Source organism: Garra rufa, unplaced genomic scaffold, assembly GCF_049309525.1.
Source record: "Garra rufa unplaced genomic scaffold, GarRuf1.0 hap1_unplaced_002, whole genome shotgun sequence".
In the NCBI taxonomy this organism is placed as follows: domain Eukaryota; kingdom Metazoa; phylum Chordata; class Actinopteri; order Cypriniformes; family Cyprinidae; genus Garra; species Garra rufa.
This window is the reverse complement of record NW_027394277.1, coordinates 8465607-8526571: the sequence shown is the minus strand read 5'-3', so window position 1 is coordinate 8526571 and position 60965 is coordinate 8465607. Positions and strand designations below refer to the sequence as shown.

Here is a 60965-nt window from a genome sequence, read left to right as displayed (position 1 = left end):
ATCTTACTGAACTGGTGCATTTTGATATAAAGTTTAATAACCTCTTTGAGAGACTCAATACGAGGGTTAATTAAGTGATTGATGGTTGTTCAGGTCTAAGCAATTGCACATATTGCTAACTTGGGACTTCATATTTTCATTCCTTTAAACTCATTCTTTCCTCACTTTCTCTTTCTGCAACCTGTGTGAATGCATGTGTTTATGTTAGTTTAGTTTGTTTGTGTTAGGTTTATCCATTAAAATCATATTTTTATTAGAAAAGATAAGTATCTTGTGTTTTGTGCTTACAAGTTAATGTCTTAAACTGCTGATTTTGCTACTGTGCTAATATATAGTGTTTTCACTATATTCTGGATAGTAATGTCCATCACAGAGTTTCTGTTACGGCTTGTGAATGAATCGCAGGTCGACTCTTGAACAGCCGTAAAAAAGCGATTCTGTTCAAATTCCCTATTGAATCATATTCGATTTCCCTTTGAGCTAAATTATAAATTATATGTGTAATTAATCCCTTTTACAATCTTACAACATGGATTCGCCGTTGCAAGGTGAAACTTAATTTTTGCTCATAAAGGCAAGAGTAATATATCATCTAGAATTGTAAAGGGTCTACCTTAGTTTGTTTGTGCACAGCATTAACAAAACGTGCTTTTGAAGAAAACAAACAGGATACGCTTTCTGATGTCTTGGTGTTAAACAGGAGCACTTCACAATAATTAACCGAAACCTAGGTAATTGCCTCACAGACACGATTAATTTATCTATAGAAAGCTTTAAATTATTACTTCACTACTATAAAACGAAATAATTAAAATCGAAAACAAAACTATATCATTATAGGCCTAATCCATAAAGATGCATTTAGGATGGCGAGTCAGAATCTCAACTTCATCTTTGCGACTATTAATTGCTTGAAACAATTGCTTAATGTTTGAGCTTCATTTATTTTGTGTTTCAAAATTATATACATATGCCTATTTATATAAAGCCCTATATACACAAACATGTAATAAATAAATAAATTATTATTATTAATTCGAATATCTCCTTAATTTTTGCCCCGACAATTACTTTTTCTGGGGCCATTGAGACCATCACAACCCTAGTTTTGAACATACCAGGTGAGTGCAGAAAGCTGCTTGCACAAGCTATAACCTATGTAAACATTAGTTGCTGAAATGACGATTGGCTGTGTGAGATCAGGAGAGGCGCTTTCTCCGGCATGATAATCCTAATAATATCTTGTAGTGTGTGATGCGCCACGATTTTCAAATCTTGTAGTGTGTGCGTGTTTAAGAATTCTGGTAAGATAATCTGTGAAGATTCTCCTTATGTGTGCGCTGCAACCAGATTTCATAATCGGTTAGGATTTTAAAACTCCTGTAGTGTGAGCGGGGCTTTAGGGTAGTTCTCACAATGCGATTTCTGGATTTCGCTCAGTGCAATGGCGCCTCACTGCTGTGTTCCCCAATGCACTTCATCACACCGGAAAAAATCTAACCGAGGAAAACATTTCACTGTTTCCCCAAAGAGAAGGGACTACGATGGCAATGGATAATAAACATCAGAAGGGATCCTGGTCGTAATTTTAAGTTAAGTTAGTGCTGTGTTTTTTTGTTGACTGTGGAACTGGTGGTGGGACAACAGTGGCGTTTGAAACTTCATCAAGTTGTTTTAGTGTTGGATAGTCTGGTATCGTTTCTTGTTTTTGTGGTCTTTGTGGAGTCTGGTCACTGGCTATAGCACAAAGTTCTTCATCGCTGTAATGGTCTTCGTCTGTTTTTTGTTGCTCGTCTGTTTTGTTTAGTTTTGAAAGTGAGGTGATTTGGTTCTCAGAAGTGTACTGAATTGGTAACGGTCCTGAGGTGAGAAAGGAATTCTTCGATTTCTTGAGGTTAAGGTTGCATTAACTTTTGATGAATGTAGTGAGGAGTGAGTTGGAGATTGAAAATGCCAGTTCTTCTTTCCCTAATGTAAATGTAAGAGCGCCGTTGCATTTTGTTAGGTAATTTTGTCCTTTCCTCAGGATTTTACAACTTTGGATATAAGTTTTGTTGAGGTGTGTGGAGTTTCATGATGTGTACTGCAGCAACTTCCACTGATGCAGTCAGGTGGTTGAGTGAGATTGTTTAGGGAATGATATTAGTTGGTGTTGAAGACAAAAGAGGTGTCTTCAGAAGTTCTATGGTGGTTTGTCGTGTTGTAGTTAAAGGTGCCATAGAATGCATTGAGAGAATATTTTAAATTGTTCTCTGATATCTACCTAGAAGGTATATGGCATAGGAAAGGGCAAAAACTCTCCAGAAATGGTTTTACAGGTCCATTTACAACCCTAGGATTTGTCCCTTTAATGAAATGATCTGTTATTGCCTTATTTGGAAACTTCATGAATATTAATGAGCTCTGCTCCGATTGGCTGTTTCACAGAGCTGCTTATCTATAGCTCGCACATGGATAAAAATATATATTTAATTAGGAGCTCCAGCCGCTTTTAATATGGGGTTTGTTGAATCTGCCGTTTTGAATCGCCGACATTTTAGTCTCATTACTGTGATGCATGTGCTCTGTGTAAAGTTACAATGCAGAGACACAAGTACTTACCACACAAGTTGAGCAGCTCGTCAGTGATTCTCAAGATCTATAAATCATTCGCCATCATCAGCGCAGTTATTTCTCCATCATTCACCATCATCAGCGCAGTCATCTCTCTGTTTATGTGGTAAGTGAAATCCTATGTATTGCAATGTCCCTTCAGTGGCTTGCCTTGTTTTACTGATGTGCTGACGTTACCGATGATTGGGCGATTCAAATGTTGGAGGTGTAACTATTAACGATCCAGGGAAAGTTTCGTAACAAAGTCCCAAGTCAAGACAGACAAGTACCAAGTCGTCTCAAGTCAAGAAAAAGTCCCAAGTCAAGACGAGCAATTCCAAATCGAGTTGCAAGTCGTCAACTTTAAGCTTCAAGTCCTAAACAAGTTACTGCTTTTTGCCCAAACTAGTGTCTCTGTTTTAATTTCTACAGTACATTTAAAGTCAATAATAGTCCATAGGTAAAAGATAGGCTATAATAATTATTGGTGTTTCATTGAGGAATTAATAGTTTGTGATGAAATTTTGGCTTAATTGAATTAATCATTTATTTTAAGTCCACTGTTTAATTTGTTAAAGGGGCTATATACAACTTTTCCCCCAAAATAAACGTAACAATAGACTTTTTATTTGACCATTTATGACTCAAACATCTCCTGATGAGCATACTGACACCTTGTCAGCTCACAGTGGGTGCACCTATAAGCCTGTATCCTATTTTTCCTATTTTTTTGTCGGGTCGGATTTTTCGCAAGCTGTCTGCGGATGTGACATCAAGCGCGTTCATGTTAAACGTTTCAGATCACTTTTCCACCACCGCTAGTCAGCAATTAGACTTAGTTTCTCAAACAATATATGTATCTGACTGTTCTTACCTCTGTAAACATAATGTTGACTTCTTTGCAGCGGATGACTTGTGCTGCGAGAGCGAGCAGAAAGGAAGAGCAGTTCCGAGTTGCGAGTTTAATTTTTTTTTAAATTTGTCGATTTAAAGATTCAGTGATTTTAATATCAGTTAAGTCAAATATTTATTAATACATAATACAGACATTCATTTATTGTGAATTCATTTCTTTAAAGACATGAAAGTGAGTGGCTGGAGAACAGGAAGAATAGAGTGAACTTTATGTAGGTCTTACACATATTTCGCATGAAAAAATATATAATTTTTTTTAAAGGTTTAGCCAATTATTAGGCTACTGCTGTTTCACTGTACATCGTGTTTCTTCTTCTTATTATTATAAGTGGTTTATAGTGATTGTGTAATTTAAATGTAAAAGGAGCCGTTCACATACTTGCACGCTCAAATTAATTATTTCAAATGTAGACGCGTGGCATGCGCGCTCATAATGGAAGCGACGCGTTGTTTTTTTTCAGGCACGTCCACGCTGCATAGACAAACATCTCACCGCAGGTCTTGTGACAAAAACCAACTAAACAGCTTCATCTTTTTCCTTAATAACATTGAAAGTACTGCCAAGTTGGAGAAACAGCTTATTATAGCTGTACAGGAATAACCATTTTTAAATAAATTTAATAGCAGAGCCAGTAGCGTAGCCAGAAACATATTTTTGGGTGTGCATCAGAAAAACTGGGTGTGTCACATTTATTGTCAAATGAATGTGCAAAAAAATCTGACTTGTATTACTAACATTACAAAAATAAAAATGCCAAAAAATGCATTGTGGTGGGCCGAAATCGCTAGCCCGATGTTCCGGGGCTATTGTGTTTTCCAGTCAGGCTACCAAAATGTTACAAAGGCCTGCCCGACACGTTATTGTAAAGGAGAGGGCTCCGGCAGGTACTTAAAAACTCCTCAATTTAGTTGTATCAAATTTAAGGCCATAAAAAGTTGTAAATATGTTAAAAAGTAAAAGAGGAGGCTTAATTATAATTTTAAGAGGTCTTACAGTTGGGGACGGAAAGACGAGAATCACAATAGGGCTGGATTGAACTTCAAAAGGCAATGATGTCATTGAATAAATATGCACGTTGCATGTTTCAAAGTCAAAACGCGGCACTGATGTCTTTATATGAATGTATATGAAGGGGACCGATCGTCCTCAGAAACGTGTCATTGGCATTTTCATTTAATGCCTGATAAAATAGCATTAATTCTGCTTTGTGTACAGCCGTTATTGGGGAAATCTAATTTTTAAATGCTCGTAAGGCGCTACCTCCTGAGAGAGAATTCATTTGCACGTCCAAATTTTCTGCTGTTTTTAGTCATATTATTGCAAATATCGACCCATGTTTTATGCAGCAAACACATAGAGTTATGAGTATAAATTAATATATTATATACTTGATTTATCCCTTTTAATGGTAGAAAGGCTGAAATGCCATTGTATAAGATATTTTATATTTTTTATTTTTATATTTGAACCGTACATCATGTCATTTTATGGCTTAATATGTTACTGTACATTGTCCAACCACACTCATACTGTTCATTTGACTTGTGCAGCTCTTAAAAAGGGTCATAAATTGCCTTAAATTGATAATTTAAAAACTCTGCAGATATAAGTGAAATAAAATGTTTTCCTTGATATTTGTTTTAAAAATAGTTTTAATTGAAATTTAGACTCTAATTTTCTATCTAAAAAAAAAACAACATATTTGCAGGGTTCCCGCGGCGTGTTAAAAAGTCTAAAAAAGACTTAAACTCAAAAAGCCTAAAAAACACAAGTTAAGGTCTAAAAATTAAACCACCCAAGTCTTAAAATTCTTACCTTCGTTAATTGTGTTCAAGCGTTGTCTGCCGGAAAAAAAATATTAAAAGTCAGAACTAATAATAAGTTGGTTGTTTTGTTTTCTAGTAGGCTACGTGATGATGATAATCCCATTGCGTGATCACTGCAGGTATAACTCCTGTAAAGTAGGTGGCGGTATGTAACCCACCAATAAAATGAAAGAAGTTGGTTCACTTGGCTACCTGACCACCGAATTCGTGCAACGTTAAGTCAGGGCTGTCGTGGAGCGCGTCGTTTTCAAAGATCATGGGGAAGTGTGTGTTTAACGTGACTTGGCTCGATAAGGGCGAGTTTTGCAGCTGGTTACAGCTCGCTGCAAAATATGCAAGAAGATATTACAGCTAGGGACATTGAGTGTGTGAGTCTCATGCCAAAGCGGACAAACACCAGCTTGCCATGAAAAACCTTCAGCAGAGTCAAACCATCTCACAGTTCTGTTCGGCATCCCAGCTGCCTAGGCCTACATCATTGTCGATGCCTGGTCCCTCCGGACTCCAATGCAATAACACTACAGCTTCGTCGAGTCGGTCTGATCTTGGGGCTACTTTTGGATCCACTGAGACTTCAAAATCTAAGGTACTTTGGATTCTCCACACCGTGACAAAACATATGTCATATACCAGTAACGATAATATTAGTGACGTTTTCCAGGCAATGTTCCCTGACTCAAACACTCAAAACTTTTATGTGCAGACCAAACAAGATCGCTTATATAGCAAGATTTGGTATAGCGGACTTCATCAAGAGAGATCTAATTAACACCATTAGCGGACCGTATGTCTTGATGTTCGACGAAAGCTTCAACTCATCCACCGAATCCAAGCAGCTGGACCTCCATGTTCGTTTCTGTGGCAATGGAGAGGTGCGGTCGAGATACATGGGATCTCAGTTCATGGGACAGCACAGGACCTCCTGAAGCATATCGAAGTAAGTGATGGCCTACTTTACTGATTGGCCTCGGACGTATACTTATCAATTTATAAGTCTGCATTTGAACATCATGTGCTATATTGTGTAAAATGTGCATATTGTCGTATGGTCTATATGATTTATAACACCTATGCAGCATTGTAGCCTATGGAAATAGGCTTAATTATTTTTTCAGTCGGCATAGTTTGCACATGGGGTGAAAAAGAGTAGTGCATTCCAGATTCACATTCATATTCAGCCTGCCAGTTTTATATTCATATTCAACATTCAGCTTTCAATATGTTGGTTCCATCTACAGTCACTGGTTCCATTGAGATAACTGATAGGCTAGATAATGTAGAGGGAGGTTCAAATATTAGCCAACTTAAATTTCTTTTAGATGCTTTGTTAAGGACTGTGGAGTAGAGGCTGACATTTTTTCGGGAATCCCACAGGTCACGGGATTCCCATGGGATTCCTGCAGGATGGGAGTCATCTTTGCTATTAATCACGGGATTGGGGACGGTACAGGATAAAATAGTTAACGGGAGCAGACGGGAGCGGGAATCAACCAATAGGAAAGACGAAAAAAAAAAAAAAAAGGAAATGCACCGCCATTTTGTAGTTTCCTTTTAATATGCCTACAATGTAACGCAATTAAAAAATAACTACACGACCCAGAAGCCATCAGTGCTTTTTGTCACAGCTTCCCCGCCAGAATTCAAAGAGCATGGAGGGAGTAAACTGCCCCGGAGAAGTCGATGTGGCAAAAAAATTATTTACAGTGCAAAGTCAGAAGTAATGACATGTCTATTAAGTTCACAGAACTGGTTGGAAAGTCTGAAATATTAAGTAAGTTAATGAGAGTAGAATGTGACGGTGATAGCACGACGTATGCTGCTTGTAAGATATGCTTAGTCTTAGTCAAGTACACAAGTGATTCAGTGACGAGCGGTCTGAAGAAACACACTTGCAAGGCAAAGAGCATAATGGATGAAAATGGTTATTAATGTAATAAAAAAAAAACTATAAATGTTTATAAATGTAAACTATAAATGTATTTGTTTACTCAACAGTAAATGAGTAAAATGTAGCTTTGTGTGCTGTTTGGGTTTATTAAACTATTGTAGACATGGTGTGAACTATGTACTGTTTTTCTTTTATTTGCTGTCTCCTGTTTCTAGATTTTCTCCAAAAAAGGGACTCAGCAGCTGGTCTAAAACAGGATCGGGAGCAGATAAAATCTAATTCTATGTAGTACCTAAACACTAAATGAAGAAATAAGTATATGGGAGCGGAACAGGAGTGGGATAGGACGGGACAAGATTTATTTCTATGGGAGTGGGACGGGACAGGAGTGAAAATCCACTCCCGTGTCATTCTCTAGCCCCAAGCAGCTGAAAATACTGCAAGATTTAAGCTTTTTTTTTCTTTTGAGGCGCGGTCAATCAGAGTAATGATGGCGAACTTAACGAGCGAAGAGCAGTTTCCACCAAATTCGGTGAGATCCTTATTTATATACCCATTTACAAGAAGGCCGATGGAGGAGAAAATCTGGGTTAAGGAGTTGGGACCCGACAAGCCTTACCTTATCATTAACCAGCAGACCAAGGAGAAAAATAAGGTCTACAACCGGAGTTCTTGCAGGAGTTGGTTCGAGCGAAAGTCGTGGCTGACAGGCTGTGGAAATTGGAATAGCCAATGCACTTTTCTGTTTCCCCTGCATTATTTTTAACAGCGAAAAATGTGATTCAACCTGGACACAGTTCTAGTTTTAATTTATATTTTGTAAATGTAATTTTGACTAATCATAATGTTTTACTCAATTTATTAGTGCCTTTTTATAGTAATTATTACTTATAGCTGTTGTTAATTGTTATAGACTGTTGCGTTAAATTGCGTAGTTTTTCTTTCTTTCTTTTCTTTCTTTGTTCTCTTTTCTTTCATCTCCAATGCTAGGTGAGCTTCCTTCTAAGAGGAAGAAGACGAAGATGCGAACATTATCGCTTGTTGCTCATAACAGTTGCATAGAAGCAATAGATTTTGCTGTAATAAAGCTAGTAGGCTTAGTAGCAACACAAACGCAATCATGTAGTCCGCCATTATTGTTGTTGCTGTTACGTGTGACGCAGCCGACACGTGATGTGATGACATCATCGTTTCACAAAATATACGTATTGTTTGTACACACGAAACCGCGAGGGTGTCGTTTTCAGATTTATCCACTTTGGGACCCGGTTTCAAAAGATAGCGGATTCAGTCTCCTAAAACGCCGGATCCGTGTGGATGAAACGCCAATACGATAAAAAATTTATACGTATACAGCGAAATGCTTCTCCGTGTGGACAGGCCCTCACAGTAGTTGTCTTTACGATTCATTTCTCATCTATTAACCAATGTCTTATGGGTTTGGAAAGAAATGAGGGAAAGTAAATGGTGACAATTTTCATTTTTGAGTTGAGTATCCCTATAAGCAACAGAGAATTTACTTTCCTACAGAATTTAAAACTATTTTTCCTACCACTAGAAATTACAATGCAATATTTGGATAATCTGAAGAGAATAAGCCACTGTGTCATTATTCACACTCATATTATAAGTAACAAATAAAATACAAAGAAAAAAAACCTATATACAACCCTCAGCATTTGCCCTAGAGTCCCCTAAACTGTGCATTTAGTTTCTTTTGTTATATTGCTAACTCTTTTTACAAAGAAGCATACAAATACACATAATATACAAATAAAACAAATAGTGCTTTATTTTTCAGGTACAGTAGGTGTGTTTAGCAGTAACATTGAAGGAAGTGAATGAGTATATAAACATAACTATAAATTATAAACTGGTTCTTAATAAAGCATGTATTAACATTCTTCAGTCAAGAGCAGTGAGTGATTTTTCTTTGTGTTTTGTTGTTTAATTAACATTAAAGTTAGTTCTGTCAGGACCACTATCGTCAAAATGATAGACATTAGCATACAATTTTGATTTGGCGGGGTAGTTCTGTTCTGGCACAACTCCCTGCCCATTCATGCAGCATGTCATGAATGAGCAGGGAGAGCAGCAATTATAACCCCCCAAACCAAACGATAGGCCAGAACCTCCCCCAACCGCAACTGATGGCATATCTGAAAGAACATGTCCTTCTGGATAACAGAGACTGAGACAGTGGCCCCTTACAAGAGGGTAGCAGCATTCGGGTGCTCTTCAAGCAGCTACGAAGAGCATCCGAAGGAGTGTAACAATGAAGAAGAGCTATTATTTTAAACAGCTAAGTACAGTACCTGAAAAATACTGAAAATACCACTATCGTCAAAACTTACAATTAGCGTACATTTTTTAGGTTGGGGGTATGGTTCTGTTCTGATTACTCCCTGCCCCATCCATGCAGCTTAACATGGATAGGAGCTGGGAGTGCATAATAACCCCCCCAAAACAACCATAGGCTGAACGCCCCCAACCACATGCTGACAGCAATCTAACTGAAACACCTTATGGAAGGAGAGTGCAGCGAAGTGATTTATTCTGCTATGAGCAGGTAAGCAGAGAAGCTTGCCCCTTCAGGAGGATTATAGCAGTGAACATGGATATATATACCTAGATGCCCAATAGCGACTGTTTCTATGGGCCTTTATATGTAAGCCGTCCGCCACTTGCCGCGGTCCACCTAACGTAACTCACCCGTAGATCTATGTAAATCACCATTGTAATCACTGAATATTCGAAATATCACAGTCCTGCACAGCCGTTGGTCTGCGAACCTACAGTATGGTGAATGACGTCAAGTGGACCGCTGCGATGCGGCGGACGCATCCACGTGCTTGGATGGTTCCAATGGGGCATCCACGCATACATATCCATGGCAGTGAAGGGGTGCTCTTCTTAATGAGCAGGTAAGCAGAGCAGCTTGCCCCTTCAGGAGGAGTGTAGCAGACAATAATGAAGCATATAGTAACTAAAATGACATAAGGAACTTATTAATAAGTGCCCTCAGCGATGGCGTGAGGGCATTTATTGCTCCTGTGGATGGGGAAATCACACTGTTTGAGACCGGGAGGGTGTACATCATAAAAAATTACACCCTGTCCCACAAATATGGACGGGAGTGTATATTTCTCAACCCTAACTCGAAGAAATTCCAAACTGCTTCCTTCGAGATGCCAGAGGAGGCAGAAAGGTCAGCGAAATACCTCCTGAATCCACCAACTGCCCTGCTGTCTCTCATCTCTCTGAAGGGAGAAATTGAAAAAGTGAGCAAATTTACTAACATTATTCAATAAATTCAACTTTTTTTTTAAAAAAAAGAGTCCCTCTCCCAAACTGTTTTTCTATAGCCACAAATGTTATGGTAATTTTTATTAATATTAAGATATTCTCTGCAATCATTTTATTGCATTTTGTGTGATTAAGTGATTAAGGTTTTAATACAGGTTGAATTAAGGTAATATTTTGTTTAAAGACGCATTTTAATCAGATTCACAGCCAATGTTATTTTGATTGTCTAAGCACTAGTAACTGTATTCACTTGCATTGCATTAACAATTCTACACTTGTGATTATGCAGTTGCAGGTCCCCAGGATGACCCGAGTGGCTGATGGAGAGGTCCCCATCAGAGACCTGTCTCTCCGTTGTGGCCAGGTGGTGGTGTAGATGTCCCTGTGGCGTGACGAGGCCCTGGTGGAGCTCAGCCTGGGAGATCACATTGAGATTTCGTGCCTCAGGGCGAGTCTCAAACCTTCTCCCAAGCTGAACTCATCCAGCTATTCAGCTGTGGAGGTACACAACATTATGCATCATGTAACCTAATTATTCTCTAATTGATCTTTCTGCATCTTCCTACAGTCCTGAGTGTGTACCAAGTGTATATTCATTGGTAATAATTTATATCGGTAACACTTTAGAAAAAGCCACTATTAGTTAATATTAATGCATTGACCAAGTACAGTACTTGTCAATCTGTGTTACACATAATGTTAGTTAATAAAATACAACAGTTCCAAAACTTTCCCTTTCATAACGTTTTAGTAAATGTTGAAATTAACAAAGATAAATAATATATGCTTCAGAATTATTTTTCTTTCTAGATCATGTGGTCAACTCACATTAATAGTGTTCATGTAATGACATTCCTTTGCTGAGACTTCCGTTCATGTTATTATATTTCAGAAGACTGTAGCTGAGCCAGTAGAGGTGGAGCTCACCTTCATCGGGGTGTTGGAGGGAGACGGAGGTGCCACAGTTCTGCTGTCTGACGCATATGAGGAGTACACAGTCGTCCCGGCAGCACTGGCCCTCGACATCGCTGCTGATGACCTGCCAATAAAACTAACAATAACTCACCGAAATAAAACTGTTCAGAGTATTGAACCACTGGGGGAGATGTTTGAGGGAATGTTTGAATAAGTTTGACTTTTTTTTGTTTTTAATTGTTCAATTTTTTTATTAATTGTTTTATCACTTATTAATTGTTACATTTTTTATTATTTTTTTCGTTCAGGAATCGTTCCTTTTAATTAATAATAAAACGTGTTTAATACATTTTGCTTTAAGTGTTTTTTGATGAGAGAATTGTTAGTATTACTCACAGGGTGTTGCCCGATTGTAAAGGTGTGGCCGCTGCACTAACTTGAACACATGGTGTGAACTTGGTAAAAACTCACGCAAATCCGCAGGTTTTTTTTTTTACTCAGCAGCTTATCTGATTGGGATTAGAGCTCAATACACAATCATGAGCTCAAAAGAAACGTGTGTAATTGGTTGTAAATCTCAACACTGGGGAAAAGGGTAATGGAGATCCTGGGTTCGAATCCCAGCGGTGCCTTGCAAATGTCAGCTTGGATCTTTTTGCCCTCCCTTGGACCTGAGGCCCTTACAGTGCCTCTGCCTTTCAAACGACACTGGACACTGCAATTGTGCAGAGACCCGAGGGCCTGTCCTCGCTCTCTTACCGTTGGACGGCCACAGACCCTGAAGGTCAGCCTGGGTTCGAATCCCAGCAATGCCTCTGGTTGTGCGCCACAATACAGCCAACGTCGTGCTTTACCAAAAAATGGACGGCGAATGGAGACACATGGAAGCTCGAGGACAGCGGGCGGTTTCCTTTGCAACACTACCCTCTCACCTGCTTTTGAAGGATAGCATCCTAGGCTAACGGGTCCCACGAAGGAGGCGCCGTGGCTTAGCTGGTCAAAGCGCCTGTCTTGTAAACAGGCGATCCTAAGATCGCATCCCAGCGGTGCCTTTCCATCAGTGGCTGTCACTGGCCTCGCTGTTGGATGGGAGATCCCGACAACGCTCTATGTTTTTAAACCGTGCCTCAATTGTGCAAAGACCTGAGGACCTGTCTTTCTGCCCACACAGCGTGCCACTCAGCCTAGCTGGACGGGCACAAATCTGTAAGAAAGGCCTCAGTGGCCCAGCCTGGCACGCCTACGGGCTCTGTGGTGCAATGGATAGCGCATTGGACTTCTAGATTGCCAGATGAGGTTTTGACCCTTGGAGTCACCCTCCAGACCGCCTTGAATGGTGTTTGGCGCCGTGGCTTAGTTGGTTAAAGTGCCTGTCTCGTAAACAGGAGATCCTGGGTTCAAATCACAGCGGTGCCTTGGGCGACGTTTCAGTCCAGCAAGCGAAAGCGACCTGCAAACAGGGATAGCAAGTGCCTTATTTTGCAAACAGCCCCGACTCAGCTTTTTTTCTGCCATTTTGTTAATCCCATCATGCGCAGTGTTGCAATCGGACAGCAGAAACCATTTGGAGGCCTCCTGTTCTCAGCGTACATTGATTTAAAAAAAATGTCAATCATATTTAAAAGGTAGCAAAATGTGCCCATGAACCAATTCAGTGAGGTATGGCAATCACTGTCTTGCATCAAGTGGAGGCAGCAGGACGTTCGAAGTGTTGATTCATGCATCGTCTAAGCCGCCGTTCATGCATCGTCTAAGCCGCCATCCCCACGATTAACATGCGAGTTGGCGCATGTTGGCGCACTCTATGTTTTTGAACCATGCCTCAATTGTGCAAAGACCTGAGGACCTGTCTTTCTGCCCACACAGCGTGCCACTCAGCCTAGCTGGACGGGCACAAATCTGTAAGAATGGCCTCAGTGGCCCAGCCTGGCACGTCTACGGGCTCTGTGGCGCAATGGATAGCGCATTGGACTTCTAGACTGCCAGATGAGGCCATTCAAAGGTTGTGGGTTTCTAGTCCCACCAGAGTCGTGGGTTTTTGCTTTCTGGTAACTCTCATACTGTGCAGAGTTGCCCTCAGGCAGTAGAAATTTGTAGACGTTGTCTTTTACAGTTTTTTCTGAATGCTTAAGCGCTAATTGTGATTCTTGTAGCACAATTTCTAAAACTATTAATACATATAGCAAAACCACTCACTGAGTTTGCAAAACTAAAAGCACAAACACTGCACTCAGTTTGCAATTTTGTAACACACACTTTGCAGAACTTTAAACACAACTCACTGCTTACACTCAATTACCAAATTTCCAACACACTCCTAGCAAAATTATACACATGTATGGCTATCATTAACACTATTTTGTGTTCTGACTTTGTCTTGGTTTTGATGAGTGTGAATAAACACCAATACTTGAAGTTTGGATCCTTGTATGTTTACATGACACTATATGACAAAAGTATAACCTCAAATTGACATCTGTACACAGAGAAAGCAAAAGCCAGATGTGTTTTGTATTCATACCATCAGTGTGCAGTTGGCACATTGTGTGCTTAGTAGATGATGGCTTGTGTTTACTGTTTGATACGAAAACACCATTTTTACGAAGGTGTGAAGAGTTAATCTAGCTGTGTTCGCTTTTGCAAGAGAACTACAATGTTTTGATAATTGGGTGAAAGGTTTTCTTATTTGTGTGAGGAGTTTTGCAAAAATAGCCAATAGTTACAAAAAATGTGCTTAAGCAATCAGAAAAAACTGTAAGCATACCAGCACCTGGCCCGCTTCTGGATGTTTTGAACCTTGGAGTCACCCTCCAGACAGCCTTGAATGCCCATGAACCAAGTGGAGGAAGCAGGACGTTCGAAGTGTTGATTCATGCATCGTCTAAGCCGCCATTCCCACGATTAGCATGCGAGTTGGCGCCGTGGCTTAGTTGGTAAAACGCCTGTCTAGTAAACAGGAGATCCTGGGTTCGAATCCCAGCGGTGCCTTGGAAATGGCAGCTTGGATCTTTTTGCCCTCCCTTGGACCTGAGGCCCTTACAGTGCCTCTGCCTTTCAAACGACACTGCAATTGTTCAGAGACCCGAGGAAGAGGGAACATTATTCTTAAACCCAATGGAATGTCAGCAGAAACCACGTCAACTAGATGAGCCCCAGAGACAGATCATCATTGAAGACCTCATCACCTAGACGGCCATCGACGCAAGACCACGAGAACCAGATGAGTCCTCTCCAATCTGACTTTGTGGCAACATGGAACTTTTGCATCTATGTTAATATTAGTCTGTTTCTTTCTTATTCTGAGGTTGCTGTAGCCACCAGATTTAGTCTGTATCCAGATCGAATGGTCACTGGATTAATGTAAAGTTGCTTTGACACAACAAAAAAAGCATTGTATAAATAATTTTGACTTGGATGTTTTGATTGTATCTAAAGATGATGTCTGCCAAGTCTTGGCTTAGTGTACAGTTTTTTTTTTTTATTGCACTGATGTATTCCCTTATAGTATACATACTTAAATTTTGTATAGAAAGTACTGTTAATCTTAAGGAAAACCTTTTTTTTTTTTTTTTATTGATCCACTGTGTTTCATATAATTTATTGTTATTATTTTTAATATTATCAATTATAATTAGAATTTTTAAAAGGGATTTTGTTAAACATTTCCTTGTTTTTGCTGTCTTTGCTTATTTAATGAAAAGTCTGATAAGATAGCGTAAATGTTATATTTTTAACTAAACAGACCACTTATTTTTATTTATGCTTTAAAATATTTTTTGTATTTCAATAAATACTTAAGAAAACCCCTCGTTTTCTGTCATTATTACCAGTGTTTTTGGTACGTCTTATGTAACTTTATTGCTTTGAGTTTGATGAACTTAAACCATTTAAGGCAATCGGTTTCCTCAAACCATTTAAGTAGCAAAAAGTTGATAAGACTTAGTTGGATTTGTTACCTGAATTCAAACTGACTGAGTGGAATAAACTTACATTTTTAAAGTTGAGTTAACTCAAATAATTGCCTAAGCTAATGTTAAAAAGAATAAGTTAATTAAACTCAATGTATATGAGTTTATAGTACTCATATTTTTGGGTTTTACCAAACTTAAATGGTTTAAGTGCAATCAGTTTCCTTAAACGGTTTGAGTTACCGTAACTTGTCGGGTTTTACAGTGGAGATCCTGGTTTCGAATCCCAGCGGTGCCTTGCAAATGTCAGCTTGGATCTTTTTGCCCTCCCTTGGACCTGAGGCCCTTACAGTGCCTCTGCCTTTCAAACGACACTGGACACTGCAATTGTGCAGAGACCCGAGGGCCTGTCCTCGCTCTCTTACCGTTGGACGGCCACAGACCCTGAAGGTCAGCCTGGGTTCGAATCCCAGCAATGCCTCTGGTTGTGCGCCACAATACAGCCAACGTCGTGCTTTACCAAAAAATGGACGGCGAATGGAGACACATGGAAGCTCGAGGACAGCGGGCGGTTTCCTTTGCAACACTACCCTCTCACCTGCTTTTGAAGGATAGCATCCTAGGCTAACGGGTCCCACGAAGGAGGCGCCGTGGCTTAGCTGGTCAAAGCGCCTGTCTTGTAAACAGGCGATCCTAAGATCGCATCCCAGCGGTGCCTTTCCATCAGTGGCTGTCACTGGCCTCGCTGTTGGATGGGAGATCCCGACAAAGCTCTATGTTTTTGAACCGTGCCTCAATTGTGCAAAGACCTGAGGACCTGTCTTTCTGCCCACACAGCGTGCCACTCAGCCTAGCTGGACGGGCACAAATCTGTAAGAAAGGCCTCAGTGGCCCAGCCTGGCACGCCTACGGGCTCTGTGGTGCAATGGATAGCGCATTGGACTTCTAGATTGCCAGATGAGGTTTTGACCCTTGGAGTCACCCTCCAGACCGCCTTGAATGCGGTTTGGCGCCGTGGCTTAGTTGGTTAAAGTGCCTGTCTCGTAAACAGGAGATCCTGGGTTCAAATCACAGCGGTGCCTTGGGCGACGTTTCAGTCCAGCAAGCGAAAGCGACCTGCAAACAGGGATAGCAAGTGCCTTATTTTGCAAACAGCCCCGACTCAGCTTTTTTTCTGCCATTTTGTTAATCCCATCATGCGCAGTGTTGCAATCGGACAGCAGAAACCATTTGGAGGCCTCCTGTTCTCAGCGTACATTGATTTAAAAAAAAAATGTCAATCATATTTAAAAGGTAGCAAAACATGCCCATGAACCAAGTGGAGGCAGCAGGACGTTCGAAGTGTTGATTCATGCATCGTCTAAGGCGCCATCCCCACGATTAACATGCGAGTTGGCGCCGTGGCTTAGTTGGTAAAGCGCCTGTCTAGTAAACAGGAGGTCCTGGGTTTGAATCCCAGCGGTGCCTTGCAAATGGCTGCTTGGTTCTTTTTGCCCTCCCTTGGACCTGAGGCCCTTACAGTGCCTGTGACTTTCAAACGACACTGGACACTGCAATTGTGCAGAGACCCGAGGGCCTGTCCTTCCTGCAGAGAGAGCACGCGCTCTCTTACCGTTGTACGGCCACAGACCCGGAAGGTCAGCCTGGGTTCGAATCCCAGCAATGCCTCTGGTTGCGCGCCACAATACAGCCAACGTCGTGCTTTACCAAAATAAGGACGGCGAATGGAGACACATAGAAGCTCGAGGACAGCGGGCGGTTTCCCTTGCAACACTACCCTCTCACCTGCTTTTGAAGGATAGCATCCTAGGCTAACGGGTCCAACGAAGGAGGCGCCGTGGCTTAGCTGGTTAAAGCGCCTGTCTTGTAAACAGGGGATCCTAAGATCGCATCCCAGCGGTGCCTTTCCATCAGTGGCTGTCACTGGCCTCGCTGTTGGATGGGAGATCCCGACGACACTCTATGTTTTTGAACCATGCATCAATTGTGCAAAGACCTGAGGATCTGTCTTTCTGCCCACACAGCGTGCCACTCAGCCTAGCTGGACGGGCACAAATCTGTAAGAAAGGCCTCAGTGGCCCAACCTGGCACGCCTACGGGCTTTGTGGCGCAATGGATAGCTCATTGGACTTCTAGACTGCCAGCTGAGGCCATTCAAAGGTTGTGGGTTCGAGTCCCACCAGAGTCGTGGCTTTTGGCTTTCTGGTAACTCTCATAATGTGCAGAGTTGCCCTCAGGCAGTAGAAATTTGTAGACGTTGTCTTTTAAGCATACCAGCACCTGGCCCGCTTCTGGATGTTTTGAACCTTGGAGTCACCCTCCAGACAACCTTGAATGCGGTTTGGCGCCGTGGCTTAGTTGGTTAAAGTACCTGTCTCGTAAACAGGAGATCCTGGGTTCGAATCCCAGCGGTGCCTTGGGCGACGTTTCAGTCCAGCAAGCGAAAGCGACCTGCAAACAGGGATAGCAAGTGCCTAATTTTGCAAACAGCCCCGACTCAGCTTTTTTTCTGCCATTTTGTTAATCCCATCATGCGCAGTGTTGCAATCGGACAGCAGAAACCATTTGGAGGCCTCCTGTTCTCAGCGTACATTGATTTTAAAAAAAATGTCAATCATATTTAAAAGGTAGCAAAACGTGCCCATGAACCAATTCAGTGAGGTATGGCAATCACTGTCTTGCATCAAGTGGAGGCAGCAGGACGTTCGAAGTGTTGATTCATGCATCGTCTAAGCCGCCGTTCATGCATCGTCTAAGCCGCCATCCCCACGATTAACATGCGAGTTGGCGCATGTTGGCGCACTCTATGTTTTTGAACCATGCCTCAATTGTGCAAAGACCTGAGGACCTGTCTTTCTCCCCACACAGCGTGCCACTCAGCCTAGCTGGACGGGCACAAATCTGTAAGAATGGCCTCAGTGGCCCAGCCTGGCACGCCTACGGGCTCTGTGGCGCAATGGATAGCGCATTGGACTTCTAGACTGCCAGATGAGGCCATTCAAAGGTTGTGGGTTCGAGTCCCACCAGAGTCGTGGGTTTTTGCTTTCTGGTAACTCTCATACTGTGCAGAGTTGCCCTCAGGCAGTAGAAATTTGTAGACGTTGTCTTTTACAGTTTTTTCTGAATGCTTAAGCGCTAATTGTGATTCTTGTAGCACAATTTCTAAAACTATTAATACATATAGCAAAACCACTCACTGAGTTTGCAAAACTAAAAGCACAAACACTGCACTCAGTTTGCAATTTTGTAACACACACTTTGCAGAACTTTAAACACAACTCACTGCTTACACTCAATTACCAAATTTCCAACACACTCCTAGCAAAATTATACACATGTATGGCTATCATTAACACTATTTTGTGTTCTGACTTTGTCTTGGTTTTGATGAGTGTGAATAAACACCAATACTTGAAGTTTGGATCCTTGTATGTTTACATGACACTATATGACAAAAGTATAACCTCAAATTGACATCTGTACACAGAGAAAGCAAAAGCCAGATGTGTTTTGTATTCATACCATCAGTGTGCAGTTGGCACATTGTGTGCTTAGTAGATGATGGCTTGTGTTTACTGTTTGATACGAAAACACCATTTTTACGAAGGTGTGAAGAGTTAATCTAGCTGTGTTCGCTTTTGCAAGAGAACTACAATGTTTTGATAATTGGGTGAAAGGTTTTCTTATTTGTGTGAGGAGTTTTGCAAAAATAGCCAATAGTTACAAAAAATGTGCTTAAGCAATCAGAAAAAACTGTAAGCATACCAGCACCTGGCCCGCTTCTGGATGTTTTGAACCTTGGAGTCACCCTCCAGACAGCCTTGAATGCCCATGAACCAAGTGGAGGAAGCAGGACGTTCGAAGTGTTGATTCATGCATCGTCTAAGCCGCCATTCCCACGATTAGCATGCGAGTTGGCGCCGTGGCTTAGTTGGTAAAGCGCCTGTCTAGTAAACAGGAGATCCTGGGTTCGAATCCCAGCGGTGCCTTGCAAATGGCAGCTTGGATCTTTTTGCCCTCCCTTGGACCTGAGGCCCTTACAGTGCCTCTGCCTTTCAAACGACACTGCAATTGTTCAGAGACCCGAGGAAGAGGGAACATTATTCTTAAACCCAATGGAATGTCAGCAGAAACCACGTCAACTAGATGAGCCCCAGAGACAGATCATCATTGAAGACCTCATCACCTAGACGGCCATCGACGCAAGACCACGAGAACCAGATGAGTCCTCTCCAATCTGACTTTGTGGCAACATGGAACTTTTGCATCTATGTTAATATTAGTCTGTTTCTTTCTTATTCTGAGGTTGCTGTAGCCACCAGATTTAGTCTGTATCCAGATCGAATGGTCACTGGATTAATGTAAAGTTGCTTTGACACAACAAAAAAAGCATTGTATAAATAATTTTGACTTGGATGTTTTGATTGTATCTAAAGATGATGTCTGCCAAGTCTTGGCTTAGTGTACAGTTTTTTTTTTTTATTGCACTGATGTATTCCCTTATAGTATACATACTTAAATTTTGTATAGAAAGTACTGTTAATCTTAAGGAAAACCTTTTTTTTTTTTTTTATTGATCCACTGTGTTTCATATAATTTATTGTTATTATTTTTAATATTATCAATTATAATTAGAATTTTTAAAAGGGATTTTGTTAAACATTTCCTTGTTTTTGCTGTCTTTGCTTATTTAATGAAAAGTCTGATAAGATAGCGTAAATGTTATATTTTTAACTAAACAGACCACTTATTTTTATTTATGCTTTAAAATATTTTTTGTATTTCAATAAATACTTAAGAAAACCCCTCGTTTTCTGTCATTATTACCAGTGTTTTTGGTACGTCTTATGTAACTTTATTGCTTTGAGTTTGATGAACTTAAACCATTTAAGGCAATCGGTTTCCTCAAACCATTTAAGTAGCAAAAAGTTGATAAGACTTAGTTGGATTTGTTACCTGAATTCAAACTGACTGAGTGGAATAAACTTACATTTTTAAAGTTGAGTTAACTCAAATAATTGCCTAAGCTAATGTTAAAAAGAATAAGTTAATTAAACTCAATGTATATGAGTTTATAGTACTCATATTTTTGGGTTTTACCAAACTTAAATGGTTTAAGTGCAATCAGTTTCCTTAAACGGTTTGAGTTACCGTAACTTGTCGGGTTTTACAGTGTGTGCATAAACCTACTATTCGGCCACTCCTAACTAATGCTCACAAGCAGAAACGGTTGCAGTGGGCCCAGACATACATGAAGACTAATTTTCAAACAGTCTTGTTTACTGATGAGTGTTGTGCATCTTTGGATGGTCCAGATAGATGGAGTAGTGGATGGAACATGTCCCAACAATGCTGCGACCACAACAAGGAGGTGGCGTTTTTGGCTGGAATCATAGGGAGAGAGCTGGTTGGCCCCTTTAGGATCCCTAAAGGTATTAAAATGACCTCGGCAAAGTATGTCGAGTTTTTGACTTACCACTTTCTTTCATGGTACAAAAAGAAGAACTGTGCCTTCCATAGCAAAATCATCTTCATGCATGACAATGCACCATCTCATGCTGCAAATAATACCTCTGTGTCATTGGCTGCTATCTGCATAAAAGATGAGAAACTCATGGTGTGGCCACCATCCTCCCCTGACCTCAACCAGAATGAGAACCTTTGGAGCATCCTCAAGCAAAAGATCTATGAGGGTGGGAGGCAGTTCACATCAAAACAGCAGCTCTGGGAGGCTATTCTGGCATCCTGCAAACAAACTCAATCAGAAACTCTCCAAAAACTCACAAATTCAATGGATGCAAGACTTGTGATAGCGATATCAAAGAAGGGGTCCTATGGTAAGATGTAACTTGCCCAGTTAGGATGTTTTTGATTGAAATAGATTTAGATTTCAGTAAATATGACCACCTAATGCTGCAAATTCAGCAAATGCCCATTGACATGTTCTTTACAACCTATACAATGTTTTAACTCTGTTGTGCATAATAATGTGGAACAGTGCATTTTCAGTTTTTTTTATTTTTGAAATAAATACTGTTATCATTAGGAGGTTTGTTCAATAAAATTCAAATTATACCCTAATGGTTGATGACTTAAAAATTATACTGACTGTCATTTGCATTGACTAATTATGAAAACCAGAGAAAGATATCATTTGCATAATAATTTGGAACACGGTGTATTGAATTTGACTTTGTATTATTGTTTTAGTGGACTCGATTAAAATAAGTTCAGAGTACTCATAACTATTGTTTTTTATAAACTTAATTGAATTAAGGCAATCGGTTTCCTCAAATGAAATTAGTTAGCTTAACTTGTTGGGTTTTACAGTGTAGACACTAGGGGTGTGCCGGTTTCAGAATTGGTGATGATGGTTATGATGTGAGTCAAATGTGACGGTTCATAACATAACCGTCGTCGGGGGTGGGGGGGGTTGCGACGTTCCTGTGTTATAGGACAACTTAGTTTGAATAAAATTAATATTTGTGTAGTGTTCAATGTTGTTATCAATAGAGATACGCGGATGGGGTATTAGTTCATCCGCAACCGCATCACAAAACTCATCATCCGCGCCAACGTTTTTTGACCAGATTTCAAAGCCGCACCCGCCCGCCATCCGCTGATTTTTTTGTGGTCTATGGACGATGCAATGCTCTGCTGATGCGAGCCGCAAGAAAGCCCTTGTCTGTTCTAGAAAGGATGCAGCAGCAAAGATATTTAATGCTAATGTATGAGGCATAGGCCTACGCTGAGTTTCATTCATTTACGATGAGATGCGCTCTAGTTCAACTTCACAATGCACTGCAAGTGAACGCGGCGCATCGGAGCCTCGATGTCACGGTTATTATATTGTCTCCTATATTTGCTTTTTTATTTATTAAATACATGCAATTGGTTGATGAAACATTAAAATTAAGATACAATTTGTACAAAACAAAATTCGCTTTAAAGAAAGGCTTTCTACAAAGCAAAACTTAATGAAGTGGTAAAAATCTGACGATTTACAAAACAGAACTTTAGTGGTAAAAACCATGTCTCCTGATTGCAAATGTTCATTGCTAATGTTTATTATTGCAAATGTTTTTCATTTGCTTAATAAATCTCATAATGATGGCACATCACTATATCATAGCTTTTATATATTTCAAATGATTGGTGGTCGGTCAAGGGGTACTTGGCAAAGAATCAAATACAGTTGGAAACGACGTAGACCATTAATAACACAGACTGTTAACAATTGTTTTTAATTAGTATTTAAACATTCTCTATGATAAAAAATGTTTGTAAAAAATATTTTAATAACACGGTTTTGGCAGTTATAGAGTTCTAATGACGGTGTTCAACTATAACCGTCGGTCTCACGGTTATATACTATCCGTCACACCCCTAGTAGACACCATTACAGCTCAATGAAATCCCAGTTGAAACGCTTACCTGGTCATCTCCTTCTCCTCTCACTGTTCGGCCTGTACTATGTTGCTCTCTCTTTCTCGGTTTAACTGGATCGCTCTCTGATGCCTGTAAGTACAACCACTATGTAATAAACTGTCACTGACATCCATATTTTTCTATTTTTTCTTGCACATGGGATACAGTTGGTGTTACGACCCTGTGTTTTACTTGCTCGCCTGCTGGTGGCATTGTTCTTCTATGAGAGCGCAGGAGATTGCGTACACCTGTTCACCACTTAAGGAGAGGATAAAACACTGGCCTCGACCACTCTTCTTGACTTCGTCCAGGGGACTGACAGCCTCTGGAGGAGTCACTTGTTGCTAACCTTTATCTTGTCTGCAGCCCATACCAACCTTTTCTCCTCCCCATCTGGATTATGATTTTTCCCCTTTGATTTTGAACCCTAGACTTCGTTATATTAATTTATCTGTATTTTGAAGACTAATAAAATCTTGCAAGTCATTATTTTAGTGTACTTGTATCATTTATGTACGGTCGAAACGAGCTGGCCGTAACATAAATTGGGTGTCTCGTCCGCGATCCTATGGGGGTAGGAAACGTTGGTAAGTATGGTTGTATGTGTATATGTTTTTTTGAATGATTGCCTTTTATAAATGAGAACTCTGGTTAGTTAGAGTGTTTCCAGCTGGATTGTGAATGCAATCTTTCCGACGGAGCACTGTTTGTTGTTTTGTTTTGTTATTTTGCCTTTCTTGTTTTTGGAGGTTATCCTGGGTGGAGATTAATTCTCTGTAGGGGGTACGCTTCCGGACCTTCAGTTTGACTGATTGTCGCGGAGCTCAGCGTTTAATGCCGCCCTGAGCCCGGTACATCTCTGAAGACCGGGTAGGATTTAGTTAGTGTTTTCTGAGTTAGGAGCTGGAGTTTTCTCATATTGTAAACGGTAAATCTATTCAACAAATAAGTAAAGGTAAATCATTGTGTTAGTGTGTATAGTGCGGTTTATTCTCGCGCTTACACTGTGTTTTGACTTGTGGGAAGTCTTCGGAAGTTTTTGTGAATGAGTTAGGTTGCGTAATACAGTGACGTAGTTCCTTTTTGAAGCAGTGGCTTATGGGAGTTGTATTTCGTGTAAACAGCGTCTCACGTGTGTTAGCTAAATTAGTAGTTTCGTTTGTGTTATTGTGCGTATATATATACGAACAAAATGTCTTCGGTGCTCGAAGATTTCTTTGCGTGTCCATCAGAAGCTTTGCTTGAGAGTTGTACAAAAGAGCAGTTGGTGCAAATTGCCGAACGCTTTAGTGTCGATCTTACTTCTCAGGAAAAGAGGCTGAAGGAAACTATCGTGACTACTTTGAAGCGATCACTTGTTGATAGAGGAGTTATAGAGGTAAGCGCTGAGTTAATTACTCCTAGTGAATCGTTTGTGTCTACTCCTGCTGAGGTTTATAGTGGAAGTGAGACAAAATTTCCAGAGTTGTCTTTGCAAGAGAAGCAATTGTGTTTAGATGCCGCAAAATTCGTGCTGAAGGTGACGATCGCGCTATGAAAGAGCGAGCAGTAGAAAGAGAATTTGAAGGGAGAAAATTAGATCATCAGTTAGCTATGAGAAAACTGGAGCTTGAGTTAGAGCGGGAACGTGATGAGAGAGCGTTTCAGATAAAGAGGTTGGAGTTAGAATTAGCAGCAAAGACAGCTGAGGTTTCACAAGCGAATGTGCCTCCGGTTTCACAACAGCATGCGAATGCAGGTGAACCGGTGTTTGACGTTTACAGAAATATGAGATTAGTGCCGCCATTTTCTGAAAAAGAAGTGGATAAATATTTTTATCACTTTGAACGTGTTGCTTTATCCATGAAATGGCCGAAAAGCTTTTGGACTTTGTTGTTACAGTGTGTGTTCACAGGTAAAGCTCAGGAAGTTTATTCTGCACTCTCACTGGAACAGAGTGGTGAGTATGATGTTGTGAAATCTGCTGTGTTACATGCATATGAACTCGTGCCCGAGGCATATCGTCAAAAATTTAGGAGTTTGAGTAAAGCTGATGAGTGTACTCATGTTGAATTTGCAAGAGAAAAAGAGAACTTATTTGATCGTTGGTGTACTTCAATGAAAGTTACAACTAAAGAGCAGTTAAGAGAATTAGTGCTCTTAGAGGAGTTTAAACATTGTGTTCCTCGTGCTGTAGCTACGCATCTCGCTTATACCGATATAAAGTTGGTTCGACGTTTGATGTTGGATGTTTGACAGATATTCAGCCGCGAAAAACGTCAATAGATCCTAAGTGGATGAGTTTAACTGTATACAAGTTAGCTTATTTGTAAAATATTAAAACTTAGACCTTGACACAGCTGACAGTTTAATTGTTTTAATCTGTGTCAATGCCTTGCAACGCGTATAAGCTCTAGCAGTGACGCGCTGGCCATTGGGCCGAGGAGGGACCGTCTGCAAAGTATGTGCTGCTGGAGTATAAGTTGGAAAACGGCAAACGTTTGCGTACCGGATTCGTTCAGTTTTTTTTAACGAGAAGTTTGGTATCAAGATCTTTTAATACGTACAAACACATAAAGTTAATTCGCAAAGTAAATAAAATATTTTTAAAAAGTACTAGTACTAGTTCAAATCGAGACGTTGAACTCCGTGGACTTCCGTAGACTCCTTGATAGAGTTCTTGTCTCCCATGCTGCACAGATCGCCTGTTCGAGTCCCGCTTACAGCAGGTTCGGAAAGTATCTTACCATTTAAAAAAGCAATGCTAAATATTCTGAATGCATAACATGTATTAATTTAAGATTGAAAAAAATAATTTGCTAGATCTTATCATTATATCAATTTACTAACGGCATACAATTGAAATAACGTGCTTTTGAAATGTACAGCAATGGATAAAAGATAGTGTTCTCAGGTTTTAAAAATTATGCTTGTTTATTGTTCAAAGTCAGAAAAGAGATCTGTCTATTAATAGCATTAGAGCATTCCATATCTGCAGCTTCTAAAGAATGTATACATAGAGTATAAACTTATGTACAGTTCACACTTTACATACAATCACAATGGACCTTAATAATAAATGTTATTGTTGTATTCAATAAAGAGAACGTCAGTTTGTCTGAAGAGAGCCACACTGTTACAACATTGTATCCAACACTACAAACAGTAATACCTGTTGTGTTTACTTAAGTGAAAATGGGTGACGTTGTAATTAAATGCTAATCACAGCGTTTCATCTTTTCACACACTGTAAAGGCAGTGTGCCAGGCCTTTTCAAAAGATAGACAGCGGGACTTTGTATTGTTATACATTGAAGATAAGAAAACTTTGGCAAACTTTGTTAATGTGTAATTTCCCTTTTGTTTACATAACATTTTAGGTGGACTTCAGAAACTACTATCAGATTCCTGAATGTGAAGGGGAGCCCATGGATGTTTTATAAATGCATGGATTTGTCTTGGCTGAACTGTGATATAAAATGTCTTTTTTAACAATGTGTGCATACATGGGCATTTCCACACTCTGTAGTTGAGAGCTAGTTTGCCAGTGGTGCCACAATTTAAAGGAAGATTCCAGCCATACAAAACTACGAAAACCAGCTGTAATGTGGAATAGTACTGAATGATGAACTGTGAAATGAAGCTTCCTCCAAAAAAAGTGGCATCCTGCTGACTTCATATACAAAATGTATGCATGTTAAACAACACAAAACAGCCAAAAGATGTGCTGAACATGATTGTCGTTCACATTAGGCAGGAAGCAGATGTGGGTGATTGCTGCTAAAGCTATCTGAAAATCAAGACAAAAATACACAAATAAACAATGTAATTAGAAATGTGATAGATCACCATTAAATCACATTGAAGACACGTGTAAAGAGACTACATACAATTAAGTAAGGCTCAGTGATAAGAAATGTAAACATGGGAATTGAACAATTAGGGCAATACATTTTATTCGGTCTTGTTGTGTAAAATGAAAGATTGTTATGAAGTTTGTGGATCATACTGTTTTTAATACAAAAAAAAATACCTTAATTAGGGCTGTCGCGGTTAAGGAATTTCCCTTGCGGTAATTTTGAGTGGCTCAGTAGCGCGGTATGCGGTATTACCGCTATATAATTGTGTGTATGCTGTTACAATGTAAGGTCATATTCAGAAATCAATAAACCGAAACCAAATCGCGTTGATATATGAAGTGAAGTAAACAGTACTTACATAGAAACCTAGCCAGTAAGAAATGCAAATTTTGAAGAAAAATGTCAGAAATACTTATATAGAGGCTTTGCATCTGAAATCTTCGTGTATATAACAGTTAGCGCGCACCCTCGAGTCTGACTGGACGAGAGACTTTCTGTCAGTATGTCACCTGCGTGTTTTAGGCGAGCTGTCAGTCAGTGCAGTTTCATTTTTACGCCACAAGATGGAGGCAAGAGACTATCTTTGAGTAAGTCTTTAATCCGTTCATTCAACTATATGTTCAAAAACGCTTATTTATTCAAAGAGAGACGTAATGAAACACGATGTTAAAATCATTTTAACTTTAATCGCCACTTTTAAAGGCTCAGCTGACCAGCAGAGCACCGATGTTAAGACAGAGATTTCACTTTCCTTGGACATGACAAGCTAGTTTCACATACATGCATGACTCGATCTGAAAGACAGACGCAGGTAATCGCACATGCTCAGTCGATCTCTCTCTCATTCGCTGTCTGTTTAGGCTTGTTAAGTGCATATCTACTGAGCCTCATAATAAACACATTATGTTATCATTACTAACTTATTACTAATTTAATATTCAGTGCACAGGCATTAAGTGAGAAGGGCAAATCCTTAGGAAAAAAGAAAACAGGCAAATATCGCGGTTGCTGCGGTTGTTGCATTCCTCTGCGGTTATGCACGTCAATAGCGCGGTATTGCGATATTGCGGTTATCGCGACAGCCCTAACCTTAATAATTACAGTAACAATGGCAAGTAGCAAGCAAAGCAATAATATTAAAGTTATTGTCATTTGCCTGAATACTCAAATCTGCTTGGCTCAAAGGTGTGCATTAAAACCATTTAATGCTATACACTAGGCTGTTTATGTCCATTTTCGCAAGCCAAATTCATAAAGATGGCATTGTATTCATTTAAAAATAACAGAAAAAAGTAGAATGTTGTTCTGCAAAGTGTTTTTGCCTTATCTTTTTTTTTTCTTTTTAATAATGATGCATGGTGAATCACCTAATCCAGGTAAGCACACAGCAACTGATAGTTGATAGTTTAGCAAAGCGTGTTTAAGGTGCTAAGAACAGCGCTCTTCTGAAATCATTAGCTGTGGGCACTTGATATATAATAATAAGATTTATCAGATAGTTAGTTGAATCAAAAAATAATAATATCCTGGGCCCATGCCTAGACAGCATATCAAATAATACAACAGGCAGGGCAAAAGGTACATCTTGTATATACGCAGTATATATATATATATATATATATATATATATATATATATATATATATATATATATTCAATGTTTTTGTTTTCAAAAAAATGTATGAACAGTATAGTGTGCCTCCCATTCAGTAAATTGCAATAGGCTAAGCTTGTGCTTTGCTACTTTTGATATGAATCAATTAATTTTTTACAGCACTGTATATCAGCCACATGAACGTTTCATTTCGCCAGGATTTAAGTTACTGTAAGTGTGCGCAGCCTTGATGGTTAAGTTAAATGTTGATATCAGCTAGATAAAAAAAAAAAAAAAAACGGTTTAAAAAGACGCTTTACACGGTGTTCGGACATTTAACGATTAAATTACTGCCCCCTTTTTTATTAAAATATTATATAGAAATAATTTTTATAGCAATAATATCAAGGTAGTTCAGCGGGACAACAGACAATCGTCTGCTTCAAATGCATCAGGAGCAACAGCGAGATGATTGACAGGACCATTGCGGAGGCAGGAGCACAAGAGCGCAAATTGAACTTTTGTTAAATAAGAAAAAATATATAGGTGCATGTAGGTAAATAGCTACAGGAGCTTTTTATTTATCCCAGGGAAATAAAATATTAGAGTTTAAAAAATGTAAAAACAAAAAAAAAACTCATTTTATACTGTATTATATTTACACCAAATTAGTACATTTTTTAATCTACAATAAAAAAAAAATCTTACTTGACAACCAAATTTCTAACACTCTATCTATCTATCTATCTATCTATCTATCTATCTATCTATCTATCTATCTATCTATCTATCTATCTATCTATCTATCTATCTATCTATCTATCTGTCTATCTATCTGTCTGTCTATCGATCGATTGCGATCTATCTATCTGTCTATCTATCTATCTATCTGTCTATCTATCTATCTGTCTGTCTATCTATCTATCTATCTATCTATCTGTCTGTCTGTCTGTCTGTCTGTCTGTCTATCTATCTATCTATCTATCTATCTATCTATCGATCTATCTATCTATCTATCTGTCTATCTATCTATCTATCTATCTATCTGTCTATCTATCTATCTATCTATCTATCTATCTATCTATCTATCTATCTGTCTGTCTGTCTATCTATCTATCTATCTGTCTATCTATCTATCTGTCTATCTATCTGTCTATCTATCTATCTATCTGTCTGTCTATCTATCTATCTGTCTATCTATCTATCTATCTGTCTATCTGTCTGTCTGTCTATCTATCTATCTATCTATCTATCTATCTATCTATCTGTCTGTCTGTCTATCTATCTATCTATCTGTCTATCTATCTATCTGTCTATCTATCTGTCTATCTATCTATCTATCTATCTATCTATCTATCGATCTATCTATCTATATTAATCGTGTCAATCATCTCGCTGAATCACTCCTCTCTTGCGCTGTTGCTCGTGCTGTTGTATTAAGCGGATGATTGTATTGTATAACTGCATTGATATTATTTCTATAAACACTGACTTTGCAAGCCTAAGCTTAATTTTTTTTTTGTCTAGCTAATATCAACATTTTATTTAAGCATCAAGGTTGTGCACTTATAATAACTTAAATTCTGGCGAAATGAAACGTTCCCGTGGCTATGATATACAATAAAAATTTAATTCTCCACCCTCCTTACGTAAATTTGCATTACAGTATTTGCACTTTCCATCGGTAATTCTCAGATTCTCAGATTATAAACCATACAGCAAAATAAAACATGCAGGGTGCAGATTATATAGCTATAAAATAAATATTTCTGTGAAACGAGTTAGGTTGAACAGAAGAAAGCCATAATTTTATTGAAAAATAAACAACGTGACACAAGCTTTAAATTATTTGAAAATTTTGTTTGAATAATTTGTAACTATTTGTACACATATGCACATGTGATTTTCTTATTGCTTTTTCTATTTTATTATTTTAAGTGTCTTGTTTTATTATATTTTGATGCAATTAATGTTATTGCAATTATTATTAAAGACTGCAATTAGAATGAAAATAAAGAATGAAAATAAATAAATAATAGTCTTTTATTTTGTTGAACGAACAATGGATGGCGTCACCGATCCAGATTCGGTTGACCAATCGGCGTAAAGGGGCGTCTGGCGACCGCCCACATGTGGAGAACGAATTTTGAAGTCGTTTATCCGTTTTCTACCCGTGAATCAAAAAAACGAAAAATCGAGAAAAAACATTCCTTTCTTATTTATTTGGTTTTACTGTGTTTGCTGATTGTTACTTTATGTAGGCTAGTTTATTTCTAATTTGTTTTGCGAATAAACGTTCTACATTTCAAATATTTATTTGGTTCCACAATGTTTACCGATTTTCAGTTTTATATACGGCTATTTAAAATTACGTAGGCCCAGTCTAAGCATATCATGGTGCAAGCTATTTCTGTTCGTTTTGTTAATAAAAGTTCCATGATTCATTTATAGGCTAAGTGAGTTTAAGGTTGTATTTTGTTGTTGCTTGAATGGGATTCAAGCAATTGACACCGGTTTTTGCCGAATTGCGAATTGCGAAATTTGCACTGGGCATTTACAAGCTATTTAAAAGTGAAGGAGAGCGAGTGAAAAGAGGAAAATTGAAGATCTGTGACATGGAAGTTTCCTACTTTCCTCATAGCTGCGAAACTTGTTTCAGATGTAGCCAAACCGTTAACTTGCAAAAGCGGGAAAATAACGAAAAGAGAGTCCTCCTCTCCATCAAAACAAGTTGAGAATCATAATTTTTTTCTACTTCTAGCAGAAGTTATGAATGGCCTTCAACTCAGTAATTTTAAATCTAGTAGCCAAATTCTGGTGAGTGAAAAACTTTATTTCAAGCTATGGCCCTATCTGAAGTGATAGTGAATCTCTTTTAAAGTTTTATAGTTACAGCAGTGGTTCTCAAACCTTTTATACCAACTAACACCTCAGAAAAAATATTTGGCTCTCCAAGTACTACCAAAATGACCAACATTAAGTATAATAGTGTAGTTAGCCCAACTATTCATATACAGCTCTGTACAGATAAAAATGAGGCAGTTTTATTCCTAATAAGAATATTTCCAGTTGTCAGTCACTTTAACATTGTAAATACAATTTGAATATTAACACTGCGATGTGCCTACATTCAGGTAAATAAAACACCTAAATATTGATTAGGTACCTTATTGTACCTTAAAGTTATATAAAAACTGTGCCAAACTTAAATGTAAAAAACAACTTAATTACAATAAAGATTCAATTAAAGTGTATTGTGTTTTTACATTAATTCTTTTTTATTTACTCATTCATCTGCGTATCACCAGAGGGAGCCTATCGTTCCATACCATACTTTAAGAACCACTGGGTTATGCTTCTGCTTCTGATCAAAGATATAATAAAGTTAGCTAGGTTCAAAACAGTTATGTTTACATTGCTCAACATATTTTAGTACTTTACAATTTGCGTGTAGGACAGGAATGTTTTTAGTATTATTATTTTAGGTATTTATTATGTCTACTTCTGATACCGTCAACTTTCAAGGGGGTCCTAAGCAAGCAGAGAATTTAGCAGTCCTACTGTGTCTGTCTCTGCTGAAACATGCTCAGAAATGAAATGCCAATTGTAATCTTAGCTATGTTCATGATGAAATTACGTTTTACATGATTTCATTAAATAAACTAGATGAGTAAAGTTTGAGAACAAACTTTAAGTTGGCTTGAGAAAGCCTGGCCAGAAAAGCTGAAAACATTTTAATAGCTTAAAGTAGTTCTAAAGTTTAAAGTTTGAATGTTTGGAAGGCAATAAAGTCAGTCAGAAAGAAAGACGGACAGACAGACAGATAGACAGAGAGACAGGCAGACAGACGGACAGACAGAGAGACAGACAGACAGACGGACAGACAGACAGACAGACAGACAGACAGACAGACAGACAGACAGACAGACAGAAAGAGAGACAGACAGACAGACAGACAGACAGACAGAGAGACAGACAGACAGACAGACAGACAGAGAGACAGACAGACAGACAGAGAGACAGACAGACAGACAGACAGACGGACAGACAGACAGACAGACAGACAGACAGACAGACAGACAGACAGAGAGACAGAGAGACAGACGGACAGACAGACAGACAGACAGACAGACAGACAGACAGACATACAGACAGATAGATAAACAGAGATGGATGGATAAACAGAGATTAAAATAAACTTTTTAACACAGCTATAAATTGTAGAATTGGAAATGTTTTGGCTACTTAACCTGATAAGTTGAAATGTCTTATATATCTTATATTATTTTTCTTAATGCACTACAGCATGATGTCTGTACGTAAATGCTCAGAAAAATGACAACAATGTGAAACTTGAAATAAGTACATAGATTTTAGTTATTTTATGTGTGTGGGGAAAAAGATTAGACTGACTTGGTAAATGAAGAATAAAATGTTTATTATGTTATATTATTTCATTTGTATTAAGTAATCATCAGTTATACCAAACAGAATTATTATCTACCACTCCTTTTTTATTGGAGTTACTCTGTATTTAACATTTTAACAATAACAAATTAATAATAACGATAAAATACTATTAATTAGGAGATATGATGGGAAATTTAAAACCGCCAGCAGGTGGCAGTAAGTGTTCATGATTGAATAACTCAAACGATTCTTTCAAAACAGCTGAATCCTTCAGGAGGGAATCAAATGACTGTTTTTATGAATGGCTTAGTCAGTGTATCAATGATTCACCCAAGCCAACCCGGATTTGTATTCGAACACAGAAACGAAACAAAAACTGTCAGGAGCATTTTTGCTCGCATATCTTGAAATTTTCAAGCTAGCAGTTTGTTTATTAAAACATATTCATTTAAAATGTTAAATATATATATTATATATCGTTTCCGGCAAAGATGTTGCCGGAAACGAATTATTACACCTGTTCTAAAAGTGGGCAAATGAATAAAACTGCAAGAATACTTTCTTGTAAGATATTATGATGTTCTTGAGTTGCTAGCATATTTCTGGCATGATTAGCATGTCGTTAGCATGTTGTCTAACATGATTAACAAACCCACTAGCATGTTTCTGCCATGATTAGCAAGTTGCTAGCATGATTAGCATGCTACTAGCATGTTGCTAACATGGTTAGCAAGTTACTAGCAAGTTGCTAGCATGTTTCTAGAATTCTTAGCACGTTACTAGCATGTTTATAACATGATTAACAAGTCATTAACATGATGTTAACATGATTAGCATATTACTAACATGTTGCTAGCATGATTAACAAGTTGTTAGCATTTTTCTAGCATGATAAGCACGTTACTAGCATGTTGCTAGCATGATTAACAAGTTGTTAGTATGTTTCTAGCATGAGTAGCATGTTACTAGCATGATTAACAAGTTGCTAGCATTTTCTAGCATTATTAGCAAGTTGCTAGCATGTTTCTAGCATTATTAGCAAGTTGCTAGCATGTTTCTAGCATGTTTAGCAAGTTGCTAGCATGTGTCTAGCATGATTAGCATGTTACTAGCATGTTGATAACTGTAGGAGGAGATAGATACCGAAATTTGGCTCAGAATAATAATAATAATAATAATAATAATCTTAAATAGCAGATCAGTAAATTGGCTTTCTCAAGCCAACTTAAAGGTCCACTGAAGTGCCTTGAAACACGCAGCGTTATTCTATGTGGTGACGTACTTTTAACTGAAACAAAAACATATCACCCAACCCCGCCCACTAATTTTGAATAGCCAATAGCGTTCCATTAATATCTGCTTGGGTAAGAGCCGTTGAGCTCGGTAAAGCCGCATTTGTTAGCTTATGACAGCCACAGACTAATAAATCACCCCACAGATTCAATATGAAACTCTTGCTAAAACGAAAAAGTGATCATAATGCTGAGGCTGTGTAGTTTAATAGATGCCGATCTGATTGCCGATATGAGTACATATGATCTGCTCCGTGCATTGCATCTCTGTGTAAGGGGTGGGACACTACGGACTCTAGAGAGCATTTGACTGCACTCTAAAAAATTGCACTGTAAAATAACAGTAATCTACTGGCAGCTGTTTTTGCCAGCATTATACTGTTATTTTATAGCTCTCTACCGTTAATTTACAGCTCTTCATTTTTACAGTATGTTACCGTTATTATACCATGTGGTAACTCATTTTATTTTGGAAACCAATTGCTTCAAACCATTTGAGTTAAAAAAAAAACTATTGTTTATATGGTGTTAGTAAAGTGAACTTATTTAATTTGAGTCCAACTAAGAAGAAATATTTCTTAATATAAACCCACAAACACTTAAAGTGTAATAAAGAAGCAATCGACTTTGCCTCAAATCTTTATAGATTTTCATTAACTAACAAAAGCAAAAATTTGTGTAATAAAGTGCTTAGTAAAGAGATTGTCACTATATCAGCAATTCCACAATTACTGTCTTTAAATAAAGCAGCAAAACCTCAGTGCTTGCGGCTCATCATTGCCTGAAGCACAAGTTCTACTCTCCAGCACAATGGTCACCCATAAAACTCTCTCTTGTACAAAAACACACCAGTTAGGCACAATTAAATATTTACTCTCCTTACCAGTTAATGACTTTGCATAATTGTTTTTCTATGATCATTCACTAATATTTTAGATAAAATAACTTGATTTGCTTAGTAAATCTGACTGTTGTGTTTTACAGTATATTACTGTTTTTTCTTGAATTAACAGTAATCTACTGGCAGCTCTGGTTGCCAGCATGTTACTGTTTTTCTACAGTGTGTTGCCGTAAATTAATTACAGTTTATTACTGTTAAATTACTTTTCATGCTGTTTTTTTTTTCCATCATGCATCTTTAACCCTTTAAAACCCACAGCAAAATCCTCAGTTTTAAATGAACACTTATAATGTGTCAACACTACAGAGTGTTTGAGTTAATGAGATAATTATATGATTGATCACGTTCTGATTGAGCATTAGTGATGAACACCAGCTGTTAACAAACAAAATCGCTGAAGAAAAACACAAAAACAACTGACTTCAGCCACAGCCTTAGATGAAATCAACTGAAATAAAAGAAGACATTAAATCTCTCAAGATCTGATTAAACTCCTAAAATAGCATTACCAGCTTCACTTATTACCACACTGAATTTATTTCTGTCAGAGGTCTACAGAACAGAGTTGCAGAGGTTTAGATGGGTTTTTTTTTCACTACCACGGTGGAGATCAGTGTTTACTTTAGTTGGGCTCTTGAACCTTAACAAGCTATTTTTTTTGTTGTTGTTGTAATTATGTGAGTTTGCAATATGCTTGTTATGGCAAAAAAAAAAAAAATGAAAGACAAGAGAAGACCTAGAGTTGTCTATGGTTTGGTTATGACAGGTTTATCCAGTGTCTTTTCTTTCATTGAATATTGATGCAAGATTTAAAAAAAAATAAAAAAAAAAAAAAAAAAACCTGAGCATCCAGTTATGAAAACACCACTCATTTATAAAAATCCAACAACTTTGGTATAGTTTAGATACACACATCAAGAATCACGTATCAATATCAACAATGGTGAGGTTTTGTGCTTTTACCCAGCATGCATTGCAGCATGAAGCTTTTGAATTGTCACCATTGTTGAGATTCATGTGCTGATTCTTCATGTCTCCATTTGAGTATAAATGCTATAGTAGCCTTAAATATTATCTATTGAATCTTTATTTTCTGATTGCCATGTTACCAAAAATTATCCTGCACAGCAAAATTCCCAGTGTTAATCTAACACTCTGAGTGTGGACACATATAGACACTGAAGCAGTGTTGAAGTTAACGAGATAATTAGGTTATTAACAAAGTGATGATTGATCATTATTGAAGACACAGGATGATAATAAGCAGAATCACCAATGGAGAAAACCAACATTTTCAAGCAACCATTATAGTGGTCAATGTTTGCATTAGTTAGGCTCTTGAACCTTAAATCTTCAATATTAGGGCTTGTTTGACTGCAGTTACTGAGTTACAACAGCCAGACAAGCCAAGAGCAAAAGTCATCAGGTGGCATTGACTGTGCTTGAAATAATCATCATATAGTGACTTGAGTATTTGACATAGGATTTCCTTTCAGACTACAAGAAATTGTGACCAAAAGAGCAATCAGTTTTGGCATAATCAGATGATGAAAAAAAGAGTTTTTTTTTTTTTAATTTTAGACACACAGACATGAAGAATCAGTGTGAGAACCACAACAATGGTGATCATCAAAAAGCGTGTTGTAATCAATCAGAACTCATCCATGACTCCCATCATGCATTGCGGCATGAATAAATAATGAGAGTTCAGAGGTGATCTGTAACTGAATATGCCGTTTGTCACCATTGTTGAGATTCATGGGCTGGTTCTTCATCTCTATGTGTGACTATGTGAAACACTTTTTTTTTTTTTTAAAACAGGTTAAAAAAAATCTTTCCATAAAGTATAGGAAGTGCTGGATCTTCTATAGCTTGTAAAGGCTATTACGATAAGCCAAAAAAAAAAAAAAAATAAATAATAGATTATACACTAGGTGATTCACGTTAAACGATGACTATGTTAAAACATAATCATCACCTGATGACATGAGCTTATGTCTGGCTGTTTTAACTCAAATACAGCAGCCAAACAAGCCATAATATTGAAGATTTAAGGGTCAAGAGCCTAGCTAATGCAAACATTGACCACTATAATGGTTGCTTAAAACTTTTGGTTTTCTCCTTTGCTGATTCTGCTTATTAACATCAGGTGTCTTCAATAATGATCAATCATCACTTTGTTAATCACCTAATTATCTTGTTAACTTCAACACTGCTTCAGTGTCTATATGTGTCCACACTCAGAGTGTTGAATTAACACTGGGGATTTTGCTGTGTGCTGTAACACACTTGGTGGGGAAAAAAAACATACAGATCATGTTCATGCTCAACTAAAAATAGCCAACATCAACTGACCAGCATTACTGTAACTAATGCATCATTAAAAACCCAATTACAGCAAAAAATATCTATGTTTAAATATCAAGAGTCCAGAGCCCAATTAAATGAAAGCAAACACTGATCTCCACAATGGTATCGTCAAACAAAACAAAACATCATCATCTAAACATCTGTTCATTCTCAATAAGAGCTTCTATAGACATCTGACAGAAATAAAATCTGTCCGGTTAGAAATGCGTGAAGTTGGTAAAGCTGTGTGTTGAGTTGTTTAAATTTTCAGTTGATTTCATCTAAGGCTGTGGCTGAAGTCAGTTATGTAGTTCTTGTGTTTGTCTTGTTTCTCTGTCAATCAGTGATTCTGCTCATTAACAGCTGCTGTTCGTCAGTGTCTGAAGTCACTCATTAGTTTTCATTATCTCTGTAAGGTGGACTATATTAGTAAACTCATGTAGGGAATAGGGAATGAGGGTGTAGAGTTTGATTTTAAACACAGCCTCTGAGTGTCGATTTTGAACGCTGTTAATTCACGATACATAGCAGCAGGCTACTTTTCGAAATTGACAAATAATACCCAGAATGCACTGTTTTATTGGAAAACAGCATGTTACTGTCAAAATTTGGCCGTTTTTTTACAGCAATTTTTAACAGTGTGGACAGAACGTTTGATGAGAAGCTGAAGTGCACGGTGATATCATCAAAATCCTTGATTCCTATTGGCGGAAGTGACAAGACTATAAGTTTTGAATGCCCATATCTTGTAAACGCCAATTTTGTCGTTGTTTTGAAGCACACTAGCTTATAGATAACCTCAAGGCTAATATATTCATACTAAAAGCCAAAAAACTTTCATTTTGATTTCAGGGGGACTTTAATAACGTAATGCGTATAAGAAAAAATGTCACCAAGATATCAAGTTTGGTTTAAATATTTAACGTATATTTTAATAATTCAAAATTCACTTCTGAATTCAGAGGTTCTACACTGTGTCTGTTTCTGTCACATTTGCCATTTAAAATTACAGCATGCGACTGTGAAACAAAAAAAATTAAGCTCACATGTTAAAAAAACAACAAGAAAAATAAATATTTTTCTTGTAATCAATGAAAAATGTTTGACAAAATTACTAAATGAATTCTGAATGATGTTTGAAAGTGAACGCATCTCCAACTGCATGATCACATATTGCTGGTGTCAGTCGCATATAAAAAGTTTTAATTTTGTTTTAAAAGGACTAGTTCTTAAAATCAAAGACAATTATCTTTACACACCACTGTTGCACTGTTTTCAAATAGATATTTGTCTGGCTTGATTAAAGTTAAAATGCAGAATGGCAGGGGCTCCAACACTTTGTATTTAGTAGGCCTATAGGTCTTACTGAAATATGGATTAAACAGTTTATATTGTAAAATCTATTCTTCGGTTTGGATGTAAATAATCAAGGCCACAACATAAAAGTAGAACACTGAGCCGCTAAAACGACTGCGTCTTGTTGATTACCCATATGTGATTGTCCTGGTTCAGATGATTAAACACTGCATTGGAATCTTCATCTGACTTTTTTCGTTAACTCCAAATTTCTGTTTGTGTTTATTGTATTAAAAAAAAAAAAACGCTAAACCGCTAAATATTCTTTTATGCCACACCGCAGTAAAGCATTAGCTATATAGGCTTTCCGCCAAAATGCAGATTCATCAATCCTTGCATGCGTATGATACAACAATCATTCCCTTTAACTTCAATGGAGAGAGGATGCGTACAAATAGCATCATCTAACACTATTGCAAAGTCGTGCTATTTATATGCAAAATGATGAGAATATGTGGATTAAGGTAGACTTCATAAATTTGGTTTGATTTTTTTAAGTAACCCCCCCCCCCCCCCCCCCCCCCACACACACACACACACACACACACACACACACACACACACATACTACGCCCAACTTTTTAGCAGTCTTATTTGTGCCTGTCTCTGCTGCAACACGAAGGTAGTCTGCCTGGCCACAACCAACGAAAAAAAGTATTACCATTACCTCGTTTGTTCAAAGGGCCATAAGGTAAATTGATATAAATTTAATACATGTCCAGCCCATATGAAATGGCAATTATCATTCCCACAGAAGCTACTTAGCCATGTTTTAGTCATAGTTCACCCAAAAATGAAAATGTGATGTTTATCTGCTTACCCCCAATGCATCCAATATGTAGGCGACTTTGTTTCCTCAGAAAACATTAGGTTACTTGCGTAACCCCGGTTCTCTGAGAACAGAGCGAGGTATCTCACTATGGGAAACGCCCCCAGGCGTGATAGACTATGGAAGCACCAATTACACCACGTCTGTCCGGAGGATAGACCAATCACAGCTCATACAAGGAGCCCACCCCTCTCCCTATATATACAGCTGTGATCCCCAAAAACGGCATTCTAAGCACGCTCTTCCCCCGTGTTATGCGAGAAGGGAAGCCTGGTGAGATACCTCGCTCTGTTCTCAGAGAACCGGGGTTACGCAAGTAACCTAATGTTCTCTTTCAAACAATCGCTCGGTATCTCACTATGGGAATGATATAGCCAACTCCCGTAACGCATGCTTTCCGAAGCCGCCTGAACAGACTCGAAAAGGGAAGACAAGACTTTAGTCCTCCAAAGAGCCAACTCTAAGAACTGCATGAGCCAATGAAGGCGCAGTGACATCAAGACGGTAAAATCTGATAAATGTATGGGGTGAAGACCAACTAGCCGCTGCACAAATATCTCCCACCGAAATCCCCTTGAACAGGGCCCATGAGGTAGAAATACCTCGCGTGGAATGTGCATGAAGGCCCTCTGGGGCCTGAAGACCCATAGATGTATAGGCTAGTTCGATCGCCTCGACCATCCAATGGGAGAGGCGCTGCGAGGAGATCGGCTTACCCTTACAATGAGTGGCCCATGAAACCAATAATTGATCGTTTTTCCTGAACGACTGTGTCCTGTTTACATAAAAGCGTAACGCTCGTACAGGACACAAAGTGTGTAATTTCCTCTCCTCCTCTGAAGAAAAAGGAGGAGGGTGGAAAGCACGTAACTCCAAAGCAGAGCAGTTATAAGCTGAATCACTGACTTTGGGAACAAAAGCTGGGTTTGGCAGCAGTGTAACTTTGCTGTCATCCGGACTAAATTTTAGACATGCTTGATGAACCGATAAGGCATGTAACTCCCCCACTCGCTTAGCTGAGGCTAAAGCAAGTAGTAAGACCGTTTTCAATGATAGGAACTTAATATGAACACTCTCCAGAGGTTCAAACGGGGTCTGAGTCAAAGCATTCAAGACCATAGACAAATCCCATGATGGGACCAGTCGCTTCGACACTGGTCTCAAACGCCTCACCCCCTTCATAAAACGGCCTATAAGAGGGTGCCGGCCCACTGAAACTCCTTCGAAGCCCACATGACAGGCTGAAATTGCAGCCAGGTAAACCTTAATGGTAGAGAACGCTCTCCCATTGTTCAGTAAGCTTTGCAAGAAACAGAGAACCTCACTCACCGCACACTGAAAAGGAATAACTCCTTTACGAGTGCACCAGTCATCAAAGACCCGCCATTTCAAATCATACAGCGAGCGCGTTGATGGAGCTCTAGCACTCTGTATAGTATTTATGACCTCCTGGGGAAGTCCGAGTGCGTTTAGATTCAACCCTTCACGGGCCAGACCCAAAGATTCATTCGTTCCGGATGGGGGTGAAAAATTTGCCCCTCCGCTTGGGACAGTAGGTCCCGACGCAACGGGAGTTGCCAGGGCTCTCCCCAAAGGAGTTGGACAATCTCTGCCAGCCACAGCCTCCCTGGCCAATGAGGGGCTATCAGAAGGAGAGATAATCCGTTTTCTCTTATTCTGTCTAGGGTGGGAGAAATTAGACTCAGTGGTGGGAACGCGTATAGCAACACGTTCGGCCACGGGTGTGCCAGTGCATCCACACCCAAGGGTGCATTTTCGTCTCTGAGAGAGAAATACAGCGGACATTTTGCGTTTGCTCGCGAGGCGAATAGATCTACGGCAGCCCTGCCGTAAATTTCCCAGATCTGATTCACCACCTGCGAGTGGAGTACCCATTCTCCATATAACAGGTTGCCCCTCGACAGGAGGTCCGCTCCCACATTCAGGACTCCCGGTACGTGCGTTGCGCGCAGCGAACTGAAATGCGCTGAGCTCCAGACAATCAGCTTGCGCGCTAGATTGTGCAGTTGCAACGAACGCGTTCCCCCTTGGCGATTGATATATGCCACCACCGTTGTGTTGTCTGTCCTGACTAGAACATGAAAACCCTCCAAGAATGGGCGAAAATGTTTCAGCGCTAGAAAGACTGCCATTAACTCCAGCATGTTTATGTGAAGTCTGCGAAATTGCGGCGTCCAACGACCGTTTACCGATCTGCCCTGAAAAACAGCTCCCCATCCCATTAGGGATGCGTCCGTAGTCACTACTTTTCTCAGAGACACGTTCCCCATCAAGATTCCTGTCCGGAATACACAGGGATTTCTCCACTGATGAAGCGCCATCACGCACTCCGTGGTAATTTTCACTCTGCGTGCGAGGTGCCGGCGTGGGCACAGACGCTTCGCTGCAACCCAATGCTGGAAGCTCCTCATTTTCAGCAAGCCCAGCGGGACCACAGACAGAGACGAAGCCATCATGCCCATAAGGCGGAGACAGGTCCTGTACGAGACCAGGTTTCCCACGCGAAACTGGGCTAGGCACTGATAAAACGCCATTATCCTCCTTTTCGAGAGCATAGCGCGATATTCCACCGAGTCTATTCGCAAGCCTAGATACTCTATCTCCTGGGACGGGATCAGCTGGCTTTTGGCAAAGTTGATCCTGAACCCCAGATTCGTGAGATGAGACGTGAGCATCTCTATGTCTCGCTCCGCGCGCTCCCGCGAATGAGCGCAGATCAGATAATCGTCCAAATAAGCAGATATTCTCAGACCCCTGTGTCTCAGAGGAGATAATGCTGCTTCTATGCATCTGCTGAACACCCGTGGAGCGAGGCTGAGCCCGAACGGGAGAGTAACAAATTCGTACACTTCGTTCTGAAAGGAAAACCTGAGATATTTCCTGTGCGCCGGATAGATGCTTATATGAAAGTACGCATCCTTGAGATCGACCGTGGCAAACCAATCTCCCCGGCGGATTGAACGAGTGAGAGCCATGACTGTGAGCATCCTGAATTTGTACTCCCTTAAGTGCTTGTTTAGAGCACGTAGATCCAGTATCGGGCGCAGACCCCCGTCTTTCTTTGGAATTAGAAAATAACGGGAGTAATAACCCCTCTGAGTTTCCCCCACTGGAACTCGTCTTATAGCTCTTTTCTCGAGAAGGGAGGATATTTCCGCTTCTAACACCCGAGCTGAATCCCCGTTTGCTGCAGACGCTATAACCCCGTTGAAAGGAGGGGGTTTTACAGCGAACTGAAGCCTGTAACCCCTGGTTACAGTCGCAAGGACCCACGGGTGCGGAGAACACTCTCTCCATGCCTCCTGATGAAGAGCCAGAGGGTTCAGATGAACCGATTCCATAGATGGAGCGCTGGCGCCCTCTAGTGGACAGAGAGAAAAACGGCCAGGACCTGTGTGGCCCAGAGACCGAATTAATATTTGTTGGTTCATTGATATTATGTTTTTGTTTTCCCGCGCCCTTGGCATGGAGCCTGGATGCGACAGGGAGTTTTTTATTAGTTGTGAACCCAGGGGCTGAAGTGATTTGTGACAATTCACTCGAGAACTTGTGCTTGAACTCATCTGACCACATAACTTCGGTGGCCGCGTTCTCGGCACTTGAACTTGCGGGATTTCTGTTAAAAATCCACGAAACCTTGTGTGTTTCGGGGAAACTGAACCGGCCCGAACACAACTTAGAGACGTTTCTCCGCTCAAACTCCACCTCCTCCGCTTCTTTGCGGGTGGGGGAACCGACATGGTGGACTCGGGAGAGGACATCGCAGGAAACCCTAGGTGCTGCCCGTCCCTCCTCTGCGGAGATTGCGTCCTAGGTATCCCTCCTCTTTTTACTAGAAGGGTTAGCGGACTTGGACTTTGCAGCCGCTGCCGCGAATGACTGCTTTCCCCATGGCTTGACGTTTGAAGCAGCGGGGGGGCGGGCCGACTGCTCTGTGCTCGGGGTTTTCGCAGTTCTGGACGCGTTCACAAACCTCCTGTTCTGCGTCGGAGGAACCGGCCGAGGGGGAACAGGAGGGCGGGAAGCTCTTTTGCGTGGCAGACAGATGTCAAATGCTTCCCCTTCCTTCTTCTGGAGATCGCACCTCTGTCTCATCGCCGCGACAGCCGGGCCAAACAGCCCACTCGAGTCCACAGGAGCGTCAAGAAAATCTAATTTCTCTCTGTCCCCGATACTCGATAGATTTAACCATAGCGATCTCTCGCCTGCGACGGAAAGAGCCATGGTACGGCCGCAGCTTTGCACCGCGCCCCGTGAGGTGCGCAGGTTGAGATCTGTTATGTTACAGATCTCCTCCCAAACCGTCGGGTTTGGGTTACCGGCATCGAGCTGTGTGCCCAGCTCCTCCAGTAACTCCGCTTGATAAGCCGTCAACAATGAAGTGACGTTAAGCGCTCTCACCGCTAGCGCCGAAGATTTATACATCTTTTGATACATGGAAGCGGTGAAGCGTTCCATTTTCCCAGGGAGGGAGGGGCTGGCCGATGAGAGAGTAGTCCGCCTGTTCGGATGCAGGTGGTGGGCCACTGACTGCTCGACCGTGGGCGGGTTAGATAGCCCGAGCCCCTCCATCTCATTCACATCAAGAGATGAGTAGCCCTTGACGGGCACGCGATGGGAAAAAGGTTTATCCCATGAGCGCTTCATCTCTGCTATGCACGCCGGCAAAGCAGGGAGCAGTTGTTTCGCCGGGGGAAGGCGGGAAGGGAGCCTCTTACCGTCATAGATATCACGCTTAACTCCCGGATCCCCGGGAGTTACAGGCCACGGGATGTCAAGCTTAGCTGCTGCACGCTTGCAAACCTCAACTAAGTCGCAATCTCCCACTGCCGACGCCATATCACCACTTAGCGCGCTCACTGGCCTGGATGCTTGGGCTGCAGACAGGATAGCATCATCCTCCTCATCATCCGGCTCTTCTCGCAGAAGGCGAGCTAACATCTCCTCGTCTTCTTCTTCATCCCCTTCGATCTCGTCGCCCTCCGCCAGCAGCTGCTGGTCGAAAAGCGGCGTAAACTCAGGGGATTCTGAATCCATAATATCCCCCCAGGAAGGAGTATCCTGTAGGGGAGAGGGTTGAGCCCCTTTCGCTGAAGAAGGAACGGCGGAGAGAACCGGATCCTCTTTGGAAGATGCAGCCACCCGAAGCCGCCGCTCTAGAACCCTGGCCGGCATTACGCGACAGTGCGAACAGCTGTCTGTATCTGCCAACGCAGCTTGGGCATGCTTGACACCCATGCATGCGATACACATCGGGTGCGAATCCCGGCCCGAGATCATGAACCCACACGCTGCCGGGCATGAGCGTGACGGGGCCTCCTTCCCTTTCTCCGCCGCAATCTTGGACACGGACATGGTAAGAAGGAAAATTCAGTATTTGGCTATTAGCAAAGGAGCTCTGTAACGAGCAAATAACCCACAACAGGTTTTCTCTTTGCAGATGCGCTCAGTGACGAGCAGAGAATCCGCAACAGATTCTTCCCGTTGGACTGCACTGCGTTTGGCAACGTCAACCTTGACGGTACGTTTGTAAACTGAAGCAGCGCAGCCTAGGTGCTAAAGGAAAGTCTTCACGGGGAAGAGAACAAGAATGCCGTTTTTGGGGATCACAGCTGTATATATAGGGAGAGGGGTGGGCTCCTTGTATGAGCTGTGATTGGTCTATCCTCCGGACAGACGTGGTGTAATTGGTGCTTCCATAGTCTATCACGCCTGGGGGCGTTTCCCATAGTGAGATACCGAGCGATTGTTTGAAAGAGAACGGACGTGGATGGGCACCAAACCTTTAAAAGAAAACAAAAACACGCACAGACAAATCCAAATTACACCCTGCGACTCGTGACGATACATTGATGTCCTAAGACACGAAACGATCGTTTTTTGTGAGAAACTGAACAGTATTTATATCATTTTTTTTTACCTCTGATACACAGCCCCGTCCATCTGTCACGAGCACGAGTTTAGCATCAGGCATGTTCCATGTCCACGCTCTCTGGCGTAGCATACGCAAACTCCGTAAGGGGAAATCAGTGAAAAGTACCGGATGAGTTTGCGCAAGCAAACGTAATGCTTTAGCTTTAAATCGGTTTAACAATCAGGATACGCGCAAGTAATTACCATTTTGAATAGCCCACAATCTCTGTGCACTGTGTAAACAATGAGTGTTGTATACATGCCACAGATCGCTTCCGGCGTTTTCGTATTCTACGACTAAGCACGTGCACATGGAGCATGCCTGATGCTAAACTCGTGCTCTGGAAAGATGGACGTGGCTGTGTATCAAAGGTAAAAAATGATATAAAAACTGTTCAGTTTCTCACAAAAACCGATCGTTTCGTGTCTTAGGACATCAATGTATCGCCACGAGCCGCAGGGTGTAATTTGGATTTGTCTGTGCATGTTTTCGTTTACTTTTAAAGGTTTGGTGCCCATCCACGTCCAGCAGATAAACTCAAACTCAGATCAAATTTTCATTTTTGGGTGAACTATCCCTTTTTAAGTTTTACATGATTTAATCATATAGGTAAGCATTTAAGTAATAAATGTAGCCTATATCAGGTATTAGTTTATTAATTTTTAACATTCAAAACTGACTTTGGTATTACACTATGACAGGAGTGAGTGACCATCAAATCACTGTACATTTATTTTGAGTTTTCCAGTTATTACTATATTCTGATAAGTTATGAAACAATAACAAATTAATCCTCTCAGAGGCAGATATTACATAGAAATCCATTAGTGTAGCCTACTAATTGATCAGAGCAGTAGCCTATATTATTTGTTTAAAGTCCATGTGAAATTAAAAATTGCAATAGGTAATTTCCCATGGAATATTCTTGCGTTGTTGTTATAAAGTTTATAAGTGTGGCTAGTTCGCTTTTTAGAATCAAATCTGAAAATGCACTTCCACTCTTTAGATCAGGGCTGGTAAAACCCGCTCCTTGAGGGGCATTGATCTGCATATTTTACTTCCAAAATGTATCTGTTTATCATTTTGAAATAGTTCTGAATAATTTGATTAGCTTGGACAGGTGGTGTGTTTGATTATGGTTGGAAATAAAATCTGCTGGACACCGCAGCTCCAGGAGCAGTGTTGAACAGCCCTGCTCTAGTTGCTATCCCAATAATCTCCAATAAGTTAAAATAGCGCTTCAGAATCCTACGGGTGACGTCACGGACACTACGTCCATATTTTTTTTACAGCCTATGGTTTTAATACATCAAATCAATCTGCAATGTAGAACACAAGCCATTGTACTATTTTTTAAAATTCAATATTAGTTAAGAATAAGACACACCAAACATTTTTAGTAGTGAAATACATTTTAATCAAACCCTCTATACATAACAGAAGACAATAGAAGTAGTATTTGTAAAAGGTACAATGTAATAATAAAAGGAGGAAAAGGGAAAGAATAATGTACAACAATAATACTGTACATTAATCACAAAGATAACAAGCCCACTGAGTTTGTTTTGCCATTTCAAACACTTCTGCAGTCATACCAAGGCACACCACATGGAACCATTGTTTGCACAAAGCACATTCGATCTAAAAAACAAACACACACACAGATACATAAGCAACAAGGTATGAAAGGCTGTGCTTTATACTGAAAAAAAAAATCACTTCACTGCTGAAGGGGTGTATCAATAATAATAATAATTTATTATTATTATCATTATTAAACATATTATTGTTGTTGTTGTCATTATTTTTATTATGCGGTCTGTTCTGCTTTATCAGGCTTATGGCAGAAATATATAAATACAAATCTTTGCTGTTCCATATAGATAGATAGACAGATACATACATACATTCATACATACATACATAGATTGATAGACTAATTATATATACTGTTGTGGTGAAAAGTACCTTTGCAGAATCTGTAACATGTTGATTACTTAAGACAAACAGAGTAGTTATTAGAACTACATTGTAAAGTTTGTAGACAAACTTCATGTTGGCTTGATGAATCTTGGTCTTGCAAACTTAAAATACTTGTTTGACATTCAAAACATGATGGTAAAAAGGTTAAATTTATTTTACATTATTTTATTGTTAACCTGTTTTAAGATAAGGCAAGTTTATACTAACATGATGATACCACGTTTTAGCTTGATGCTAACATGCTTTATTTCATTTATTTCATAGTCCAGCAATCATAATAATATGAACAATAATAAAAATAATTATAGCTGCAAGCAGCAATTATGGGGTCAAGGCCAAGATATTAATGGTTTGTCTTTATTTAGTATGAGTCTTTCAGTTGTCCTTAGTGTGAAAATTGGCATCACAATGTTAATCACAAAACATTACAACTGTCAGTGACTGTTCAGGTAACATCACACATTATTAAGAAGTGTGTGTGAACTGGTTGAATTAAAAATACACTACCGTTCAAAGGTTTGGGGTCAGTAAGACTTGTAATAGTTTTTAAAGAAGTCTCTTATGCTCATCAAGGCTGCATGTATTTGATTAAAAATACAGAAAAAAACAGTAATATTGCCAAATGTTTTTACAATATATTTTTTTTTTACATACTTTAAAATAGAATTTATTCCTGTGATGAAAATCAGATTTTTTTGTCAGCTGTTACTCCAGTCTTAAGTGTCATATGATCTTCAGAAATCATTCTAATATGCTGATTTATTATTAGAATGATCAATGTTGGATAATATCAACAGTTGTGCTGCCAAATATTTTCAGGATTTTTTCATGAATAACAAGTTAAAAATGTGCAGTGTTTATTCAATATATATATATATATATATTTTTGTAAATTATTTATTATTAACTTTTAATAAACTTTTAATTATTAACTTAATACATCCTTGGTGAATACAAGTATATATAAAAAAAAAGAAACAATAAAAATGTACTGACCCAAAACTTTTGAATGGTAGTTTGTGTGTATATGTCATAATAATATGAACAATGATAACAATAATTATAGCTGTATATATTAAGTCAAGCCCATAATATATGTATATGTACTGTATATATTAGTGTTGTGAAGTATATGTAAACATTTGTTGTGTTCAAGGTAGTCCACCAGAAGTTTTCAAATTTCTATTATTTTTAAAAAATTGTCAAGTTTATCCAGATTCTGCAAAGTGTATGTAAACTTTTACCACAATTGTATGTTAACCTTTTTTATATTCTGCTGTATATATTTCACACTCTTTTTTTGTAAGATGAGAGTACTTACCCAATCAGTAGTCAAACCACCTCCAGCAGGTTTTGTGCAAGCACAAAGAGCACAACAGTGGCTCTTTCTGAAAACTAAAAATGGTAAGATATTAAAATTGTGAAAAAAAGAAAACAGAAAACAGAAAGTGATGACATGATATCATTTAGTTCACCACCTGAGGATGTTACAATTTCCTCTGCCATCTCCTTTCTGATTTGCTCCATATGTATCAGAGAAGGTGGGATGTTGAGTGGTTTAGATATTTCTGGGAAATTTTGAACAACCGCTTTTGCCATCTAAAAAATGGCAAAAAAAATAGTTTTGAATAAATTTTCAGTCCCACTTTACATTAGGTGGCCTTAACTACTATGTACTTACATTTAAGTTAATCATTTGGTACAATGTACGTATTGTGTACATGTTTTTACGTTGTACATCTTTTCTTATTTGTAATTAATTTTTGTAATTACCACTGTTGACCCATCCCTTACACCCTAACCCACCCTTAAACCTACCCATACCACCAAACCTGTCCCTAACCTTACCCATATCCCACCTTAATAGAAGCAAAAGTGTTTTGCAATCCAATATATCCACATTAAGCACATTGTACTTATTTATTTTTATGTAAGTACATAATAGTTAAGGCCACCTAATATAAAATGTGACCAAATTTTCCACCATTTCATGAATTAACTATGCTAATAAATATTTTCTTGTTTACAGAATTGAAACAAAATACCTGCATGACAAATACTCCACAGCTGAAAGAATCCTGCTGTGTGCTGTGTTTTATTAACCCTCCTTTCCACTTCACATCCGCCCAGTCCTTTTTGCTGTGACAAGCAAGCCTCATCTTAAAGTACTGCCTTTATGATAAATATAACACATAGGTAATATGCTTTTGTTAATTGTTTTTAATGTGTTGCCATTATTGCTTGCTTTGTAACTAAGTAGAAGAAGAATTTTACCTAAATCTGGTAGCAGCATGATTACTGTCATCCTGCTCATGTTTTCCTGCTGGGTCCATTATAAATATTTTTCCAGAGGGTGCATGCAAATACTGTTTAGAAGACATGCACACCAATAAAATTTAATTTAGATTAATTATCAAGTAAGAAAAGAGGTCATCATCCTTTGTAGTTCACCAAAAAAAAAATCACCACAAATTTCCAGTGGTTTCCATTCACATTGACGAAACTTATAATGGCCTTGTAGTTTCCAAAGTCAACCTTTCATAAAAGACAATAAATAAATACATACATACAGTTATTTGTCTGTTATGTTGTAAATTGATATGTAAGGTCTTTAAGTGTAATAATACATTTATACCTTCGGCAGACTCTGTCTTCGTACTGCATCTCTGTCTCCATTGAGTATTACACCAGCTATGTAGTGATTTAGCAGGAAGAAGTTGTTTTCTTGATCCAGTCTATTCAACATTGCTTGGAAATAGCATTCAATTGTCTGAGGAGAAGAACAAATTGAAGGTAAGAAGTGTTACATATTTTACATGTTTTTACATTAGAGATTACTAATTTTTCTTTTCTAAACACTCATTATTTTTCTTGCCTCTCCTATTAGCCATTCATGAGGTTCCAGAGTCTTGAATGCAGAATGATGGAGAATGTAGGATGCCTTTTTGTCTTTTGACTGCACTACAGCAACTACAATTTCACATGCTTTTCTGGACCAGAGGTGCTTGACCTGCAATTAATATTATCCTTGTTGAGAAGCAGAAAAGGTTGAGAAAGTAGTACAAGTCTTTATTAATTAATACCTGAGATGCTGTGTCCTGAGATGTTTTAGTTGTACATGTCTGTTGTTCTTCATTCACTTCCTGATTTTCCAAGTGCACGTTATTGTTATCCCTATGTTTCTCTTTGTGTTTTGATTTTTTGGATAGGTCCATTGCTGTATCTAATACTGAATCTGTGTCACCCTTTTGGATGGCATTCATGCACTTTTGTTCATTCTCTGGGCTCGTTGATGGTTCTGGAAGTTTATGTGGAGGATCAAAATATTTCGTTCTGTGCTTATAATGTGCTGAAGATGTTGTTTTTTTGGCCCATTGTTCTTCTTGATCCATTATGGTTGGCTTGGGGCATGGATGACTGTGAGCCAGTGTGAGATTTTGTGCCATTATGTGCTCTTTGTATCTCCCTTGCAGTGAGCTGTACATTTTGTGAATAAAGTCTGCTGGTCGAAAAAACTTCTTCTGTTGAAGAATGCTCTGCTTTACCACCCAAAACCACTCTTCAACATGGCAATTTGATTCCCGAGTTCTTTGGTGTTGAAGCCTATTGATGGATGTGCATTCAAGATATCTGTTGAGATCACCTAGAAGCACACCACTCCAGAGGGGAAAAATTGCCATGTATGTTTCCATAAGGCCATCGATAAATTGAGGACAGAAAAATATGTTTTTTTCCCCTGTTTTGCCCTCAGAGTTTAGACTTAGAGCCTTATCGAGAAGTGCTTGAAAGATTGCGGTAAATGGGGATCTGCCACGCATTGTACTTCCAGTCTCGGCTACATAATCATCCTGTGGTGTTATTTCATCTACTGTTGTGTTTGGTTTGTGTTGCATTATTTTCATGTCCAGGTTAGCTTTGGCAGTTTTCACTGTATCAGTGTCATCAGCTGAGGTGAACAGTATAGACATGTCAAAAAACACATCTGTTGCCTCCTCCAGACTGGTGCTGTTGATGAGTAAGGCAAAGCAGTATGTGGCATACTCTTTCAGTGCCTTGTTGTTGGTCTTTCTGGCAAAGCTTTGGCATACTGCCTTCAAAATATGTGAAGAGCACAGATGCAGCACAGTAAAATTTGGAAGGTCTACACTTTGTAGACAGTTGTTTGACACAATGCGGTGTGCTCGTTCAAGATATGCTCCAACAGTTTCCTTATTAAAAGCAAGTAGCACACTTCCAATTAGTGCCCAACTATAATCTGTTTCCACCTGGTGTACATGGCATGATGTTATTTGACCCAGTTTTCTGAGAGTTTCCAGGAGCCAGAATGACAGGTTCGGAATAGAATGCTGATTGGTCAGCAGCTCACTCACAGGAAGCGGTGGTTTGTTCTTACCCATGCCTGGCAGTACGAGAGCATAATAAAGTACTTTCTTAGGCTGATTGGGAATACGAGAAACAACACTACCGGTAGCGTCCAGGTGAAGGGTTACTTGTGGTTTTGTTTTGAGATGTTGTGACAAAATGGTTAATCCACATTCAGTATACAGGTGTACCCCAAATGGGTCAACCTGTAGGTGCTGAATGTAGCCTGCAGTGTCAGAGTGTGTAAAAGTAGAGCATTCTTTCATTATTTTTTGGGTAAGCATGAGCTCCATTATGATGTCATCATGAAGCCTTGTGCTGTTTTTTAATTCATTTGCAATAACTCGGAGCACATCTTTACTTAAGCACCTGGATAGGTTGCCAGCTAAAATCTCCTCATTTGGAGTGTCTCGTACAGTCGAGTAGAAATAATTGCTCACACCTTTGGAGATGGCTTTAGCAATTTTACCCCTACGTGGATGTTTTGCTTGTCTGAATTTTTGTTGAATTTTTTTGTGAGTTACCTCACCATTACGGACAACATGAACTGTAACATTTTTATGTTGTTTGGATGGTTTTTTCAGAACTGTAAAGATATATTTAGCTGGACAACCTTTGAACGTGCAAATGGCACGTGCAGTGAAGTAAGGCAACTTTCGTTTCCTACTGTGTTTTAATTTGATGTGCTGATATTTAAAAGACAAGACACAACAAGGGCTGATCTTTGTGAAGTCATCATAAAAAACATCTGTCCATGGTTTTTTCAGTTGTGTAGACCCTGGCAGTGGCTTTATTTTAGCCCAGGACTCCATCTTAATTAAGATCTTGAAGTTTCTTGGACCTGGTGTGGCCTCCCTCCATTCATCTTTATCTTCAGCTTCAGAATCACTGCCTCTGTCCTCCACTCTGTTTGCTTCCACATCTTTATGTGCACTTTCAATCTGTTCTGGTTCTTGGATCTGGTCTAGCTTTTGGTTACAGCTGTCTGTGTTAATTTCATCCTCATTTTCGCTTACATTGTTATTTTGTGTTGTGATTTGTTCTGTCTCATAAAGTGTGCACTGTAAAAAATAGAATGATCAATAAGTAATATCAACATATGTTTTGTTTTGCCAGCAAAGATTGTTTTGACAGTGTGCTTACTGATGTATTGCTTTGTTCTTCAATTTCGTGCCCATTTGTACTTTCTGTAGGATCATTTTTTTCCCTTCCTGTAATAGCAGAACAGTTCATTCAGTTTATTGGTTCAAATCTACAGCTGTGGAAAATATTATAAGGTCATTTACAATTTTATTTAATATGTATTTTAATTGCACTATTTATAGTTTTGTGTTTAGTCAATTGTTTTAATTGTTGTTTTAATCTTAAACTCTTAACTCTTATATAAAAAAATATTTATTCAAAAGACCAAATTTTGTATAGCATTTATTTGATCTAAAACTGGACAAATTGGTGATAATTGCAAAGGAGATGCACTGTTTTTAGATCTTGAATAATGCAAAGAAAGTAAGTTCATATTGATTTTAAATTACTCAATTTCTTCAAAGAAAAAAATATATAGGAACACATTTAAAATGTATTTAGGAAGGGTGTGTCACTGGAAAGGAGGAGCCACGTTGCATGTGGATCGGCTTAAACACTAAACCTCATTCTCTTAACCAAATTCTCTACAGCCTAAACCAATTTGTCAAATAAATCAGTATCTCTGCAAAACCCTAAAACGTTCAGGCAATTTAGACACTGTTTGCAGATCTCATGTACTCCTCTTGCAAAACTTTCTCACTCGCTAAGATACAATTTGCTCTGTGATGAACTTGTGATGCAAAACCCTAAGCAGAAGAAAGCAAAAATTAAGCAAAACTGCAACAAGATTGTCATCGTTTACACACAATTATTCAAAATTCTTCACACTTTTTTCTAAATATTTTAATGCAGCATGTGTGTGTGTGTGTGTTTGTGGTTGCATTAGTCCAATACCTAGTCTGTCCAATAATTAGTCTGTCAAAAATGTGAGTATGTGTTCTGTATTGTAAGGATGTATTTCAGCCCATTCTGCATGAATCCAGCATATATAGTGATTTTCCCACAGCTTTGGCATGGAACATTTAAAATAGCTTTGTGGTAAAAGATGTTTCTCCTTATTCCTCTTACTGCAACTTACTGCCTTTTTATAGTGCTCACACCTTGATTGTTGAGTTTACAGTTAAGCACCTGAGTTTCAGTTGATCAGTTGGTTCATATGTGTAGTATTTTGGAAAGCAGTTGCTTAAAATGGCAAAGTCGTCAAATTTCTGTACATTTCCGTCTAATGTAGAGAAGTGTGTTTAGTGTCTTGCAAAACAATGTGTGTAGTGTTTTGCAAGAAGTGTGAGGCCGAGAATGTGCTAATAGTTGTGTAGATTTGGGCTGAGGTTTTGCTCCTTGGGTGTCAGGTTTCACTAACTGTGTGTTATTTTTAATTTTAGTGTGTAAGTAATCGTAAAAAACTGTATATACAAGAATATATTGAAATGACCAAAATACAGTGTATAAAAAATACATACATAAATGAAAAATAAAAGTTGTCTTCAATTCTTCTTTTGAACTTTCCAACTGATTTTGGTGGCCAAAGACAACCTAATTTCAGGGTATTTGTCCTCTGTCATTTCATGCGCAAAAAAAAAAATAGTCTATCACAGTAGCTCTAATTTCATCTGAAAATATTGTTCTTGGTTTTGCTTTTCTTTGTCCTCCTCTTCCACCATCTCAGTGCAATTTGAACTGGCTTATATTTTGTATATGTACAGTTAATGTTCAGAATCAATGTGAATAATTTTTTATTATTCTGTGTAAACAATGACAGAAGTGTTGCAGTTGTGATTAACTTTTGCTTTCTTATGTTTAGGGTTTTGCATTACACGTTCATCACAGAGCAAACTGTGTCTTTTTAAATGAGAATGTGTTTAGAGTTTTGAAAAACGAGTGCATGGGATCTGCAAACAGTGTCTAAACTGCTTAAACTTGTTTTGAGGTTTTTCAGAAAGAATGTTTTATTTGAGAATTTGGTTCAGAGAATGAGGCTTTGTGTTTTAGCACATGTGAAAAACTGTAGGTAGTAGTAGACCAGTATGGCCCGAATTACCACAATGAAACTCTACATGCCAGCATGTGATTTGCATGTGCTGCAGCATCATGAATGTCACTTTTTGGAAAATCACTTTGCATAAAGTAAAATGACTGTCAAATATTTAAAATAGTACACTTTGTAAATTCTGTCTAATTATGAAATTTTTTAAAGACTGCAAACAATTGTTGGCCGTGAAGTACAATGATTCAATTATGATTATCATAATATAAACAAATTGGTCTTGTGAGGTCAAAGAATGTTATCTTCTTTAACCCATGATAAATGGCCTGTAACAATTTTTAATGGTGCACCATAGATAATTTAGTGTCTTCAATTACTTAATAATTTAATCTGCACTCTTACCTTTTAGAAGTACTTCTGTGCGTATTCCTTGCCTGTCATTGTCCCAAATGACTTTAAGCCATTTGCACAGCTTGTTGTCGGTGGCCCCAAACAGGTCTAGGACAAGTTTTGCCCATGTCTGTGGTGCAATGTGCTGTTGGTCAGCAAAAACATGTTTCAAAGCATTTACGATTGCTTCCCTTCCTCCAGCTTGTTGCCAGAGGTCTTTGTTTTTCTGTTTTTGGCCTTTTTTATATCTTCCCATTATATCTTCCAAATATTTTAAACAAAAAAAGGACAAAATTCTTCTTCTAAATCCCTTTAAATGGGCTATTTAAGCCAGTATGATACGCTGCCTCCTGCAGGAGTGGGGATTACTCATTGTAATACCGGAAAGAACAACATATAATTTTTTTGTTTGGGGGGGTGGGGGGGGTGATTATTATACGAAGTATGGGTCCAACAGATAAGGTTTTGATCTAGGATGCTTACACTAGGTCTTACTAGATCTCTCTCTGTCAGGAAATGGTTGTGTGCTTTAGTAATAAATGTTTTCTTTTGTTAGATCCAAAGTCTCTTTGAAACTCTAGGATTAAAACCACCTGCCAAATGTTCCTGTAGGTGTGAGTAAGACACAACATTTTCATTTGGATGGAGTGCTACATGTGTTTCAATTAAGAGTTATAAATCAATTCAGTGTGTTCTGCTAAACCAAAAATGTGAAAGTCAGTTTCAAATAATTCTCTAGGCACCAAGTAACAAGACACAACCCTTAGATTTGGGCTGTAAGACTTTACAGGTTATTTTATGTCAAGTTTTCTAAATTACCTGCAAACCGATCCTCTAGTAGGAGTAGGCTTCACAAACCCCTGGTGGTTCGTGAGGAAACTGCAGAGCAGAATGCTTATGAGTGTCAACCATTAACAAATTAATAATTTAAAAAAAAGTAAACTTAGAAATGTTTTGCAAAGAAGCGTTGCAGGTTTAAAAAAAAAAAGCGATGTAAATGTAAAATCTTAAATAAACATAATTGTCTTTTTGGAAAACCCTGTAATAAAAAAATGATAAAATAGAAAAAAAGAATTCCTATGGGGGGAAAAATTAATACTTACTTTGTAAATTACAGTAATAATAGAATTTTTTTTGTTTTAAATCAGATTTAAATTTTCAGTAAAGTTCAACAAGCAAATGTGCCATCAACCAGAAACTCGACTCACCTCTTAAAGACACCTTTTTATTCGCTGTACGCTGCTGGTGGAATAATCTTTTCATTTCTATCAGAACAGCTGAATCAATCACACTTTTCTAAAAGCATCCAAAGACCTGCCTCTTCTATGAGCACTTAATTGTATCTTACAAATAATAATTATAATAATAAAACATCTGTATTATGTCTCTATCTTTATTCATTACTGATTTTCTCTGTATGCAGCCTTATACCATCTTAACATTTTGTCAAAAAATTAGTATTACTTGCACTTCTAGTGATTGTTGGCTTCCTCCTGCTTCCTGAATTGCTTGTTGTTGAATTGCTTGTTGTCCTCAACTGTGAGTCTTTTTAAATAGAAGCATCTGCCAAATGAATAAATGTATATGTAAAATTTAAATAGAATATTGCATATTGCATGAACTGAAATACTGTGTTCATTTTGGATTAATTGATGTATATGTGTACATTTCAAAAGCATATGATTTGCTATAGTTCTGCAAATTAAAGTATATATATATATATATATCATGTATTACAATTTTCTTATGAAAGTAAAAGATACAAATAAATGTGGTTCTATGAACCAGCAGCAAGACACACACTTTGTGGTTCAAATGTCAGACTCTGTGTTTTTTTTTTTTTAATTAAATTATTCAACTTTTTTTATTTTAAACTCAGTCAAAACAACTGCAATGTGTTCTTGTAGGGGGCGGTAAACTGCACAATATTTGTGCACAATATTCCATTTCAATAAAATTTGTTGAGCTATAGTTCTGTGAATAAAACCAACAGCTAAATGTTCTTTTTATGTTTCTTGTCACTGTGTTCAGTTGAATTGCAAAACGTCAAGCTAACTTTATATCTGTAATACATTCTTAGTAAATGAGTACAATTGCATGCAAAATGTCTGATCTAAGCATTAGAATGTAGAACTAAACGCATATCACAGTTTATTTGTTTCAATTCTCATCGATATGTTGTAACGCATTAAGGACGCAGGCTCTATTTTATTTTTTTTTTTTTTTTTTTTTGTAGTTAACAAAACAAGACCAATTCGTGCAACAATGTCTTTGAAAGATATAAAGACAAATATTTATAATGCTCACTTGCACTTCAAAAAGAAATATTGTAAACCAGATATGTGATTGCGGTTATATATTATTACTATTAATAAATAAGTAAAATGATTAAAAGCAAAATAATATTATCATTATCATTCCATAATCCAGTGGTTATGCAGTAGGATTATTCCAGCTCCTTGTGAGAACATTTTAATGTTGTAATTTAATTGTTTAATTGTGTTCACAGAACTATGACACCAAAAAGTTGGTATTTAAATAAACCAATAAAATTCATTTAAAATAAACACACTCCTGTATCACCTTGGTGTGTGTCGTGATTCTGTTTTTTATAAGAACATTTTTTGTTTTGTGTTGGTCAGAGAACTATAACAGAACATTTGCCATAGAGATTCAACAATTCAGTCAAAGCTGGCAAAAGTGTTGTTTTGCCATTGTATTGACTTAAAATCAATCTAAAATATTAAAAAAATAACCAAAAATATTTATCACACACAGTTTTATATCACAACATTAAAGGATGTGTCTCGTTCCAGATTATCAATCATTTTGTTGGTTGTTTTAGCCACAGAACTATAACAGAACACCCCAGAATGTTATTGTTGTAATAATACTCACAGAACATAATGCTATATTTTCTGGTTATGTTTTCAATAGCAAGTTTTATTTTAGTTCCCAGATTATTCTCATAAAAGGCTAAATACAATACATTCTACAAATGTTTATTTATAACAACATTGTCCTCTAACATTTTAATAGATTTAAGTGGGAACCTTTACATTGGATATTGGATGCAGACTCAAATGTTGCTCAGAAGCCAAATTTTGATGTCTACTTTAAAGTAATAGTTTGGTTTGATGTTACCATTATGGTGAGAAGTGTTTGCTTTAGTTGAACAAAATTGACTCCTGATTTTTATGTATTTCCTGTAGCTGCTGTAGTTATGTTTGTTATGGCAAAAGCAGCGTGAGTAAATATGGTCCAGTGATAATGATCTGATTTTTAGCTGAAGTGACATACTTGCACATTGTGGTTTCTCAATAGTTCTGAAGACTGGTTCAGCAGAATTTCAATAAAAAACATTCAGTTATTTGAAAATAAACTCATTTATTTGTCACAAACATCAAGAATCAGTGTATGAAGCTCAACAATGGTGACATGCTTCATGCTGCTATGTGTTCTGGCTGCATCATATAAAACGCAACCATGGCTCCCAGAATGCATTGCGACATGAAGCATGTCACCATTGTTGAGATTCATACACTGATTCTTGATGTTTGTGTGTCCAAGCATTCAGGAGCTCACAGTGATTCATGAATGGTTTGTAGTAAAAATACAGTTTTTCTGATATATATATATATAAATACAATCAACCATATATATACAATATATAGCCTATACATGTATACAAACCATATATATATTATAAATTGAATTGCAGAGATTGAACTAGTTTACAACAGCAAGTCGTCAGCATCATCTGATGACATTTGCAATAACAATCACAGTTACAGCCACAAAGAAACAAAAACAAAAGAGGCAAATTGCCCAACTAAAGCAAACACTTTTCACCCTAACGGTGACATCAAACCAAACCATCATTTTCAATCAACATCTAAACCTCTGTTCATTTCAATAAACTTGTGTAAATGTATGACATTCTGGTTTCTAATAAGTTAAGCTGGTAATGCTTTTTTTTGGAGATATTTAATGACGCTGGAGCTTGACATCAAGATTGGGTTTTCACTTTCAATCAGAATTTGACATCTGAGCAATGTAAGTCCACATCTAGTGTGGTGGGAATCTGTATTACAATGTTAGAACATTATCCTCATTATCCTCTAACAATGTTATCAATAAACATTTGTAAAAATAAATCTTTTAGAATATGAAACATTTCTATCTGATCCATACTATTGAAAATGAAGCAATACATAAATTTGTTTAAAATAAATACAATCTTTTATCCCCGCTTTAAAGACTTTGTCTTGTTACAGATTTTATAAAGAACATTTTGCAGTAGTTTTCATTGTCAAAACCGTTGCAGAAGTAACTATTGGCAATTTGGCATTTAAAAAATAACTTGCAGAGCCTTTCAAAGAGTGTCCGGTATTACTGGCCCTAGAGGAACATTCCAAAAAAAAAACAACTATTTAATATTGAGGATGGTCCCATGTGTTATTTCAGTGATATGCAATATAGAAAATTTATTAAACAGAAAATGATACTGCTCAATGAACACTGATATTAACAAAAATATTATTAATAATAATAATAATAAACCATTATAGAAGGTATTTAAACAGCAAAAATCATGTTCAATAATTACAGTTATTGGAAGAGGGCAACTAACAAACGTGACAAATGAGAATTACTTATTATTTTTTAAATTAATTAAATACTGTATTTATTTATCTATTTAAATTGTTTATTTTGGAGGGTAACAATTATTTTTTTTTATTCTAAGTAACAGTTGGTAAACAATAAATAAATATAAACCTTTGCTGGCTGTCGTAGAGTACAAAGGGTTCATTTGACTTCACTACTAGGAATTAGTCTGACTGACAGTTCTATGAATAACTACTCAAGACAAATAAGGGGATTTTTTAACATTTAATTCAATACCATGTCTCCTGAATGACGTATGACAGTCAACCCTGAATTTAAATGTTAATTTGGAAATCAAAAACAAGACACACTTTTTGAAGTTGAAATAGAATACTGTATTGATTTTAAATAAATTTATAAGTTTGAATGTCAAACTATTTATTTTAAACTACTTCATGCATTGGTTTAATTTTCAATATTATGTGTTCTATTAGGGTTCTGTGACTAAAACCGCCATCAACATGTTTTTCTAAAAACTAGTAACAAGATACAACCTTTGCGGTTAGGATAGAAGATTGTATTGATTATAATTAATTTATAAGTTTGAATGTCAAATTCAGCCAAAACAGCAGTATGTTCCTCTAGGGGGCAGTAATACAGGACACTCTTTTGAAGGTTTTGCTATATTTTAATATCAATAGCGTGACTTCTGCATAACTTTTGACAATGAAAATTACTGCAAAATGTCGTTTATGAAATCTGTAACCTGACACAGCCTTTGAAGCTGAGACAGAAGCTTGAACTTATTTTTAACTAAATGATGTAGTGCTTTCATGTTCAATAGTATGTGTTCTATTATAGTTACATGATTAAAAACAACATCAAAATGTTCTCCTAGGAATCAGTCATAAGACACACACTTAAGATTTGACGAAAGAAAACTGCAATCTTTTAAATGAATTTATTCACAGATTTGAACTGAATTCAATAGCATGTATCCTGGTTTACATATGACAGTAAAACCTGCATGGAATTCCTCTTTTAGACCCAAGGAACAAGACACAGCCTTTGAAGTCGAGACAGAAAACTGTATGCATTTTAAATGAATTTATTTAAATAGTTTGAATGTCAAACTCAGTAAAAAAAAAAAAAAACCAGCAGTATGTTCCTCTAGGGGGCAGTAATACAGGACACTCTTTTGAAGGTTTTGCTATATTTTAATATCAATAGCGTGACTTCTGCATCACTTTTGACAATGAAAATTACTGCAAA

At 38.3% G+C, this 60965-nt stretch overlaps 2 protein-coding genes and 9 non-coding genes across 11 annotated transcripts; 9 read left to right on the top strand and 2 right to left on the bottom strand.

The window, feature by feature from the left end:
- Window positions 1-12785: 12785 nt before the first annotated feature.
- On the top strand, window positions 12786-12859 carry trnat-cgu (transfer RNA threonine (anticodon CGU)). Its single transcript has one exon. It is a non-coding gene; the product is annotated as a tRNA-Thr (tRNA).
- Window positions 12860-13383: 524 nt separating this feature from the next.
- On the top strand, window positions 13384-13474 carry trnar-ucu (transfer RNA arginine (anticodon UCU)). The gene is given in 2 exon segments: window positions 13384-13420; window positions 13438-13474. It is a non-coding gene; the product is annotated as a tRNA-Arg (tRNA).
- Window positions 13475-14358: 884 nt separating this feature from the next.
- On the top strand, window positions 14359-14431 carry trnat-agu (transfer RNA threonine (anticodon AGU)). The gene has a single exon. It is a non-coding gene; the product is annotated as a tRNA-Thr (tRNA).
- A 1928-nt stretch (window positions 14432-16359) lies between these two features.
- On the top strand, window positions 16360-16433 carry trnat-cgu (transfer RNA threonine (anticodon CGU)). Its single transcript has one exon. It is a non-coding gene; the product is annotated as a tRNA-Thr (tRNA).
- Window positions 16434-16745: 312 nt separating this feature from the next.
- On the top strand, window positions 16746-16818 carry trnat-agu (transfer RNA threonine (anticodon AGU)). Its single transcript has one exon. It is a non-coding gene; the product is annotated as a tRNA-Thr (tRNA).
- A 631-nt stretch (window positions 16819-17449) lies between these two features.
- Window positions 17450-17539, top strand: trnar-ucu (transfer RNA arginine (anticodon UCU)). Its single transcript is given in 2 exon segments — window positions 17450-17486; window positions 17504-17539. It is a non-coding gene; the product is annotated as a tRNA-Arg (tRNA).
- A 155-nt stretch (window positions 17540-17694) lies between these two features.
- Window positions 17695-17768, top strand: trnat-cgu (transfer RNA threonine (anticodon CGU)). Its single transcript has one exon. It is a non-coding gene; the product is annotated as a tRNA-Thr (tRNA).
- Window positions 17769-18293: 525 nt separating this feature from the next.
- trnar-ucu (transfer RNA arginine (anticodon UCU)) lies at window positions 18294-18383 on the top strand. Its single transcript is given in 2 exon segments — window positions 18294-18330; window positions 18348-18383. It is a non-coding gene; the product is annotated as a tRNA-Arg (tRNA).
- Window positions 18384-19267: 884 nt separating this feature from the next.
- trnat-agu (transfer RNA threonine (anticodon AGU)) lies at window positions 19268-19340 on the top strand. The gene has a single exon. It is a non-coding gene; the product is annotated as a tRNA-Thr (tRNA).
- Window positions 19341-39440: 20100 nt separating this feature from the next.
- On the bottom strand, window positions 39441-42942 carry LOC141305348 (uncharacterized). The gene has a single exon (XM_073832461.1). It carries the CDS (start codon window positions 42940-42942, stop codon window positions 39787-39789), a length of 3156 nt encoding a protein of 1051 aa, XP_073688562.1. The 3' UTR covers window positions 39441-39786.
- Window positions 42943-46737: 3795 nt separating this feature from the next.
- On the bottom strand, window positions 46738-49434 carry LOC141305379 (uncharacterized). The gene is made up of 4 exons (XM_073832478.1): window positions 49312-49434; window positions 48745-48865; window positions 48588-48661; window positions 46738-46924 (listed from the first exon to the last, which is right to left on the bottom strand). Exons 1-4 carry the CDS (start codon window positions 49423-49425, stop codon window positions 46814-46816), a joined length of 420 nt encoding a protein of 139 aa, XP_073688579.1. The 5' UTR covers window positions 49426-49434; the 3' UTR covers window positions 46738-46813.
- Between the last annotated feature and the right edge of the window lie 11531 nt (window positions 49435-60965).

Bases quoted from the DNA above. Each gene is read 5' to 3' on its own strand.
- LOC141305348 (XM_073832461.1), bottom strand. From the start codon at position 42,942: ATGTGGTCAGATGAGTTCAAGCACAAGTTCTCGAGTGAATTGTCACAA.
- LOC141305379 (XM_073832478.1), bottom strand. From the start codon at position 49,425: ATGAGGCTTGCTTGTCACAGCAAAAAGGACTGGGCGGATGTGAAGTGG. The intron at 48,662-48,744 runs GTGGTGAACTAA...TACCATTTTTAG, and splicing joins GGAAATTGTAACATCCTCAG to TTTTCAGAAAGAGCCACTGT. The intron at 46,925-48,587 runs GTAAGTACTCTC...TTTGTTTTTTAG, and splicing joins GTGGTTTGACTACTGATTGG to ATCGAATGTGCTTTGTGCAA.